Genomic DNA, 72,089 nt, shown 5'->3' with positions numbered 1-72,089 from the left:
TAGGATAAAATTATATTTTCAAATATATTTATCGCCAAGCCGGCATTTCTATAATATGCATGCTGGCTGCATAGAAACCGGGTCCTTTTGAAATTAGAAATAATAATAATATTAAGAAAACATTTGGACCCTTAGTTTCAATTGTTTTTAGATGGACCACCTATTTGCATCCATCTTTAAGATGGATGGTTTATACCTTAGGATCGCATATTGTAGACACAAAATGGGTGGTTGTAAGAGTGTCATTGAATCGACACAAAGTTCTAAAAAAAATATTCTCGGACTTTGTGACTCACACCCAGCCATCCAATTTGACATCTAATGAGTGAGAATGGTTGTGACCCCTATGTACAAAAGATAAAGGACTCGGTTAGCATGCAGCTAGCTCACATATTGTAGAAATGCATGCTTAATAATAAATATATTTTTTAAAATATAATTTGATCCTAATTTTTAGCAAATATATATCATGAATATGAAAAATAAATAAATTTGGAAAAATATAAATAATAATTATATTTAAAAACATTTGGACCATTAGTTACAATTGTTTTTAGATGAACCACCCATTTGCATCCACCTTTAAGATGAATGATTTATACCGGACCACATATTATAGAAATACAGTCCAGCTTGCATGAAACAATTATTCAAAGATAAATGATCTCTTTGTGGAGAATCCATAATAATTTATTACAAAATTTATGAAATATTTTATTTTATTTGAGTGCCAAAGGATTGTAGTCTTTTGGTACAAAGATGTTGATTATTTTGACAACAAAAAAAAAGTAATAAAAAAATATAGTTTAGATGAGGCATCTCATATCTTCATCCGGAAAGGAATTTTGGCAACATAAATCTTCATGTGGGCTCTAAAATCAATTTATACCGATAATCAAATTCAAAACTTAAAAAATTATATAGATCTTGCGGATATTTGAACACTTACTTTTAGGATGAAATGAATGGTCTAGATAATTTGTTACAGTATACACTATTTGTTAAATTGAGTTATAAGGTGAGGCTTTACTTATTTTGATAGAGCTGCTGCCCTATTAAACTATTTTCTTAATAGTATTAATTATTGAGGAACCTTTGGAGAATTCATTGCATACACGTGTGCCCATGAAATTCCGGGGTTGAAATTGAAACCATGGTCGGGCATGCACATTAAGGAACATATTATATACTTTAACTCCTCGAGAAAAAGACCTCGTTAATTAATAGTATTATTTTTTGGGATTGTTTGCAAATAAATTATTTATTTTTGTGAATGGAGGTTACAATCATTCTCACTCATTAGATGTCAAATTAGATGATTTGGATGAGTCACAAAATTCAAGATTTTTTATTTCTTTTTTAAACACTGTCTATTCACTGACACTCTTATAACCATCTATTTTGAAATTTAAGGGACGAGAATGATAGTGACATCCATGTACAAAAGATAAATGGTCTCTTTGTAAATAATATATATATTTTCTTTTCTTTTAGAAATTGGTCTTTAGAATGATATAAAACATCCTCTAAATTTGAGACCCTAAAAATACCCTTGGCTTGGTTTTGTCCGATTTTTTGAGGGAATACTTGAGCAGTTTGATTCTCCAGGAGCACAAAATTATTTGGCTTAAGATAAGTGAAAGACGTACAACTAAAACGGTGAGGCATATTTCATGCACGGCACTTATACACCACCCTAAGTCTAGTGGTTCGAGGTCAGTTCGATTCAGGGACCCGGATCACTTCTAGTCCAACTCAAAAAAACTTCAAGAAAAAGAGATGAGCTCAATTGGTTAGCGCTCGAGATTTGCAACATTACATCCTAGGCTCAATTCCTACAAAGATGATACTAATTTGATCACTTGTAAAGCTAATTCAAAACCCACTAAAATCTTTTATATATATTTAAAGGAAAAAGTTTTTATATAAAGTTGCAATTTAAATCTTTTATATACATCTAAAGGAAAAAGTTTTTATATAAAGTTGCAATTTAAATCTTTTATATACATCTAAAGGAAAAAGTTTTTATATAAAGTTGCAATTTAAATGGTATAATTAAGGCACAACTCAAAAATCCATCAGAAAAAAGCATTTTAGATGTTGGAATTAATCGTTTCGGCATCGAGATGTATGAAAAAAGAAGAACAAGAAGATTTCGAGTCTCGAAAATAATGCATCTTGCAACATATTATCTAGACCGTCTGTTTTCAAGATTTTCATGTGTTTATAAATCTACTTGATTTGAACTATTTTTAAATCTTTTATATACATTTAAAGGAAAAAGTTTTTATATAAAGTTGCAATTTAAATGGTATAATTAAGGCGCAACTCAAAAATCCATCAGAAAAAAGCTGTTTTGATGTTGGAATTAATCGTTTCGGCATCGAGATGTATGAAACAAGAAGAACAAGAAGATTTCGAGTCTTGAAAATAATGTATCTTACAACATATTTTTAGACCGTCTGTTTTCAAGATTTTCATGTGTTTATAGATCTACTTGATTTGAACTATTTTTTTACTTTAGAATTTTATAATAAGATATCAAAAAAGATTTTCAAGCCGTCCTACAAAATTTTGACACAAAAATTACATCTTATGATAAAATTTAGAGGTGCGCCTTACTTTGATCGTTTAAGATTGCAACCTTATGCAAACTGCACCTTATTTTAAAACACTATATCTACTTGTTGAATTGCATTTAAAATATATTGCTGAACATTTCCATTTAGCCAAAGGGAAGCATGTATTTCCTTCTTATATGATATATATTCTTCACACTTATTGAAGTAATCTAGGGTGCTTGGATTTAGGTATATAATTTTGAGAACTCGAGAGAATCCAAACCCTCTCAAATGTGGATACTCAGGCTAGCGGCTCCTCTCTCTCTCTCTCTCACTATCATAAGTATTCGAGATTTATCCCGACTACTTCGGGTCAGATACATTAATTTTGTTCAGTCATTTCGCTCCACTGATACTATAAGTTCAAGATTTATGATAAAATTTTAGAAAAGATTTTTTTTGACTGCTTACCTGACACAACCCAGCTCCAACTCCTTTATGAGATAGGATATATCTCTCTTCAAATGGACCCACCCGTGCTAAACCATTGGTTGTACTTTGGTGTTGTGTATGTGTGTGAAACATTAAACCAATGAAAAAGAGAGAGAAAAAGATGACAAAAAAAAAGACATTATTCTACTGCAAGAGAGTTTTTTTGTTCACCTGTTTATTCTACTACTATTAACTCTATACAAAGCCAAAATACACCACAGCTAAGCACCTTTTAAAGAGTGGAGATGTATAATGGAAATTGTATGGGCCAGATTAAAAAAATAATACAAATATATTTTGCCTCATAATTTTCATATGCATATTTATTTGTTTTATTGAGGAGGCTTAGGTGAGACCTAGATGTGAGCAAAATTTAGAATCCATCGTACCTGACTTATTTCATTTAAATAAAAAAAAAACTTTTCTTTAACGAGACTGTCTAATCGCTGATATGTTTTAATGATGTTGGATGTTGAGGAAGAGCACTCCAAATTGAGCTTAATTCGATATATATAGATAAAATAATAAATTAAAATATTTTAGTTGTTCTAAAAAAAGTGAGACTCGAATATAAAATATAAAATATAAAAATTTATATCTAGATTTCATGAGTAAAATGAAAAAATTATGAAAATTTAACTTTTCATGTAAGAAAAACACCGATATAAGGCGTCAACCTCATACCATAAGTGATGCGCATTTTTAAAACTTGCTATAAAAGATTATCTTGACACTAAAAAATCTTCATATCAATCATCTTGACCTCGAGATATATGGATATGAAAGAGTTGGTTTCAAGTCTTAAAAATAGTGTATCATACAACGTATCAGTTGAATTAACTATTTTCTAGTTTTTCAAATGCTTGTCTATCTATCGGATCCACACCATTTTTGTACCTTTTAATTTTTAGCTCATCGTAAAGTTTATACCCAATAGAACGAAATCTTCCAATAATAAGGTTTAGAGATGCATCTTACTTTGATTATTTAAGGTTGATGTAAATTTTTGTTTTCGCTGCAATATTGCTAGAGCGAGTATACTATACTTCCACTTGAACAAAGTGTACAACTCCCTCGGTCAATAGACCTACTCGGGAGTTTTTTGTTCAATCTGAACCATCGAAGAATCACTAGTTGACACTTAGATCTCACCATATAAAAATTGGACGGTCTCTGATCAACCTTTGAGACTTTCATTTTTCTAAGTGGATGATAGACTGTAAAAGTAGGATTTTTTTTTTCTTTATCGAGGTTAATTTTTGGGTTGAAGTAGTTGTATCCCCAAATTTGTAATTCTAAAATTAGTCCCAAGTTTGATCCGAGGGAGTAAATAGACAGCATACTCCGTGGGAGCATAATATTTTTGGGCATATTCTTACGGGTGAAGTTTGTTGAAGGTGTAAACCTTAAACAATAAAGGTGCCCCTTAAAATCTCAAGAATGTATTTTTGGTGCCAAAACCCATATCATGGCTTAAAAGTATTTTTTTAACCCCTATAATGATCTTGAAAGCTTCGAAAATGGTGTAAATCTAGCACATTAATGAGCATCCAAACATCTTAAAAATGGACTGTCCAAATAACATATTACACAATATACAATTTTTAAGACTTGTAATTCATTTTCTTTTTTGTATCCATATATATATATATATGATCAATTGGAGAATTTGTTAGGGATGAAATAATATTTTTTGATGGGGTTTTTAGGTACACCATAGCTCTACATTATAACGTTTTTTCCTAATTCTTTTTTCCCTCCAAAATTTGGGGAGGAATAGCATTTTTGTTATTTTCTCATCCTATTGAGGGCATTATTGGTATTTCCCAATCAATTTGTGGACACTTTTGTCCTTCTGGACTTCATTGTGTATGCCCATCTGATAAACCCTAAACCCTTCTCAGTTAAGTAGTGAACAAAGCAAAAAGCTTTTGCCAAAACTAGGGTTTTTGGGTGGTTCTTCTGTTTTTTGTTCACAGTTTCTTCAGCCATGGCCAAGAGGCTTATCCCCTTATTGAACCGAGTTTTAATTGAGAAGATCGTTCCACCCACCAAAACAAGTGCTGGTATTTTGCTCCCAGAGAAAACCACCAAGGTAGTTCGCCATTAAACCCCAAATAAACGCTGCTATTTCTGCAATCCTTTTCTCTTTTATCTTTGTGGGTTGATCATGTTGTTATTTATTATAATTGGGTATTTGGGTTGCAATAGTTTTAAGCTAGTAAAGGAATCCAAAACTCAGATGTGGTTTTCCTTCAATGGTTTTACGGGGTCATCTATTTGGATCGATAGAAGCGAATCTGTTTTCGTTTTGTGGTTTTTTATAGTTACTCTTATAGAGTTAGCCATTGAGGTGATATATCTGAATCCCTGATTAAATCTCATTTTGTGCGTTACTAGTTCCTTGTTGTTCACTGTTACAATTATCTCTGTGAGATATTTTGTTTTGGGCACTTTAAAGAACTAAATACCATCACCTTTCAACTTTACTGTTATGCATTCGCAGAAAATACTAAATTCATCATCTTTCAACTTTATTATCATGCATCAGAGAAAACAACCACATGTTTATAAAGCCTTACATTGTTATTATTTTATATTTTTGGCTGTCTTATTAATGTGGTTTTGCCTGCAGTTATGCAAAAATGATTTTTTTGTCAATAATCTTATATTGCAATTCTTCTATTGGATCAGTAGCTTTACTTATTTCTAATATGGTAATTTGGTGGGTCAATCGCCATTGTATAATCACAAATCCCATTATCTCATTTGCTTTGAGATAAAATCAAGTTGATCCTCATTAAACCTTTTTAAATTCCAACTTCTCTGCAAATTTTATTTTATTTTCGAATGCTAAATTTCAATTTAATAATTTGTACTATAATGGTACCGAAGTAGTTAAACTTCAGTACTGTTATAGTACAAATTATTAAATTGGAATTTATTTATGCAGATTGAGTTTTCCTTTATCCATTTTTAGTCAGTTAAGAAGGGCCCAGGAGCCATTTTTTCAGTTCTTTTCTGCTCATAAATACAATGGTTAGATCAAATTTTATAAGTCTTCTGATTGTTTATATGGGCAACCAAGCTCTTCAAGCACCATTTACTATCTAATTGGAAAAGATCCAAATTGGCTAGTCGTCTTTTTGGCTATTATGATTCAACGTTTTCTTCAATAGTTTATGTGACATTCACTTTTGTCGTTCTGATAGGATTACTTGGGAGGTAGAACAATTATGTTAGCCTTTTGGTTCCTTTTCTTTTTGTAGTATTTACATTTTCATTTATATATGTTATAATGTTGTATTTAATAATTTTAATTCCTTTGGTTCAGTTGAATTCTGGGAAAGTTGTAGCAGTAGGTCCTGGTCTTCGTGATCGAGAAGGGAACACCGTCCCTGTTAGTCTGAAAGAAGGTGACACTGTGCTTTTACCTGAGTATGGAGGAACTGATGTAAAGCTCGGCGAGAAAGAGTAAGTATTAGGTCTTCAGTTTTAAGTTTTTAATTATGACAGTTAACGATGTTTCTTATGGTAACCTAGAATTATCAGGTATTCTTTGAGCGATGCTGTAGTATCATGTGCTAATTACATAAATTTTGGTGACCAAACATCATGAAAACTGAAAGATGAACATTATGTAGACTACACATATTGTGACTAAGAATAACACTGTTATCTTTGAGCGAGTGCCCCATACATAGTTCCCATGGCTACTGATAAATACTCAACGGGCATGTGGTAAATTGCTAATGTGAATAAAAGACGTCCATGATTAATAAAACACAAACCAATAAATGTTATGAATGAGACAATAAGGTCCTGTGGTATTATTTAACTTAGCAACTATATACTAGCTTCTTTGTAATCTTTAAACACAATAGGAAAAATATTTTAGGAGAAGCATGTAAGGAAAAGTATGTGTGTATACTTGTTGTCATCACTTTTAGATCAACTGAAAGTTGGTGAGGGTGGACCATGGACTGCTAGTCTGTGAACTATATATGCTACCTGTGATGTACATAGCATGTAAATGACACTAAAAATATTATTAAAAATTTTGCATGTAGAATTTGAACAAGAACTAGTTTTAAGGTTTGACGCCTAATGAGACGTACTTCTTACATTATTTTAATTCATAAATCACGAGCATCATCGTATCAGGTATTTTTATGAACTAAGAAACCTGATTTTGATAAAATTTAATATTCGGACATTCTTGACATCAACCGCATTCATATTTAATTTGGAGTTATTGTGAACTTCAAAATTTGTAATTAGTATCGTTTAGTGTTTAAACTGGTGAGCTGGCTCAAAACCACCTAAACCTGCTTGGAACCCCCCCACCCTCCTCCCCCCGTTTTTCTTATTTTTTTCATTCTTCAATACAAAATAACTCCGGCGAGCCAGCTTGGGCAGTTCTGAGGTGCTTGGGACCCATGGATGACAATTTTGACCCACCAGTTCAGTTTTTAAAACACTGGTAGTGTTTATTTGTTTGTTGGGATTGTGTCACATAGTTGTGAACTTCATCTGCAGTATATTAATAATTTAAGACTCACATGATTTATAATATATTATGATATATTGGCTTTGGTGATATTCACAAAATTAAATGTGTATAAACTCAAGCATCTTGTCTATAGATCTTCTAGGTAGGCCAAAACCCAATATGCCTGGGACATCTCTATTGAAATCTAATGTGGTGTAGACTCATGCTCTGATAAGTTCATATGGAATGAATGTACTTCAAAGGGGATGTGCATTAGTGAGAGAGGATAATGTCTGCCTGGATTTTGTCTCTTGAAAATCAATTCCTAAACTTCTTTTCCTTTGATGAAAGGTTGAACTTCTCTTCTTATGCCTGTCTAAATGTGAATTTCTTTATCTTGTCCCTTGTCTCTTTCAATCTCGTGCTAATTGTTGGGAGTTTTTCCCATTCTTCTTTCTCACTGTCTCTTCTTCCTTACTGGCTAATTGTTGTGGATTTTTCTCATTCTTCTTTCTCGCACTCTCTTTTTCCTTACTGGTTTCAACTTTATATGGACATAGTGATTAAATTCCAAAACTTGAGGGTTATTGGTTATCCATCAAAATCTTCTTTTATCTACCCTTGGGAGTAAATTACTAATGAGAATTCCCATATGTGGTGTATAGTTAGTCGCTATTACAAACTAGAAGTCTCCATTTTTTCCCCTAACCAATCCATGAGAATTCCCATATACGGTCGTTGAATGTATTTTGTAATATTACATTAGAATTATTTAGTGTTATCCAATGATCCTAATCTCTTCATTTCCCCATAAACCAATCCGTTAGAATCCCCATACATGGCCCTTAAATGTATTTAGTAGTATTGCATTATAATTAGTGTTATCAAAAGTAGCTGTCTTAGCGATAGTTATCAAATGTGGCCATGTGGAAGTGGATGCACCCTTGGATGCAATGCATATACCTGCATACGCGGGCTATCGTTGATATGCCTGCATATGCAGTGCATCCCTCAACATGATACGCCCGCTTATGTGGAAACTTACTTGTGCGGAAAAGTAGCCACAATCAGGCGTGGGCAATTTTGTCGTTTCCTTCCCCTGTAAAGGAGGTAAATGGTGTCTTTTAATTTTCCTGTTTTTCTTTTCGTGGTTCTAAGGAGATTAAAGTGAAGAAATTAGTAATCATTTTTTTTTTTTTTTTTTTTTTTTTGAGAATTTGAAGATTTCTATAAAATTTGGGGCTTCTTTGGGTGTTCATTTTGCACATTGTTTTGAAAGACTTTGGGCGACTACATGGGAGACAAATACTAAATTAAAATGAGAGACAAATACTAAAATGAGTATCACTTAATGTAATGAGTTAGATGGATTAGTTTATTTTACATGTTGATTGCATTAAGGAATAAAGGCAAGAGATTTATCAATTACTCTACATAAGGCTATCAGTGACTCAGATGACACATGTTAGATCGAAATACTGAACTAAAATGCTGACCATAACATAGATCACACGTGATATTATTTCTGTTCTTGTATTTTATTTTAAAAAAACTATGGACCTCATCAAAATGCCTACTATAACATAGATCACACATGATATTCTTTCTGTTCTTGTACTTTTTTAAAAAAAAGGTATGGACCTCATCATAAGTGATGTGCCAACATCAAGGCATGTAGTACATTGGGCCTCACTAGCACCTCCATGTTGGATATTTGACAACCTTGGTCTTTGCTGAGACTAGGGCGCTTTTAGTTATGTAGAAAGGATTATGCTTTCTGGACTAATTCAAGGAAAGTAGCATTCTAGTGGACCTTGGAGTACTGGTTACTGCATTGAATGGGCCTTAATTGCGCTTTTGGTGCTGCAAGATAATTTCCCGTTGGATTTCAAGGGAATGTTCTACTCCCACTACGGCTGTTTGCTACTTTCCTGGACTTCAAAAATCAAAGAAAGTGGCACTATAGTGGGGGCATTGACTCCCTGTGATATTCCCCCCCTCGCCCCCAACCACACACACTCACAAAAAAAGAAGAGAAAATTACGTACGGACAATGTTTGCACCTGTGTATTACCAAATGAGTACATTTTTACACAAATTACTATGACCACCGTCCCCGTTTGGTGGCCCTCCCACAACTGTTGGCCCGTCCATCAATTACACTGGACAGGAGGGAAATACACATGTTTTCAAATGTTTATTATACATTGCATACAGTGTGTTTCTGCGGAGACTGTGCATCTACTTCCTCGGTCAAAACACCTAGCTACATTGAATTTTTTAGTCAAATTTTGTGAACCATGTAGCAATTACTAGATGATTATTTTTAAAAGAAAAACTTGAATTTTGAGTTTTATGGCACTTAAATCTAGCCCTTCAAATATTGGACAGTCTCTATTCAATCTTGAGGCATTATTTTTCTTCTAGTTTGCTGAGATTATTCTATAAGTTGTATAGTTTATATGCGCAAAATTTAAGATCAAATTTAAGATATAAAAGGTATCCCTAGCATGTATTTTGGTTGAGGGAGTAAATACATGGTATACTCCCATTGGAATAAAAAACATTTGAAAACATTGTGTATTTCCCTCCTGTCCAGTGCTAATTGCCTGACAGGCAGGCAATTGTAGGGAAAAAAAAGGGCCCCCAAAGGGGAGGGGGGTTTGGGTTGGGGTTTATGATCATGGTAATTTATGCAGAAAATTTACTCATTTAGTAATAAACAGGTGGAAACAGTGTCCATATGTAATTTTCTCAAAACATTAGAAAAAAGGTTGAACAACGCCTTCATCATGTGGAGTGGAGTTTGTGGGGTATTTTTTTTGTTTCTGCATAGTTTTTCAGGATACCTTGCATTTCAAAAGAATCTTCTTGATTCCTAGTATTTTATTTATTTATTATTGAATGAATTATCTTCCCACTAAAACCATGTGATTTTCTCTATGTTTGTGTCCATGTATGTATTGCTTTTTCAAAAAGCTGTATATGTATTTTTTTTTCAAAAAGCAAAGTGAAGGAAGTGTCGGCTCTCTTTTATCTTATAAATCTTCAAATCTAAAGCTGGTTCTCTTCCTGAAAGCCTTAGGTGAACAATCATCTCAGTATATGCTTATATACTAATGTCCACGTCCTCTGTGTGTGTGTGTGTAGGTGAACAATTATCTGAGTACATGCTTATATACTAATGTCCATGTGTGTTCTCTGTGTGTGTGTGTATAGGTGAACAATTATCTGAGTACATGCTTATATACTAATGTCCATGTGTGTTCTCTGTGTGTGTGTATTGGTGAACAATTATCTGAGTACATGCTTATATACTAATGTCCATGTGTGTGTTTCATGTTTGAAGGATGTTCGTGCTTCCGTTTTCCAGTACTACTGTGTTTGCAAACTTAATTTGTAACCTAATTTTACTGTTCTCAAGTTTCTTTGCTCATCTAACAATGTTTTTTCATGCTTGGATATGTTCTCAGGTATCTCTTATTCAGAGATGAAGACATATTGGGCAAATTACATGAGTAGTATGACCATTGCAGTAGCCATTTATGTGTTTTGTGGAACTCCTTGGATCTTGGAATGGGTTTTTGCTTTCTTCCATTTTATAAGCTTGGGGGAAAATGGTGGGATCTAAGTATTTAGGTGATCAATTGAGAGTATTTTGGCAACCAAAATCAGTTGTAGCGGCGTATCTGTGTTTGCGAACTGAAGCAAAATCAGTAGAACGATAAGACTTTATTGGCAAATCGAATTGAGAATAGTAGTTACAATTTGTTTAATAATTAGGATCCCAATTAATTGAGAAAAGGTTATGATGGTGAATTTGTTTAGTATCCATAGTTGGTTTATATGCAGATTTACATGCGCAACAATTGAGAGAGAGATTACACATTTTCTGGGGGAAAAACCCGCAAGGGAAAATATACAATGGGACTGTTTGTCTTGAACACTTCATGTTTGATGAAATCAGATGGCTAAGGGTGTTGTAATAGCTTGTTCACATGCTAGATTGGGGAGTGTCATTTCTCCACAAAGTCCTCAAGACAATTGAAGACAAGCCCCAGTCTGGTATTATATTTGATTAGCTTGGGTTTTTTAACCTCACACAAAGGTCATTGGTCTCATTGTATAGTTTTTCCCACACATGATACAGAGCTAGATTGTTGCCCAGTGGAGTTTATACTATTAACTCGTGTAACAACACAATGGCACTCATTAGCCTCTATTCCTTTTGGAACCCATTTGTGTAGAAAATAACCTCAAACAGTAAAACAATATTTAGAAACCAAATTGAAGGTTTGAATTGGTCACCCACCGATTTTGAGCAAGTTCATACCAGCTCTAGCCACCTTGTTGGTTCTTCAAGCATTTTTATATATTGATTATTACAAATGGAAAAAAAAAAGAATTAAAAAATTTGGTGTAAGCTAGCTAAAACTAAAGGGTCTAGCAGCTGGCTTAGGTAGTTCCAAGCCAACTTGGTAGGTTTATAAATCCTTGATAGGGATGTTGACAAGGGTGTGGTTTGTACAAGGTTGAAGCCCTAAACAATCAAAGTAAAGCACACTTTCAAATAGTATTGTTTCAATATTGGAAATGTTTGTGATAGCCTAAAAATTTATTTTCATCTCTAATTATAAAATTTAAGGCTCTAGAACAATGTAGATTGTGTATATTTATAAACACTTGATTATCTTGAAAATTGATGGTTCAAAAAATACATTACAAAATGCATTATTTCTAAGAATCTATTTTTTCTCATGACTATACGTATTGAAGTTGAGATGATCAATTTAAAGATTTTTGGGCATCAGAACAACTTTTTCTAGTGTGCCTTAATTTGATTGTTTAAGGCCTCACCTTTATATAATCTTTTTTCTTTTGATAATAGCTATAGGGTTAAAAAACTATTTTTCTCTTATTCTATAATAATAGCCACAAGAAAAAACTTCTTTTATTCATTATACAATTTTAAGAGGGACCTTGGATGGATAGTAACTCAATAAAGGAAACCCTACGTAGTGCTAGAGAATCTTTAGCGCGCAAGTTTCCCGGTTCCTATTAGATCGTGTATAGCATGATCTTGTGGATCATATTGTACATTAACTCGTCCGGTAAAAGAGAATTTAGGAGTTCTTTTCTGTCAGTATTTTTGGGATCCAACTAAGAAGTATTACATGATTATTTGAGTCTTCAACGCTTAGATCTTGCCCTCTAAAAAGTGGTCATTCCCCAATCCCCACTCAAATCTTGGAATATTTTCGAGTATATATTATTATACAATTGAAAATTTTCCTCTTCGAGGTTGGTTGGCATGCTCGGTAGGTTACATCCCCAGAATTTTAACATCCTAAATATATTCCTATCTTGAAATTTTCCGGAGGGAGCAAATGGATAGTATACTCCCATGGGAGCAGTGTAGCTTTTCACTTTGATTATTTATCTCTCTCTCACACACACGCACACAAAACAAACTTGAAAAACAACAGGTAATCAATATTTTCGGCAACAAGTCAAAAACCAAGTCAAGCAACTTGAAGATTGCAACACAAATTCTGATGTCAAAATGTGCAACAGAGGGCTGACATAAAATACATCACCCAAATGTTCTGATTACTTTAAAGTACATCTGAATCATCTACTCAAAACACTGTTTAGAAGCCCGAGGAGAAGCCAAAATTTAAAAGTACAGACAGAAAGCTTAAGGCAAAATGAACCATAAGAAAGGTGGTGGCTTTGTTTAGTTTGTTGGGCTTACTCTCATACTCGCAATTCTACTGATGCAATCAGGTGTCATTGCTTCATAAACCTAAACCACAATAAAGTCAAATTTTCCGGTCAGATCAATACTCCACAAAGAGAGAGAGAGAGAGAGAGAGAGAGAGAGAGAGAGAGTCCTACGAGTCTCTTATAAACACTTTGGAAAGCCTTGCAGAATTTCTCCGCATCTGCTGCATTCATCTGTGACAATTAATGGCAACTCCAATCTCAACAACTTAGATTAAGTGTATAATACACGAACAACAAAGATGCAATCCATAAGGAGATCAAAAATTTAAGAATAGGTTTGAAACAGTGAAACTCAAAACCAGTACCAATTACTAAAACTGAAAAAGTAATACAAGATTTGGGAAAATTAGCAACAAGCGTGAAGGAAATTACATGCAGCAGTGAATGCTTCTGAGTCAAAAGAACACATAAATTGGCAATTGAACTATGAAAAAAGAAACAAAAAAATACAATACATCAAACCAGGGCTCCAAAAATCGCCAATTCGGATTGGGAATTGCTGATCTAGATTGTGGCTGGGCTGATTCCTACCAGGAATGCGGAATCAGCCCTAATCTCTCATATACAACTTGTTTTATATGTTTGTTTTTGATGATTTGAACTCGAAATAAACCTATTTCCTATGGATTTATGCAACTTCTGTTTTCCTTTTTTAAAAAAAAATTATTTTTTGGTTGGATCAGCAATCTGTATTATTGAATCGGATGATTCAGATTGGCCCAATGGAGGACCAATCCAATGGGATGACCAAATTTAAAACCCCACATCAAACAAAAACCACATACCTTTTTCTCAGCAGCCAACCTCAATTTCTCCCAAAAGGGATCTGTCAAAGAAAACAAACATGGCCAACACTCAAGATTTTCCAACAAAAACAAAAGAAGACTTACTAAATCAAACAAACAACTGAAAACTAAATGTCTTTAGACCAGAATGCTCACTACTTAGAAAGTCCATGATATTTCTGCTAACATATGCAATGAGTCGCAGTACACATACTGCATAATAGAGAGAGTTACAAGGGAGGTCCTTTCTAGCCAAGGTTTGTGTCTTCTTGTATAGAGTTGTGCAGCCATCTCCAGAAAAGTTTCCTCGTCTCTCTTCACCTCTCTCAAGGGGCAGTTTTTATTGGTTGAAGTGCCTCCGGCTTGTAGTGCAGTTGTAGTTCTACAAGAATTTATTATAACTTGGAAAAATCCAAGGAATAAAAACAAGTCATAGGAGGTTTAGATATATAGGAGTTATTTATATATCATGGGGCGATGGAGGACGAGAAGAGAATCAGGTTATCTAGCATGCGCGTGTGTGTGTATACATGGTTTCTTTCATTCTCTATTGGGCACACTCTTGAGTAGAGGAATGAAGGCAGGAAAGACTACTAGGTCCATTTTTTATTCATGCCATGGCTAAGCGCAAAATCAAGGTCCATTTTTTATTTATGGGTAAAAGTAGCTTCAATGTATCATCAGTATTGGGGGTCCTAGTCTTCTGACCAATCTATTACCAGTGGAATGTTCTCCTTTATTTTTATTTAATTCCCATTTTTATAAAGGAAAAATTTTATATAAGATTTTAACCTTTTTTTTTTTTTTTTAATATGTTAACTGTTATAAGATCGCAACCTTAAAATGTATAATTAAGGTGCACCTCAAAAATCCATCATAAAAGGTTGTTTTGATGTTGAAAAACCCTCTAATTGGTAATCTTGACATCAAGATGTTTGAATATGAAAAGAAAAAAAGATTTCGAGTCCTAAAAATAATATATCTCGCAACACATTATCTAGACCGTCCATTTTAAAGATTTTCAACAGTTTATGGAGCAACTTGATTTGAACCATTTTTGGAGTTTAATATTTTATAACTAGAAATGACAATAGATTCTCAAGCCATCCAAAGAATTTTTTACACCAAAATTATATTTATGATAAAATTTGGAGGTTTGCCTTAATTTGATTGTTTAAGGTTGCAATGTTATACAAACCATACCCTTTTATTGATACGTGAAAGGAAAGTGAAGATAAATTCAAAGTACAGGTTCTAATGATTCAAGGCAGCCTTGGCCAAGCATTTTTTCCTACACTCCCAGCCATCAAAATTTACTAGAAAACTGCTTTCAGTGAGGTAAGCATGTGTCAACTCGTGCTATCAACATTTGTTCTCTTTCTTTTATCTGTCATAGTGAAAAATAGATGTCGCAGCCGCAAAGAACTAAAAGCAAAAACCCTCAATTTCCCTTTTTCTCTTCACCTTTTCCTGAAGGTGGTTGATTTAACCTACAAATTGCTAAAAACTTTGCACTCTCTCCTTAAGATTCAATTCATATCAATGATTCCCATAGAGATTCACACAGGGACAATTGATCCCGATCCAAAATAGACAGAAATTCTCTAAAGGGATAAAATTCCTAAAATTATTTTTACTCGCATCTCCAAAAAACCCAATTGGCTATGTGGATTTTGTGAAACCACAATCTCCAATTCCCATAATACAAATATTTGTATTTACAATATACAAACTGTAATAATGGACACAAACAACATCAGCAGAGGAAATGAGATACAGACATTAAGGGATAGAGTAAAGCTAATCATGCATGGCCCTACACTACGGTCGAAACCTAATTCAAAGCAATTCAGTAAGTCATTCATGAATCAATATAGAACAATGAAACATACAAATGTGACAGCATGAAATGCCACTTCATTCATATTAGTAAAAGGGAATACGATTGCCAAAACCCGAATTCAAAATTTGAACGGTATGGTCAAAAAATCGATTTCTTAAATTGACCTGGTGATCTCGTTTCATGCTAGCAATAATATTTTTTTATTTTCTTGAATAGCACGACATGAAATAGGAAAGCATAACATTCAAGCCAAATAATATCAGCATACCTTCTAAGTCGATTGCTTGAACTTTGTTTCCTTTCATGTCTAATTCAGCCCATGCATCTTGCCATTCCATTATCTGCTGTGGCAAGGTACAATATCATAAGTCATAACTTCAATATGTATCGCTATGAAATTTTATCATGGCAAAGTACACTATTATCCAATGGACAATGGCTATGGAAAACAACCGTCGATTGGGGGTCATCAATATCCACTGAAATGATGGAATATGATGTAGAAAGAGTGAGACCCATTTTTCCATAGTCCATTGGGTTACAATATACTTTGCCTTTCATCATAGAGATTCAAAGAGAGAAACAAATACAGCCACTCAACTTCGTCCTTCTCTGTCTGTGAAGATATTTGTCTTGATGCATCAGTATCAGCCTGAAAACCAACACAACTAACTCAAAAGGAAAAAATGGCATGTGATAAATAATAAAGGGGCATATATTGAATCAGAAAGCACATAAAACTTAATGGATAAATCATCATAAACCATATAATCTTAAGAGTCCATAAATAAACTAAATAAATGTCTAATACCACAATTTTCATTGGGTGAATGTGAGATGGGACCATCACACCCTCGATATATATTTTCACCAACTGACCAAAGACTATCATTTCTCTTTCAGTCTCCAATACATACATTGTCTCACTCATTGAGAGAGTAACAACGACATTTTCTTACTCTAATAAAATCAGCATGTAAAATAAAAAATCCAATCCATTCTACCAAGCACTAAGTATGAAAGCCAGCATACTATGATAATATTAAAAGAAACAAGAAAGCAGCAACTATAGCATATAGCCAAATACTAGGTACTTGGCAAGTAGAACCAAAGACTAAAAACGTTCAAGAACGAAGCATAATGGCATACTAAATTTAAATATACAAAATCAATTTGATTTTCAGGCAAACACTTTTGTCAATGAATTGTAGCTAGATATTGTGTGCCCAAAATCGTTCCAAAGTGAGCTCAAATCAACTAGGAAGGTTGCCATAATAATCTTTTAAGTATTGGTCATTAAAAATAAAAAAAAAAGAAGGGTTTTGAACAGGTTGGATTTTATTCCCTAGAACAAAAAACAAATGATTCTAAGCAGCGCCCTGCTCGTGGGCTCTATTTTCGCCCACAAGTAGGGAGGAAAAATGTGGCTGCATAGGCTTGCCTCAATGCAGCCAACCACCTCCTAGGCAGCGCGCCAAGTAGACTGCCTAAATGGGCCAAACAGTGTGGCTCATCCACCTTTATGTGGCTACATTTGATGACACTGCCTTAATCTGTGCAAAAATGTAGAACAATCGTTCATCCAGAAAAACTAGACAAAAGCTCCAAAAGTAACAACTAAGGATGACCTCGAGATTAGGGCAGGCAATGGCCTGGCACGGCCCTCCCTCCTTTTTCTTGTTTTCTCATTTATTTTGTCTCCATTCTTTTGGCCTGGCCCAATGGGGATAAGGGCTGGGGCTGGAGCTGGGGCTGGGGCTGGGGCTGGGGCTGGGGCTGGGGATGGGGCTGGGCCTGGGCCTGGGCCAGGGCTAGGGCCAAAGCCAAGGCTAGCCCAGCCCAGCCCCGGCCCGTTGCCACCCTTACTCGTGACCCCACCTCTTGCCGAGGAGCGGCAAAGTATATATTCCCGACAAGAATATCAAAAAGTCATTGTGACAAGTGTTAGCAAGTGCAAGAAATTCTTCAAAAATATTGGCCAAGCACCAAGGGCACACCAAATTCCTACTTACCCATGCTATGACATAAGACTAATCTCCATCAACTACTAAACTTTTCCATATGGGGTCTAAGCATCTTAAATATTTAAGCATTGCAGTCCTTTGGCCACATTCGTGTCACAGCAGGCTGCAGGAACCAGAAGAGAAGGATTCATGTCATACCAAGTGGTCATGGATGACCTGCTCTAGTGTGCATGGACACTGGAACGAGCGTTAAAGTCCGAAACCCCAAAAAGCAGATACGGCAAAACATGTTGGTACAAGTAAAATTTTTATCAAGATTCAATAATGGTGATTAGTTGGCAAAAGTGGTAGGACATATGACTCCTTCCACGGGTCACGATTGGAAGCAACTTCACAATCATCATCATCATCATTATCCGAGCCTTGTCCCAACTCCCAACTATTTGGGGTCCTGTTTAGCCATTCCACTCTATGATTCGGAACAAATTAATGGGAAACTTATTGGTTTTACTATACACCCCCATTGTCAACACCAGACACCAGCCCTAGGTTGGAGGTATGCAACTTGGACATGCATTTCATGGGTCGTGGCACATGTCGACGCATCATGAAATTAACAATGGTGGCCGACACTCTAGACAATTTTTTTAACCCTATTTTTTAAAATCACTATCAAAGTACTCAAACCCAACGCAATTAAGCCCAAACGTCATTGCACCCCATGTAAATCAATAAATGGATTTGTAAATTTCCCAGTCATCTTGGTCTTGTTTCCTTTCAATTGTCTCCTCTGGTTCACTTACAAAGAAAAAAAAGAAACCCCTTCCTCCGATTTTTCATGAATTCATGTTTCTCAAATCAATGGGAGAAACTGGTTTCACTCAAAGAAAGCAAGCCAATGAAATAAACTATTGTTTTCGGTTTTCGGTTTTGGGTTTTGGGTTTTCGTTCTTACATGTTGTAGAAGATAACATTTCACATACAATCAGGCATAAGGAAAATTCCAATGGAAATCAGGGTAGAATATAGAACCCCAAACACCAGGTAATTAAGGAAAAATACCCAATGCAATACACACGCAGAGAGAGAGCAAGTGTGTTGCAGGATTACAAAGGGTAGAGAGAGAAAGAGAGGGCTTACACAGTAAGTGCGTGATCGAACAACAGGGAACATATGGAGGAGTTGTCGAAACTCTGCTTCGTCCATTGTTACCTCTCCTCTTGCAGTCGATGCTTCAAATCTCTCTCTCTTTCTTCCTTTTTAACATGTGACAACGAAACGGGTATTCGTGTTTATGAAAGCATCTAATAACCTAGTTACATATCCTCATAATAAATATTTTAAGAAATATATAATAAAGGAAAAAATTTACAGAAGGGTTAGGTTCTAAATAATTAAAGGTGTGCATAAAAAATTTATTAAGAAAATATTGTTTCGATGCTGAAAAACCCTCAATTTTATTATCTCTCGCCTCAAGATGTTTGTACATTAGAATAAATAAATTTCAAGTCTTGAAAATAGTGCATATTGCAAGGTATTATCAAGACCGTCATATTTTTAGATTTTTTAGGTGTCTATAGATCGGCTCGATGTATACTATTTTTTACCTTTAAATTTTATAATTAGATATGAAAATAAAATTTCAGGGATTTTTATACTAAAACAAAATATTTCAGCCTTATTTGAAGGTGCGTCTTACTTTGATTGTTTAGAGGCCTTGGAATTATACAAACTACACATAATATAAATTCTAGTTTATTAGTGCTTTAAAAATAAAAAAAAAGTTTATATAAGGATGAAGCCCTAAACAATTAAATTAATGGGAAACCCCTCAATTCTCATCGTAAATTAAAGCGAGCCTTCAAATTTTATCATAAATATAATTTTGGTGTAAAAATTCTTGAGATGACTTGATATCTATTTTGATATCCAATTATAAAAAATTTTAAACTTAAAAAATAATTCAAATCAAGTATATCTATAAAGAAAATGGACAGTCCAGATAATAAGTTACAAGATACACTATCTTAGGGATTCAAAATCATTTTCTCTTTTCATATTCATACATCTCAAATTAAGATGATCAATTAGCGGATTTCCAACATCAAAACAACTTTTTATGATGGATTTTTAGCTGCACCTTAATTCTATAGTTTAAAATTACAACTTTATGTAAACTTTTTTTTTTATTTAATTGAAAGTATCGATACATATTAAAAAATTGATGATATTATCAAACACAGTATGGTATCGGTGGCATGTCTATTCGTGTCTACAGTTGATCCGTGTCGATATGCAACACTAAGAAAAATATGAAGTGTCCAGGTAACATTTGCGCATATACTATGCTTGGGAGCTCTACATTTTCCTCACGGGACTTCCTTAGGGGAGAATTTTAAATCGTTTGGATTTTTCGAGCTCATATGCAGGATCATATTGTGTATCTACTCCCTCACTCAAAACACCTACTTAGCAAAATATTTTTAGTATGAAGTTTTTGAGAAACACATAATGATTATTAGATAATTATTTTTAGAGAAATTTTGAAAATTTTGTGATACTTAAATCTAACATTTGAAAAATTGGACGGTCTCTATTCAATCTTGAAGCACAAGTTTTTTTTAGTACTTAAAGAGTTTATTTTAGATTTTGTTTACCTAAATTATTCTATAGGTTGTTCCAGAGTTTGAGATCCAAATAGTATCTATAGTATATGTTTTGCCCGAGGGAGGGAATAGATAGAATTCTCCCTAGCGAGGAAGGAATCTTTTTGGCTTTTTTTTATCTTAATTTTGGGAACCACAAATCATAAGATGGTTATGTTCAAAAAGAAAAAAAATTGATTTTTGAGTTTGCTGACGCTTAGATTTCACTCTTCAAACGGTTTCTATTTAATCTTGAGGCGTTACTTTATTCAATCTCACATACAATGTGATATGGGATTTTCCTTATTGAAATTGGTACCCGAAGGAGTAAAGAGACAATATTGCTCCCTGAGAAGTATAAAATATTTTTTAGCTTTTTTTTAATCTCGGCCTTATACAAGCCGCACCCTTTTCATATTGAATGTAGAATTTCTATCGAGAATGGCTTGTGGCCTCGGTGGTAGTATTGTAGGGGCTAAATCCCACTTATTTTTAAAAAAACAAGTAGGGGCTTGATCTACCCAAATATATATATATATATATATATATATATATATATATATATATATATATATATATATATATATATATATTTATACCGTTAATTATTTCTAAAAAAACGGGTAGGGGTTGTATTCCCCACTGATCTACTCCTTTATATATATATATATATATATATAGGGAAAAGTTTGTATAGAGCCGAGGTTCTAAACAATCAAAATTGAACCTACCTCAAAAATTTCATTAGAAGAGGGTGTTTTGATGTTCAAATATCTTCAAATTGATTATCTCGACATCAAGATGCATGGACATGAAAAAAAAATGGATTTCAAGTTTTGGAAATAGTGTATTTTGTAACGCATTTTTGGATCGTCAATTTTAAAGATTTCCAAATTTTCATAAATCTATTGATCTACACTATGTTTTATGCTTTAAACTTTATAAATAAAGATGAAAATATATTTTAAGGCTCTCACAAATATTTTAAGTATTGAAACCACATTTACCGACACTATTTGAAGGTAGGCTCTAATTTGATTGTTTAGAGCCTAAGCTCTATGCAAACCACACCCATATATATATATATATATATATATATATATATATATATATATATATATATATAGTGTTCCAATGATGAAATCAAGTAAAAAAATTGATTTCATTTTCTTTTCCACCAAATTTAACAGATGAAGTAATAATAATCTATTGGCAAATATTATCGGTTTTTATCAAATAATTTTGAGGCAAAAATGTGAATCACAAAAAAAAAAAAAGGCGAGTTAAAATATTACGAATATTTAGGATTTGGCTTAAAAAAATAGGGTGAAATCAGATGCAAGTAGATGACAAAAAAAAATATAATATCTGGGATAGTCTACAACGAGACCATTTATCTTTTGTACATGGAGGTCATAATCATTCCCACTCATTAGATGTCAAATTGGATGGCTTGAAGTGAGTCACAAAATCTGATAATTTTTTTTTTTGAAAATTTATGTATATACAATGACAATTTTACATCCACCCATGTTGAAATTTAAGGGACAAGAACGATTGACCTCCATGTCATAAATGGTCTCTTTGTAAACAATCCCATAATATATAGAGAGCATGATTTTATTGTAAATATATAGTAAAGTCATTGAATGATAATTCAGTTGATAGCATTTATATTAAGAAAAAAAAAGGGGAAAAATAGCCCATCCAAATTATCGTGTTCTTCTATACAACAATTAAAGAATAGAAAACCTATATAAGATAAAACTCAATCAAAACCTTTTTTTTTTTTAACATGAACTTAATCAAACTTATTTATAGAGAAACTTTAACAAAATCCTCATTTATATTGAATAATTTGCATATGTAAACCCAAATATTTGCACCTCACCCAACGCTATTTCTTCCTCCGTACTCTTGGTTTGGTGGAAAGGAGGATTTTTTAATTGGAGATGCTTTCCCTACGGCTACTTTGGGATGAAGTTTTATGAGAACGTCATTGTTTTCATAATACGTTCTTAGAATGGGATTATATATAGCGAGACCATTTAAGGAAGTTACAATTATTTATAGAAAAATTTTTATATAAGATGTCAACCTTATATTTGATACAAGAATGTCACAATTATTTATAGAAAAAAGTGTATATAACATGTCAACCTTATACCGTAGAAGTAAGATGCACCTCAAAAACCCAACGAATCATCACTAGAAAATTCTCCAATTGATCATCTTCACATCGATATATATATATATATATATGGATATGAAAAAAAAAAAAAATTGAAGTCTTAAAAATAATTCATCTTGTAACACATTATCTGGATCATCCACGTTTCAAATTTTAGAGTGTTCATAAATCTACACCATTTTTGGAAATTTCAGCTTCATTATAGTGGTGAAAAATACTCTCAGGTCATGATGAGAGTTATACTTTTCCTTTTAGACTACGTTGGGAGCAATTTTTTAGAGGAATACATTTTAGGCTAATATGTTCATAAAACTTTCGATGATATTATCCGGATTGTTGATTTTTGGTAAGCAAATCAACATATTCTTTTTAAAAAATCATGCTTCAGTTAGAGACAAACTAATAACAAGTCGAATGCTAATGCATGAATCCAATCCATGTAACAATGATAACATAGCTCTTTGCCCGTCAAATGCTTACAGATCTTTTACTTTTCTTCAGCGAGGTTTGTATAAAGCATCAACCTGAAACAATCAAAGCAATGTGCACCTCAAAACTGTATTGAAAGAAGTACTTTCGTGCTAGAAAGCCTTACAATTACGTGAAAATCTATTGTAAACCCTACCAATGAAATTTAAAGCTAACAAAATATGAAAATTGAACAGATCTCTAAACAACCTAAAATATTGAAAATGGTCCAGATAACTAGATGCACTATTTTTATGACTTCAAGTCTTTTTTATCTATATATATATATATATATATATATCGAGATGAACGATTTGAAGGTTCTCTAGCATCAAAACAACATTTTCTGATAGGCTTTTAAAGTGCACCTTACTTCAATAGTACACTGTTGATGCCTTACATAAACCTTTTCCCTAATTAAATGCTATCTTAGGTAGTACGTAGAATGTTCTTCCTCCTCATAAGAAAATGCTCTCCCTCTCTCCCATTGTAGTACATATATTCATAATGCTCTTTCTTTTTATTCTCAAAAAATAAGAAAACACTCAGCTATTAGAAAAGAATACGATGCAAAGCTCTCTCTCTCTCTCTCTCTCTCTCTCTCTCTCTCAACAAAATGCTCCCTCATGCCAGAAAATGTGGGTGAAGGAGAGGGTTGGACAAGCCTGATACAAGTAAGAGACTCAACATCTCGATATTACATAGACATGCATTAAATATCCTTGACTCATACAGTTATAATGTAAACCTCATGACAGCAGAAGTGATGGAGCCAGCAACCTTTGCATATTCACCTTCAGCGAATTAATGCGATGCCAAATTCCTTGGTTCCGCTGCAGCTGTGAATTCATCTAAGTGTCCATGGTTGAAACATCTTCCAGTATGTCTAGAGACTTTTTCAGCAAAGACTTTGCATATTCATTTCTCTCAATTTCGATCAAATGTACAAGCTCATCCCTAAAACCGACTTCTATCTTCTTGGGCACAAGAGTCCGATGCACTTCGATCATCTCTAGGAGACACTCAGAAGCAGATGCATGCACCTGGGATATCCAGCATTCCCATAAAGAAATAAGAGGAGGATAAATACCAGACATTATTTAGAAGCTTTTGAACAAGAAGAAGTATATCATACACCAATGGTATGTGGTCTAGGTACACTTAAAGAGGCATCCACCATCTGTTCCCAAAGACAAATGGCTGCGATTAACTGTAGCCTGTTCAATGTCCTGGTGGGGCCCCACTGCAGTTAATATCCAGCTTTCCATCTTTATAAACAAAGTGGATGACACTTTGGGGTAACATGTACCATACACCAACGGGGTATGGTATGCTTCCATGTCAGTTTGTTTGGGTGTGTCAAAGATATTGTTTTGGGAAAGCGTACGTATACCTTGGGTAAAAAAGGTTCACAATCAATACCTAGCGGACAGAGTAGAAATTGGGTGGCTGGGGGTTTGCCATTTTGACTGTGCTCGAAGTCCAAGAAAATTTCTGTTGGACTTTGTGTGGAGCAATGACACGGCCCAACCGTATGATTTTACATCTGATGGCTTGGGGTGTTTGTGACCTTGGCGCATGAAAGTTATGGTCTCACTATATACGATCCCTATCATTTTATTCTATTGTGTCAGGACGGTATCGAATTGTATATGTTGCAGAATGCAGATGTACATTTTGACTAATATACAATTGCATGGTCCTCGAAGTCACACCCTAATTCATTTTTATCAAGACATAGAAGGTTCAATTATTCATAATGGACATTGTTTTTCTCAGGCCATTGCTGATTCTAGAACAGACAATGCGATGACAAGTCACTAACATTTTTGTTCCTTCACTGCATATTAAAAAGAGCGATGCATGTGTCTCAACAGAGATATTAGAAAGAGGAGAGGAAGGACCTGCTGAGCCTGCTAGATGCTAAAGTTTCAAGAGCATGTATACATCCTTGTCTAGTAGATGCAATCGAACCCAAATTTTGGTTTGAGAACCATTCAACCTTTGAAGTTTAGATACTTCAATTGGAATGTTGAGAATCCTTCTGCAGCTCGGCAGATTATAGTGGTTCTCCTTTGTTCTCCTTCCCTACTAAAGCTGTTGGTTTTAAATGGTTTGATGCTATGATTTTTGCCAGAAACCATATATTCAAAGCAGAAACTTGCAGTTTCCAAATCTTATAATTCATGTAGGTGTGACGAGATAAATGGGTGCAAATTAATGACCATGTGTCAATGAGGAGGATCTGGGCATTCTTTTCTTTTAAATGTTTTTGAGCTTTGCCTGCTGAGCCCTTAGAATACTCTGAAGCTTTTAAGATCATGGATTGTGAAAACAAAGTATAATTTCGCGCTGCACAAATCTAACAACTATCATAATTGTCACAAGAATGATTTTGACTTAAGAGGATGTATTAGAATCAGACATTAAACGAATATGCAAGAAACCACATTACATGTTGCTATTTCAAGTCAAATGGTGTTTCTCAAAACATAGGTAATAAGTTTATCATATGTTCACAAATTAATCTATAACAAGTACGACTGAATTTGTGTACATCAAAAAGAATGCAATCATGCTATGTGAGAGGGCGCATGTATGTATTTTCCAATCTAGTTCCATCTAAATTCTTGTAGAGCAAGATATTTTCATTCTAAACAGTAACATGGCAGGCAAATGCATTGTACTGGATGAAAACATATGAAGCCTTGTGAAGAAAATTCAGAGCGAATTGAGGGCTTTAATGTAACACACAAAAGATGTTCAAAACAAATAGAATGATCAGGATATAGTACCTGGGCAATCTTAATGATGCTTATGCATTCCACTACTTTAGGGGCCAAGGAGTGAAGAGCCTGAAGACAAAAAACAGAACATTAAAAATTAAGAATGGAGAAAGAGTCTACCTTGAAAAGGGGAAAATATAAAATAATAAAAATTAAGAATGGAGAAAGAGTCTAACTCGAACAGGGGATAATGAGTATGCCATAATACAATGAATTATGGAAAACCATTTGGTCATTACTGTTCATTGAAATGATGAACCATGACAGTGAGAATGTGTGACCCAGAAGAACAAGAGATGATTTCTGAGTGGTGTCCTACTCTCTCTCCTTTACTCTCCATCATTTCCATGGAATGACAATGGCACAATGGACTATGCTTTCCACTTTCTAAATGGTCCAAATAGATCACAGACATACCTTCCCATAAAGAAAAACAGAAACGTGGCTCCATGTTCAAAGATTACCTCATGGACTAGAGCAGTGATATCCAACAGCAGAGAGGAATCATCACTGGTCTTCAAGGCATCATGGTGAAACTTCGAGAAGAATTCTTTGATCGATGAGAAAACTGACATCTTGACTGCCCATGCAAATCCAGTAACCAGTCAGGATGGATGTCTAACTTATAAAGGGGAGAGCTCATTATAATCCAACAAACCATATAAAAGACAATAGTCCATTGGGTCATCATGTCCATTGAGAATGGTGTCTTAAGCAACAGTAAAACATCAAAGAATATGACAACCAAAATGGTCTCATTCTCTCCTTTGCAGTTCATCATTTCAATGGACAGCGACGAAACCATGGACTATGGTTTTCTGAAGTCCAGAGAAATGAACAAATGCTTCCCCTTTCCCTTTACAAAAATATTTTCAAGAATGAAAAGATTTACTCGATAGATATTAACAATGTAGACATAAGGTTCTATCGGGTACCTATCCAGGAAAATGTGGGAGAGAAGGCAGAAAAAAACACATGTATCAAGTCCTTCCCCTGTCTAACAATATCCGGCAATTGTGCCACGCTGATAGAGGATGTAATACAGTCAAAAACTTTCTCAGTTGGTACAGATGTATCTTCTTCAGATCTGTCTTCTGCTTTTAACAACTCATAACCCCACAAAACCAGCATAAGTAGGAATTCTCATACTTCAGCTATTTAAAAAAGTGGAGCCATATTAAGGAAAAGAGCTCATGCAGAAGAGAAAATTAACAAGTCCACTGATTTTTTTTTCCAATGTTAACTTGGGCCCTCAATAGGAATGGAACTCTAGACGGATCTTGTGCCCCCCTGCCACCCTGACCACCCAAGCCTAGAGGCCATTCCTTGATTATTATATTGTTTGTCTGCTGAAAACTTCTGGTTAAATGGATATCAGAACTGTAAAACTGGGAAAAGAAATCATTACCACCATTTAACATCACATGTTGAGGTTTTAAATTATTCATTGTTCTTAGGATACAAAGTTACAAATTCACTAGAAGCAGAGGCACATAAATAGAACTATTGCTTGGCAAAACTCATGGCACAGTAAGGGTCTGATTTAGAATGGAAATTAAGCATGAGGTCCCACCCATACCTGCTTTAGCAGCATCAGCGAAGAGAGCTGGATTAGGCATGAGGGAGCTTGTTTGAGTACAGACCTCAAACAACATGGGTAAAACCATATCGAAGAATTCAGATTTATTAAACGCTTTTATAACCTAGGAATAGAAAGAAATGTCAGAATAGCTTTTTGAAAATGTGCAATGCATTAAATTCTTCACATATTAACAACCTTGAATTATGGCCATAATAACAATTGAAGCAATATATATATATAGATATATATATATATATATATATATATGACACACTGTCCAAATCAAATAGATTAAAAAAAGTGAAGTTCTGCGAATGAACCCTCCAATTGTTGACACTCCCAGCTACATAAGAAGGCTTGTGTTTTGCACCATGCAAATTCTATATTCTATAATCTATATCACCCTTTGGAAATTTGCACATTTCTCTCTCTTTTTCATTTGATCAGTAACTAAATATTCATCCACATGTAAAGCAACCATACGTTATGGTAAGGGAGTTGGATGGGGCACCGAGACTATGTTTCACTCCATTAATAAATGAACAGGTAAACAGACCCAACCCTCACACCATTGCCCCAGAACTAGACATGCATGACTTGTAATTTCCCATCAATTTAGTGTGGCAGAGATTTGAGGCATTTTTTCGGGAGATCAAAGACCTGTGGAACCAAAAAGGGTACCCTCCCCCCAAAAAACAAAAAAAGAACACCCTTTTACACAAGTTCCAACTGAAATAGGAAATACACAAGGAATTCTTTAGAAGTTCCGAATGAAAAATGTTACTATAAAAACATTTTATACACATGGTTAGTCGGATATAAAAATACAAATTATATACTTGTCAAAGAAAATACAAATTATATACTCGTCAAAGAGAATACAAATGTTATACCTAGTTAACTGCACATTTTTCATTGGTGTCAAGACTTTCAAATGAGTAAACATTTTCCTAGAATATATCCAAACAAAGGACCATGCACATGCTTTAATGGCCAGTTCACAACTGGTCTCCAACACTGAAACATGAATGACTGGAGCATCAATTCTACTTGAAGCAAGACCAAATCGCAACTCTAACACTTCCCAAATATATAGGAACCTCCTATTGCTCCTTTGTAACTAATGTGTCAGAGAAACATGAACCATTATATTGCATCTTAAGAGTTCCATGAATGGGACGCCATGCATGAAATGTTAGAAGATAATGCCAAATAAAATCCTTTGTCGCAATGGGCCTGTTCCAAGTTTATATTTAGGCGTACAAATGCGAGTAAAGATTCACATTTTCTCATAAAGCAAAGAGCATGTTGTCTGAATTTCACTTCAAAAAAAGAAACAAAAAAGAAATATCATATGGAAAAACATATTTTGGCATAAGAACACCCTAAAGGCATAAGGTAAGCATGTGAGGTATTAAAAAAAAAAAATCCTTCACATTCCCATGTGCTTCACTTATAGATGGATTTAGAGCAACATAGAATGAAGAACACTCTTCATGCAAAATTTCATATCTCCAAATCTCAAAGATAAAACAATTTACATACCTGCTGTAAGCAAGAAAAAGCTGCTTCTCGATATGCCGGCCTGATTTTCTTCTTGCAGACAGAAGATATTGTGCCCAAAACAAGATTGGGGGTCGCGGGTTCATCCATAGATATTGAACGGTGACAAGCTGTGCAAAGAGCCGCTATAGCATGCAGAATTTCCTCTTTCCCCTATCAAACAAAAAGAGGAACTTAGAGAGGTGTACATTGATTAGGTCGTACTTTCATGTCCAATGTGCAAATAACATTTAAAATTTGTTACATTGTTGCCTTCGTAATTGCCTCAAAATATTATGCATACCTCCCATAAACGCCCAGGCAATTCTTTCAGAAGGTTGTTAAGAAGATCCTTGTGGAAAAGAGATAAGGTTTCAACTAAGACTTCAGCCAACCTTGTGATTGCCTTCGCTGACTACAACGAGAGACAGAACTCAATAAATAACCACCATATCACGTAAGAACTAGAAAACAAACATCTGACATAAATTAGGAGCCTAAACATATATGCAAGCAATTAGCAAGATCAATATTTGATGAATAAGCACTAATATGTAAGAAACATGAAATATTTTTACAAGATCAACAAAATGTTTCGCAACACTCTTTGGAATAAGTATCCATCTTACCTTTCTCTTGTTAGGCCATGATGATGATGTCAAACAATTACATATGAGTAAAACTATTTCAGATAAATATAACTCAAGGGTAATTCTTTCGCTGCTCGCTATTTCTTCCCACAATTCCTCAAACTGGCTGCTGACATCTTTCTCGTCTCCAAATCTGTAGAATAATAAACAATTTAACGGCATTACCAAAATCCAAAAGTTAACCTTAATCAAAATATATATTCATGTCACTCTTACTTTTGCTATTTTTTCCAGAATTGAACCTCAGCTATTATATTTCCAATATGTCCAAAGGGAAAGGGTAACAGTATTCTTGTTCTCATTATTAGCAATAAAAGCAACTAAACTCACTATTCTTGTTCTCATTATTAGCAATAACAGCAACTAAACTTAAATTGGAAACATCAATCCTGCTATATAAGACCTCCTTAATTAGAAAATTTGACACACAGGAACTGGTTACATGAAACCTAAGCAATCGATAGCTCACATGGATGTTATAAAGTAGAAAAAAAGAATCCGGAGGGGGAATGCCTATTATAAAAAAGATTGGGAGCTAGTATGCCTGTACACTAATTAAAAACTGACATCATACATTTTCTTATCTATATATAATTTTAACTAGCACAAAAGGAAGTTTTGCCTAGCATAAAAATTGCATAAATTAGTCAATGATGCAGAATGTTGTGACTTGATAATTCTAAAATAAAAAATGACAGAATAGCATATTGCTTTTTGCGTTGGACTGGAAGTTCTTGGTAGAATCTTTCTGCTTCTAGCAATGGTTGATAAAACAATATAGGAAATGCTTCTTGTGACATTGCATATAAAATTTTCCATTTAGCAGTCAAATTGGCGAATATATTGATGATGATTGTTGAATCCTTCAAACAAGAAATGGCAGCCCCCCTTGAGCTGAAAGAACAAATTGAGTAACAGAACGTGGATTTGGAACTCAAAAGATCATCTCATCTTCGATGAATCATGGAATGTTCTACTTTGGTTGAAGGACTGTGAATCAACATAGAACAGTTCCATCATGCATCCAATGCATTTGAAATCAAAGTATTCAGTTTGAGCTTCAGAAATAGCAAAAGCCAAATTGATCCAGCCTGAATTATTTCTCCACTAAACATTCTTTCATAAAGTTTCAAATTTTAACTAAATTACCAATAAATTATGGATATAGAAATAATATACAGTATCCTTCACCCATCAAATGACAAAAGTTCCTTTAAGAATCCAGATTCATCATCATCATCATAGCCTTTTCCTAACTATTTGGGGTCGGCTACACGAATCCCGGTCCACCATTTTGCTCTATCAAGGGTCATACCCTCAAAGAGTCCACAAGTCCCTATATTTTTTTTTACTACTTCCAACCATGTCCTTTTGGGCGTACCTATTGCCTTTCTTTAGCCTTCCACTTGAACCAACTCGCACCTCCTACAGGCATTGTGCCAACCCATCTAAGTCTACTCTCTCTCATCTTATTGCCTATTGGTGCCACACCTAAGTTCTCCCGAATGCTAATTATATTCCTTCTTGTCCTGTCACTCATCCATCTCAACATCTTCATCTCAACTACACTCATCCTATGGGTATGTTGTTACGTGACCGCCCAACATTCTGCCCCATAAAGCAAAGTTGGTCTCACAGTTGTCCTATAGAACTTCCCCTTCAGCTTCATTGTTATGTGGTGATCACATAAAACTATGGTTGCACATCGCCACTTCGCCCACGCAGCTCTAATTCTATGTGCAACATCTTCCTCAATCTCTTTATTTTCCTGGATTATTGACCCAAGATATCAAAAGTACATTTTTTTTTGGTCTTTCTTGGCCGTCAATCTTAACTACTTCCTTGTCTCTACTCCTATTATTATTAAACTTGCATTCTATATACTCTGTTTTGGTCCAGCTAATTTTAAAACCTTTAGAATCTAGAGATCCCTCCAAAGTTTTAACTTTGTGTTGACGTCGCTTCGGGTCTCATCGATCAAAACTATGTCAGCAAACAACATACACCACAGTATTTCATCTTGTAGGTGCCTAATTAAGTCGCTCATAATAAATACAAAGAGGTATGGACTCAATGCTAACCCCTAATGTAGACCTATTGTTACTGAAACTCACTCATCTCTCCACAAGTTGTTCGCACACTAGTTAGCGCTCCCTCGTACATATCTCTCACCAAGTTGATACAGTATCTGGAGACTCTTTTTTTTCAACACCCACCAAATTAAATCTCAAGGCACTCCATCATAAGCTTTCTCTAGATCAATAAAGACCATGTGGAGGTCTTTTCCCTTCGCCCTAAACTTCTTAATCAAATTCCTTGGACAAAATCATTTTACATCTATGCTCCATTTTGACAACGTATCATCTATATAAGGTCTCCATTTTATGGCATGAACTCTATTTTCCTTTGACATGTTTAATACCCCATTGCTATTTTATTTTTCCAATGCTTTCTTGGGACAAAATTAGTGAACACTTCTTCCCACATCTTGGGTTAAATGTAATCATCTAAATTTTGATATCAAAACAATAAAGATACAATCAATGTGGTTCAATTTCAAACTCCTTGACAAGATAGATACATTGCATTGTAATTAAAGGTCTATAATAAAGATGCAATGCTACCGATAATTCAATGAAGGTCTTGGCTATACATTATAATACAAATAATTTAACTCGCCTCAGGCCTCGGACACAACCCTAGCCGAGGCAAGTAACTCAACCAAGTCTCAGTCAGTGTTTCAAAAAGTGCTAGGCGGCACCTAGGTGTGGTTGGGAGGGTCCAAACCGCCCAACACCTAGGTGAGCGCCCAGAACCTGGGCGACCCAGTAGTTGTTTTTTTTTTTTTTGGTTTTCTCTCTCTAAAATAGTTTCTAATGGGTTTTAGGTTTCAAATGAACCTAAAACCCACAATTTTGCCCCTTTAATATTAAAAAAATAACTCAAAAATATCCTTGAGGAGCTGCATTTCCGCTCCTGGGAGGGCGCCTAGCAGAGCATCTAGGCGGGTTCCCGGCACATAGGCAGGCGCCCAGGGATATCCACCTAATTTGGCTGCCTAGGCCTAGGCGAAGCGCTCAGGCCTTCTGAACCACCTAGGCGATCCGCTTTTTAAAACACTAGTCTCAACCTATACTCTACAGGGCCAGAAATCCCTAAACATCATCATCATCATCATCATCTGAGCCCTATCCCAACTCTTTGGGGTTGGTTACAAGAATCTTGTTTCTACCATTCCGCTCTATCGAGGACCATACCCTCAGTCAAACTATAAGTCATCATATATTTTCTCACTACTTCTATCCATATTCTTTGGGTCCTTCCACTTGAACTAAAATCATCCCTCCTAACCAGTATTGTTCTCGGTCGATGTTGCACATGATCATACCACCTAAGTTTACTTTCCCTCATTGCTTATTGGAGCTTCCCCTAAGTTCTCTCAAATGTATTCATTCCGAATTCCATCCTTGTCTTGCCATTCATCCATCTCAACATCCTCATCTCAACAAAGCTCATTATGTGAATATGTTATTTCTTGACTGCCCAACATTTTGTCCCATAAAACATGGCTAGTGTATAACCACCTTATAGAGCTTCCCCTTCAGTTTAATTGGTATGCCACAATCACATAAGACTCTAGAAGCATATATCCACTTCGTCCACCCAACTCTAACTCTACAAGCAACATCTTTCTCAATCTTCCTTTTCTCATGGATTATCGACCCAAGATATCGAAAATATTTTCTTTACGTACTTCTTGGCCATCAAACTTAACCGATTTCGCGTTTCTGCTATTACTACTAAACTAGCATTTTATATATTTTACCTTAGTCCAACTAATTTTAAAACCTTTAGAATCTAAAGCATCCCTCAGAAGTTTTAACTTTGTAATATCCCTAAAAAGAATAAAAATTCAAAATTTAAAAATAAAATAAAAATTGCAAAAGTAAAACAAAACCAAAGGCAACATGATGCAAGGAAATTTGAGGGAACAATGAAAACAAGGAGCAAAACTAAATACAATCACAATTCAAAGAAACCTAGGGTTTCTTCTACATACCCCAAGCTAGGGTTCCAAAAGCCTAAGCTTTTCTCTTTTTCAATTTCTAAAAATCATGTGGAATTGTCCCTCTCAAGGCCCCACACACCTCTTATATATTACAATCTAATGTTCAAAGACATTACATTTTCATAAAATGATTAAAATAATTTACATATCCTAACTTAAACTTAAATTTTGTAAAGGCAGTTTTACCCGTGTGAATAGCACTCATGAATAGTACTTGTGAATACTATTCATAAAATAAATAAAAAACAATAAAAACCCTAGAATTCTTAAAAAACTAAAAATCCTAAACATAAATCCTAAAACTAAAATCAAAGTATACCTCCTTTAAAATTGAATAGAAATTAAAAAATAAGTATAATAATGCCCTCCATCATTCTCACCTGGTTGGATAAAACTCGTCCTCGAGTTTTGAAGTGTGTTAAGATGAATTCAACGTCAAAATCAACTTCTTCATCTTTGTTGGCTAAAAATTTATTCATGGTAAAAATACTTCCTCAAGAAATGGATCTTGGTATGTATATTGAGGAATCAGGGCCACAATTTGCAGATTGTGAATCGGCCAGGCTTTTACTGCACTACTCTGATTCCAATGCCCTAAATCATTTCTTGAATACTTCACCTCTTCAATATTAATGAGATCTTCAAAGGCCAAGATTTAAGTCAATCCTCATGTTACCTTCTCTCCATATTTTTCACCTTCTTCCAAAATCTCTTTATCATCATCTTGATCCTTTTCATATATCGCATCTCCTAAGATATATTGTTGTTCATCTGATTACATGTTGAAGATTGGTGATGAATCCCAATCTGCAACTTGCTGATTTCCGATGCAATCTATGTCAAAATCAATAATCTCATCCTTCAAATCGAAAACCCCACAGTGATATTCCCCACATCTAGGTCTTCTATAGCTATCCTCAACACTCGACTCCCGACGCAGAGCAAAAAAGTAAAAAGGCTTGTATTCGATATTCTCTTGGGTTGAAAGATCACTGTCTTGCCCATTATTGAGGCTCGTGAACTGTTGCATCAGTTGTTGTACTTGCCTTTCTAGTTCCTCAATTTTGTCTTCTATGGGATCATGAAACGGATCTACGAAAATCCCCCTTCTACGGCCCCTTCTAGCTGCCATGGATTCGCTGAAATCACAAACCTTAAGCAAATGATCAATAATAAAAAACTATTGAAATCAGCAAGATCTAGATTGTTTTAACAAAACTTTAACCAAAATCAAATAATCCTAGACCCCCATTGCCCCGCTTTGTTATTGACCTAGGGCTCCAAAAAATCGACGCTAGAGTAACTACGCATAGTGCTACAATAACTCGATACAGTGGTACGATACTTTCCGTGTAGAATGCGGGCTCTTATACCAATTTAATGCAGGGAAATCTGAGGAAACAATGAAAACAACAAGGAGCAAAGCCAAACACAATTACGATTCAAAGAATCCTAAGGTTCCTTCTCCATACCCCAAGCTAGGGTTCCAAAAGCCTAAGTTTTTTTTCTTTTTCAATTTCTTAATATCATGTAGAATTGTCCCTCTCAAGGCCCCACACACCTCTTATACATTATAACTCAATATTCAAAGAAATTACATGTTCATAAAATGATTAAAATGGCCTATATATCCTAACTTAAACTTAAATATGACAGTTTTACCCCTATGAACAATATTCATGAATAGTACTTGTGAATAGTTATCATAAAATAAATAATAAATACATAAAAACCCTAGAATTCTTAAAAAACTAAAAATCCTAAACATAATTCCTAAAACTAAAACCAAAGTATACATCCTTTAAAATTGAATAGAAATTAAACATAAGTATAATATTGCCCTCCACCACAACATAAATAGTCCAAAAAAGCTAAAGAAATATGTATAAAACATGGATTCAGAAAGAACTGATTTAAGGCTAGAGACATTCAGAAAAATCCAAAAAAAGAGGAAAGCACAAAAATAAGGAATATGACAAGAAAAACTCATAAATAATTGAAAAACAATCCAAATTCCCGAGTACTCGGCTCCGCACGGAGCTGAGTTCGAGTATCTCAGCCGAGTTCTCAATCATTGATGTGCAGAATACTAAGAAACATCCATCAGGAGAAACTCTCATTCTGTTGTATTTTGCAAATATAGAACTTTATCAATAAAAGGAAACCATTCTCATGTATAATTAGCACACATATGTAGAGATCAAACAATTGACAGTCATGAGTGCAATTATAAAATCACGAAGGGGACATGCGGCAAACCTCTCAACAAATACGACAGGCAAAATGGTTGCATGATAACCGCTCACAACATCTGCTGCAATATGCGAGAAGTTTTTCAATAGAAGAACACAAGACACGAGGGCATTTCTGTCTTTATTATGCAACGCAACTGCATCCTCAATCAATTTTTGGGTTTGTGAAGAACCACTATACTTCAGTAAATTAGCACATGCAGCTGCAAATGCCCTTTTTCCTATGCTACTCTTTTCTTCCTGAACCGCAGGAAACATGACCCTCAATAGGGTGCCTGTAAAAGGTTTAATGTCTCTATCCACTTTTTGCACTAATAGACTAATAAAGCTTGCAACTCCCACCCTGAAAAAGGAATTGAGATAAATAATCAAGATATAAAACAAGGATATCTGCATATTTAAAATGTAGCTATCGATTTGAAAACCCCGCACCATGCAGGATGCACAAGAAATGAAGATAATTGTATAATGATAGAATGTAATGCCAAGCATAAAAGAAGAAAAGAAAATTTCAGCAATGCAATCATTTAACTTTCCAGACAAAAGAGCATTTCAAGTTCAATGGGTTTCATCCAGGACAACAGAATGTGAAGGCACTCGTGAATATGAATTTTCAAGGATGGACACTACATGCCCTTCACACAGGACTGAACAGATGCAGAGATACTCCATGTCTGCAACTTTATGTAGTGTTATCTTTCATCCTTTGTTCTCATCGTCTCTTTCAATTTATCTTATAGCTTTGCTTTTTTTTTCTCTCGTCCCCTGATGTTTTATAGATCGTTGTTCTTCGGCACCCCTGAGTACAACTTGATATATACTCCCCATTAAATTTGTGGTTACTCATAATACAACTTTTAGTATGTGAAATTGTTTTAGCAATAAGACAATAAGATTCACAATAACAAGTTAATTGCAAGCAAACATAACTCTATAGACATGCAATCAAGCAACAAGAGGCTTATCAGATAACAGACCTTGTATTCAAACCAACGCCAGATCGAACTAGTTGAACTAGACGAGGAATCAACTCATCAAGTGTAGGGACATCAACCACTTTAAGACAAAGATCAAGAGTATCCCACATGGCAGAGTCTTTTGCAACAGAGATGCGTAAATTGTCAAGCTTCTCTGCATGAATTCCAACTCTCTCTACGTGCAACTGGTTTTACAAAGAAGGAATAAGGGAGCCAACGGCAAACAAGATATACAAAGACATCAAGCACAGGCTTAATATGAGCTAGTTCAACTCATGTTTTTGTCAAATAAAATATTAAGAAACATGGTTTTGGATTTCAGTTAGCCAGCAATAAAGGGCATTCAAAACTTACAGACCTCAACATAATTGAAGCTTTGATCCTCCAAACTTGACAAACTTTCTAACATGCAATAGACAAGATTTGGCAGGTGCGGCCGGATTGCACTCCCAGCACCCTACAATGAAAAGTCAAATTAAGATCTGCAAGAGTAACTTGTAGAAATAAACAGTTCAAGTTAAAATAATTTAGTAGGGCAAAATGAATTTAGATGATATCATCACATACAGAAAACATAGATTTGATTCTTACAGGTAGAGATTTTTTCATCTATAAGTTTGTTACTCCAGGATCCCAAGTTTAAAAAAATAAAATATTAGCATTGAAATTGAAGGACCAAAACATCTCATAGCATGTGCAAGAGACATGAGCGTTTGAAAATAGAATGTGACCTTTGACAGCTTCATAACCAATTGTATTGATGATTTCTGGACAGTGGCAACTTTGCTCACTATACCCTCAACAAGCAGAAAAGGAAGCACAATATCCAATGTCTGGCTTGCATCTGATGCTGCAGTTAAAGATACATCACATAACCTTATTGTAAGTGAAGTCACTGCCCGACATAGACTATCACCAGCATTTCGTACAGTCTCCTTTATGTCATCCATAGCTCGAAAGGCGGCTATCCAAATTCTTTTCAAATGCTTAGAGACCTGAAACACATTCAATCACAAATCAAATTTTAAAGGGAGGCTACAACCATTTCATTTCACATGCTTGACTCTAATAAAGTCAGGAAATAAAGACTATTTAATCAAAGATAGATTTTATCAGACAAAATGGGAAAGTTGCAAAATCTCTTTTAAAGCCTCAAAGCAACAAGCAGTAATCAGGATAATGAAATAATCACTGGAAAACATCAACTTTGGGAAGATAGAAAGGAGAATGGAAAAATCCTAGTCAAACCCATATAGACCTTCATAAGCCAAAGTCCAATGAATCAGAAAAGCATAATTATCAAGAACCACACAAGGTAAGAAGTTATTTTGCCCACTATATTCAGATCTCTTTGCTTTGCCCTGTGGGATCATAGATGATGACAATACAAGATAGGAGGGGGGGGGGGGGTCACAAGGACAGCAGGGGTCACATGGATTCTGATACACCTCCCAAAGGAAAAATTTTAGAGCTCAGAAAATTTGTCTTCACACATTTCATTTTATCACATGACATAAGCACCTTTTACTGAATTTCCTAAGTTTGTCTTCTTCAGTTCAGTCCCTTTTGGGTTTCAGTTAGGCCTTTTCATAGACGCAAGTATGGTAGGCAGTATGTTATAATGAGAAACTACCATTGACAGTAAGGAAGCTTATGTTAGGTCTAATCATTGGCCAGCCTAGCAACATATGAATAAAACTCTTCTTTCATTGGTGAGTACGAGATTCATACCTACATCTCCAGGCAATTTGGGATCCTTTGAATATGATGGATGAAATTTCCCTCATCAACTGGTAGACTTGATGCAGGTGTTAATATATAGAGGAAATTTTCTGGCATCCGTCGGAGCATCATACTTAATACTCCCCTCAAAAACAACCCATGAGATGGATAAAAAACCAATAAAATGCTCCAAATCATGATCCTTTAAATAAGATTTCATTGGAGCTCCAAAAAAGCTCCAATCCCTTAGATCTACTATCCATTCAAAATGGACGGCCAGATTTAATTTAGGGTAACAATAGATTTTGAGCACTTTGGAGCTCCGAGCCTAATGGAAGTAGCTTCTCCTAGTAAGACTTGCTTTGGAGCTCCAAAAAAGCTCTTGGATCCCTAAGATCCAATGCCCAACAAATGGATAGTCAAGATCTGATTTGGATATGGCAATATATTTGGAGCATTTTTTTGGAACCCCAAATCATTTTTTGCTATTCCCTTTAGGAGATGAGAAGACAGATATGGAACTTTTTTGGGTTTCTCGATAAGTTAACAATTTCAAAGAAAAACTTTTGGGGATCTCTCAGCCACCTCAAAGGGGTTTTTAACGAGGACAAGTAATAAGTCTTAATACTCCTGGGAATACAAAGAGCTTTCCCAAACATATATAGCAAACTGTACATTTCAGCATACATGGTATATATATGAACGAGGAAAGACATCGTCATCATTTTAGCCTTTTCCCAATTAATTGGGGTTAGCTACATGAATCTCGATTCTCCATTCTGCTCTATTAAAGGCCATATCCTTGGGACTGAGAAAACCAAAAAAGAGATAGTGGTCTCATGTGATTGACAAAGTAGACAGGCGCTTGGCAGGATGGAAAGGGAGATATCTCTCTCTTGCAGGCCGCACCACGCTGGTGAAAGCAACCCTGGCTAACTACCCAGTCTACCTTATGTCTCTTTACCACATACCAGCCTCGGCGGCAAACCGCCTCGACCAACTGATGAGGAATTTCCTCTGGTCAGGTCAGCTCGAGAAAACCTAATGTCACCTCATCTCATGGGACAAGGTCTGCCTCCCCAAACTTCAGAGCGGTCTTGGGATCATGATCCTCAAAAAACAAAACCTGCCTCTACTAGGGAAATGGTGGTGGAGGTTAGCCACTCAGACTAATTCCCTTTGGGCCCTGGTCCTTCGCAGCAAATATGGGATTTCGAAAGATGCTTGGCTGCCTGAGGGGAGATCCCTGAATAGGGCCTCAAGAGCGTGGAAGTCCTTCGCATCTTCTCTCTCCTTGTTCAAAAAAATACATCCGCTTCCATCCTAGGGAAGGTACTAGAGTCAGATTCTGGTCAGATCTCTGGTTAGGCCACACTCCTCTAAGGGACCTCTTCCCCTCCTTTTACTCTCTTGCTTCCAATAAAGCCTCCACCATAGCAGATGACATGGTCCTTTCAAGGGATCGAAGAGTCTAGAACCCCTCCTTCGGAAGAAATCTCACAGAGGAGGAGACTATCTATTTCCTTTCTCTCTTAGTAGCTCTGCATTCCAACTTCATTGCCCCTTCTGGGAGGGATTCTCTCATTTGGACTCTCTCTCCTTCTAGCACCTTTTCAGTGGCCTCATTTTAAAAAAAACTAATCCAACCTCCCACCTTCCCACTCAACCCCATCTCTGTTCTCTCCAAGGTCTGGTTCACTATCGCCCCTCCTAAAGTGTAGACCTTCAACGAGATAGCCTGCTCCCAAAGGGCTCTCACAGTCGACCAGCTTCAAAAGAAAGGGATCTCAATCCCTAATAGGTGTGTGTTGTGTCAATGCGAGGAGGAATCAAACCCGTGTACCTTTTCATCCACAGCATAGCACACGATCTGTGGAACCTCTTAATCCAGCTGTTTAGATTCCAATGGGTCACCCCACCTTTGGTCACGTTTCTAATCTCCTCGTATCTCACCTCTCATTAGCTGAAGGCTGGAAGAACCTTATGGACGACCGCAATTGCAACAACTATTTGGGTCATTTGGTTAGAAAGGAACGCCAGGATCTTTTAAGGCCGCAAAAATGAAGTTCCAACACTTTTCCACAAGATTACTTTGTTAGTTATCTTTTGGGCCTCCAACAATAGGGCCTTCTCTAGGATACTGGCAAACACCTTTTTCAGCCAATGGGAAAACATCCTCAACCTCCAACCACATAAGATTCAACGACCCAACAATTGGTTGGCCTCTCTAGAAGGCACCATCAAACTTAACTTCGATGGAAGGAGATGCTCAAAATATCATTTCCTGAGCAGCCGGGACATCACTACATTCGTGGTGCCTATCTCCGATTTTTTATGAGATCGCTTACACTTCCAAGGATATGGTCGTCTCATGTAAGCATATCTGGAGGACGTCCAAAGAGTTCGTCGATCTAGGGCTCTAGCAGAAGATCTCGCCTTTATGGAAAATTTTCGGATCGCAGTTGTTCAATAGCAGTCGCCGGTCCATATCTTTTTTGCTCTGGACCACAATGGGCGTACCATTGTTTACTCGCTCTTGTTGTTGTTCTATAGTAGTTGCCGGTCCATCTCCTTTTTTGCTCTAGACCACTGTGGGCGCACCCTTGTATACTCACACTCCAGTACATTTCTTGTAATCGGGTAAATCTATAAGCCCCAATATTTTGTAAAGGGCCTTTTGACCTATTTTTGATCGAGAGACCCGACTTGTGGGAACTCTCGAATCCCTCTTCTGTTTTATATTACTTCACAGCAATACAAAAGTTAACTTTACTCAAAAAAAAAAAAGCCATATCCTCAATGAGGCCACAAGTCCTCATATCTTTTCGAGCTATTTCCAATCACGTCCTTTGGGCCTACCCCTTGGCCTTTACAGTACTTCCACTTGAATTAACTCGCACCTCCTAACAGGTGTTGTACTTGATCGACGCCACACATGGCCATCCCATCTAAATCTACTTTCTGTAATTTTATCGCCTATTGGTGCCACGCTTAAATTCTCTCAAATAGCTTCATTTCAAATTCTATCCCTTCTTGTCTTTCCACTTATCCATCTCAACATCCTCGTCTCTACTACATTAATTCTATGGATATATTGTTTTTTGCCCGCTCAACATTCCGCCCCATAGGAGCAAAGCTAATCTCACCATTGTCCTATAGAACTTGCCCTTCAGCCTCATTAGTATGCAGCAATCACATAAAATTCCAATTGCACATCTTACTTCGCCCACTCAACTCTAATTCTGTGTGCAACATTTTCCTCGATCTCTCCATTTTCCTAGATTATCGGCTAAAGATTTCGAAAGTGCGGTCTTTTTTGTACTTCCTGATTGTCAATCTTAACTACTTCTGCATCTCTACTCCTATTATTGCTAAACTTGCACTCCATATACTTTGTCTTACTCCGACTAAATTTAAAACCTTTGGATTCTAGAACATCCCTCCAAAGTTTTAACTTTGTGTTGAAGCCGTTTTGGGTCTCATCAATCAAAACTACGTCATCTGCAAACAACATGCACCACGGTACCTCATCCTGCAGGTGCTTAGTTAAGTCGTCCACAACTAAGATAATGAGGTACGGGCTCAAGGCTAACCCTTGATGTAAACTTATTGTCATTGAAAACTCATTCATCTCTCCACTAGTTGTTCGTACACTAGTTAGCGCTCCATCGTACATATCACTCACCAAGTCGATGTAGTGTCTAGAGACGCCTTTTTTTATTTAACACACGCCAAATCAAATCTCGAAGTGCTCTATCATAAGCTTTCTCTAGATTAATAACGACCATGTGGAGGTCTTTTCACTTCAACCTAAACTTCTCAATCAATTGCCTATGTCGGAAAATAGCCTTCGTTGTTAACCTTCCTGGCATAAAACCAAATTGGTTTTCAGATACAATCGTTTCATGCCTTAGTCATTGCTCAATGACTCTCTCCCAAAGCTTCATAGTATGGCTCATAAGCTTGATCCCTCGATAATTTGCACAATTTTGTATGTCTACGTCGTTCTTGTAAATAGGTACCACAATATTTTTCTTCCATTCGTTTGACATTTTCTTTGTTCTCAACACCTTGTTGAACAGCTTCGTCAGCTAGTTAATGCCAATTTCCCCCTTACACTTCTAAACCGCCATCAAGATACCATCTGGTCCTAAAGCCTTTCCTATCTTCATCCTTTTCAAAGCTTCTTTCACTTCCGACATCCTAATCCTACGAATGTATTTGTGACCTCCGCCGTCACTTGTACGAACAAACCCTTTTACAACTATATTCCTATTATATTCGTCATTTAATAATTTTTGAAAATAGACTCTCCGCCTATCGTTGACCTCATCATCCTTCATCAAGACCCTTTGATCCTCACTCTTAATGCATTTAATATGATTTAGATCCCCACACTTTTTTTCACTTATTTTTGTAAATTTGAAGATATCTTTTTCACCTTCTCTTGTTCCCAATTTATTGTATAGATTATCATATGCCTCAAGTTTAGCTTTACTTACTATTTGTTTAGCATTTTTCTTAGCATTTTTATATTCTTCTAAGTTTTGATCATTTCTATTACACTACCAAGTTTTAAAACATGATCATTTTTCTCAATGGCCTTTTGAACCTCATCATTCCACCATCAAGTTTCCTTACCTAAATTTTTTTTCCATCTAGATTCTCCTAAAACTTTTTTTGCCACTTTCTTGATACATTTAGCCATCTCAGTCCATATTACATTAACATCATGTTCAGAGTTCAATTTTCTTTCTTCAACTAATTTATCTCATTCCATATTACATTAACATCATGTTCAGAGTTCTATTTTCCTTCTTCAACTAATTTATCTCATTCCATATTACATTAACATCATGTTCAGAGTTCCATTTTCCTTCTTCAAACTAATGTATCAAGAGAGTGGCAAAAGAAGTTTTAGGAGAATCAAGAGCATATGTCACTATTACCTTTTCCTTATATGAAGGGTACCTGCACATAATTGACTTAGCCCTGTTGTATTTATATATATTTTTTGAGTTTTCCATAGTAAATAAGAAAAAAAGTAAAAAGGGGGAGTGGAACCACCATGATCATTCCATTCACCAGCAGAGATGTAATCCTCCCTTGCTGTCCAAACTCCAAACATAATTATATGATTATGATGTAATAGGAATCAAGCCAAGACTTAATAATGGTGTTGAAAGTTGGGTATGTTTGGTAATAAATCATCCTATAAGTTTTTTGAAATTTCCCCACAAATAATCAAAATGAAATATAAAGACCTCTAGCAAGATAGCTAAATGGTTTTCTCACAAACGTCACTATAAAATGTTCCTGCTCAACCTTTTATGCTTGTTCATCCATTTATGGTGTATTGGCAAACAAGCAAATTGTAAAATTTCAAATGCAAAAATATTCCCATTTGCTTAGTTGAGGTTTTTCCTGGAGTTAACGGACAGATTGTGAGTTGCGACACTATCCGTGCTTCACATGGAAATCAATTATCAAGAACCCTGAACGTAATTCTTAATCCCAATGTCCATAACCATGAATTTATTTATCCAGAATGACGCCGAGCCCAAGGCCAGGAATAGAATTACAATGTCTAAACCAAATCCCATACTCAATAAATGAGAAAAGAAAAGCTCTAACTTTTTTTTTTTTTTTTTTTTTTGAGAAATACACAAAAGATTTGAGGAAAAAAATATGCAAGTCTATGAGAATCCCAGTGTTTTTTCCAGTTCTAAATACCAAGTGGCCATTTCCAGTTCTAAATACAAAGTGTTCATGATCCTAGATACAACAACATGACAATCAACTGCGAGAAAACCACCTGACTGAATTTTCGCCCATGAATAATATCTGCAAGGGCAAGGCATGAGGCCTCACGTGAACGCCAGAGCCTCGACCCACACTGGCTCAGTAAGTCTTCAAGAATGTTGTCAAAGTATTCATCGACAGTCTTCTTTGGATCTGCCACAAGCGACTTCCAGATATGTCCCATTGCATCCTATGAAATGGAAACAAGTTAAAATGTTCAGAGACATGGTAAAGGAAAAGTGCTCCGAAGAAATTCAAAGTTAAAACATGCGTGAATTAACTTGGGTTCTTGCATAAAAAGAAAGTTCAAAAGAAAAACTAACATTTCTAAATGGTGATTTCTTCAGAGCTCAAAGGTAAATTAAATAATAGAAATAAATCAAATTAAATTTTATTAAATACAGAATTTCATTACAAGTTTATTATGTCATACAACAAAAGATGATACTTGTGGCACATCAGAAATTTAGGATTTGAAGTAATGTTTCTAAATGTTTTCTGCCGTGGTAACTGCTGAAGAGGAAACCATCACAGGAATAGTCCATTACTTAAATAGCAATATGAGCCAGGAAAAAAAAAAGACTGGACCATTTAGTTATTGCAGTTAGATAAACATGACCAAAAAAAAAAGAGGAAAAAAAATTGTGTATGCATTGGATTTCATATAAGAAAATCTCAGCTGCTCAAATTTAGATGTATAGCAAGGTCATATCTAAACCTGGACATTCTTATCGGGATCAAACTGATAACGGACAAGCCTGGGAACTAGTAGAGCTAAGTGGGGCTTCAGAGCATCCCCAGCAAGTTTTGCAATTTTAGAGAATCCAAAAGCAGCACCCCTTTTAGAATTAAGAGAGGCTTGATAATTAGCTAAGTCCATAAACTTGTAGATCAAATCCGGTTGGCCCATCTCATTGGCTAGATTACATAGTTCCTTGTAGGTGCTGAGCTTTCCTCCACCAAGACTTTCACCAATAGCCCCTTCTTGAAACACTTCAGAATCTTCCATTAACTATATTAAAAAGAAAAAGAAACTCGTAAATCCATAGTGATGTGCATATGCATCCAGAGAAAATGTACATGAGATCAAACAAGTAGAACATATAATGCCCCATGGACAGTAGAAAACTATACAACATACTTTTACGGCTCTTTTCCTCTTTGCCGAACCTGTCAATGTGGTAACAAGAGCCTTAACCAAGTCTTCTTTCATCGAAGGATCACCAAGTTCATACACAATACTCATGCCTTGAGATGCCAGTTCTTGTGTAAGTTCATTCTGTTCGCCAAGGAGGTGTGAAAAGGCCTCCTGTGAGCACAATGGAGTACAAGTCAACGTTTGTTAATTTCTTCATTGTAAAATAAGCTGAGAAATATCTTGGCCCTTGAGTTGCTCAACATATTGGGTTCTAGCATTAAAAGAACTGATCCAACTAGAAATTCAATAAATAAATGTATGCCTATAGCCCTATACACAAAAAGAAAATTAAAAAATACATTCAGAACAAAAGGAGAGAAATGTTCCACATTCAGGAAAACCAACCAACACAACAGAAGGGTCCCCATTTGTCAAAGAACTCAGCAGTCCAATTAACGAATTGAAAATACAGAGTCATGTTAACAACAATAAATGACAAACCTGAATTTCAGGGAGCAGCTGCTGGATTTTATAATGACGTCCACAGTACATCGTTAGAGACAATAGCCAAACAGTTCCTGCACAACGCTCCTCTTTTCTACTGCTATAAAGCAGTCCATCAAACAACTTTTTAGTTATTACATCTCTTGCCAAAGAACGAACATCTTCATTGGCCTCTGTCTCTTTAGTAGAGCCATTTCTTGACACATATATGGAGACTTCACCAGAGAGGTAGTTTGAGGACTGGGAAAGAGATGTATAATCAGTTTTGAGTATGACATCAGCAGTCACAGGGACTGCACCCCATATAAAAGAGAGAGCCTCCCCGACAGCGAAGAGGACATCTTCAACCTGTGAAAGCCCAACATTTAAATATTAAGATCTAACATACTCAGGATCAATATCAACCAATTGAATTATATCTATGCTAGTCATGCTTCAAGAATGGATCTAAAATACCTTTGACCTGCATAGAGAAAAAATTAAGTCAAGAGCTTCATTCAAAACAGCAGATGATGTTTCTTTCATGGAAACATGACCCAGACTTATCACAATTTTCTGAATGGACTTGATATCGTCAGAATTAAGTAGCTTGATCAATCTTTCATGCAAGGTCGTAAGAACTCCAGCTGCAGAGAACCACTCATATGTTTAACAGGGTGTCATCCGCTCACTAAGATATGCTCAATATCACCTTTTAACAGGACAACAATGTACTATATTTTTATAAGAATGTGTTCTGTTTGTGCTTCCTTCAGCGACTAAAAATATGACAGTACATAAAAAACGCTTCCTTCAGCGACTAAAAATATAACACAGTACATAAAAAACCAAAGTACACCTGATGTTGGGCCATGATCAAGTGCAGGGAGAGTACAACGTAATCCTATATGACCCAAAGCCTCCATAGCAGTGGCAGCCAAAGCTGAACCCTCAGACTTCACAACATCTACCAGGCTGCTGATGGAACTATGTACAAGTCCATCTGGAACCTATCCAGGAGCAAAATCAGCACAGAAATTCATCAAAAGAAAACAAAAGTAACAGACAAAGAAAGCTCTATAAAATAAGAAGAGTGATATGGTAGTATATCAGAGACTTGGAATGTTTCCAATGACGGATGGCAAGAAAATGAAATAGTAAATTTAGGGATGAAATTAGGAGAGGTCATAAAATATGACATGAATTACTTGTACAAAATCGTCTAACTTTACATAGCATGAATATACACATTTTCCAGGAATCCAATACTTTATGGCATATCATATTCTCTCATCTAGTATAAAGTAGGAACCCTATGTAAAATTTGCCAAACAATGCTTATAAATACAACCATTCGCGCATAAGTCCACAATCACCTAAAAGGTATGAAGATATATCCAAAAAATCCAAACGTTTGGAAAATCGAAAAAATGGAACAGGAAAGGAATGCATCACTTATAGCTCTACCTATATCCCATTTTTGCCTGTATTAGAGGAATCAATCATATATCTTAAAACATAGAATTAGAGCTAGGTGGGCGAAGTAGATATGTGTAATCGAAGTTTTAAGTCATCGCCGCATACCAATAAAGCTGAAGGGTAAGTTCTATAAGACAGCTATAAGATCAGCTTTGCTTTATAGGGTGGAATGTTGGGCAGTCAAGAAACAACACACCCATAGAATGAGTATAGCTGAGATGAAGATGTTGAGATGGATGAGTGGCAAGACAAAACGGGATAGAATTCAAAATGAATACATTCGGGAGAATTTAGGTGTGGAACCAATAAGCGATGAGAGAAAGTAGACTTAGGTGGGTTGGCCATATGCGGCACAAACCCTTTACAACACCTATTAAGAGATGCGAGTTAGCTCAAGTGGAAGGCTCAAAAAGGGCAAAGGGTAAGCCCCATAGGACATGGTTGGAACTTAGAAATAGTAAAAAAATATATGAGGACTTATGACCTCATTGAGGGTATGGCCCTTAATAGAGCAGAACAACGGACCAAGATTCATGTAGCCAAACCCAATTAGTTGGGAAACGGCTTTGATGATGATGATGATGATCTCAAAACAACATCTATGACATATCTAAGAAATCAATCATTTAATAGTGTTTGGAGAAGATGCCATGAATGCGTAGGAATCTGAAAGATCTTAGACCACCCTAATGAGGCTGAGACCAGCTACCACAGCAATCTTCAAGATCTCTCCATATAAGGAAGCCATTAAGCACATGAAATGGTGGTGAATGAGATGAGGAGTATCCCAAGTAAAAGGAGTACGAAACAAAACAAACAGAAGCCACAATGTTCCTTGAATGGGTCCACCTAACCATGTCATGGAAGTGGGAAACACAGATTATTCTGACAGATGAAGGAAACAGCAGAACAGATTTTCAGTTCAAAAGGTGTGACTTGTGAGTGAGAGCTGGTAATAGGTGCTGTCATATTTCTTTATCTTTCAGGGAAATGTTTCCTGTATATCAGGGGGAAAAAAAGAAAAGAAAAAGCAAGAAGAAAAAGAACCAGAAAAAGAGAGCGAGAATATAGAAGTGAACAGTAAACAGAGCCCTGAGACCTCTGATGACATTAAGTAAGTCCATGGTCATAATTATTTATGGCTCCATCAAATATTGAAGAGATCATGAGACACTGGCAGAGAAATGCATCAACTTACATGAGGTGTCCCTGTCATACACTGTGCTAAAACATATCCAACAGCACATATTGCTCCATGATGACTCTCAAATCTGTCAAAAACCATGTCAGTTACCGAAACCCGCAAAGTCAATGAACATGAAACAACGACATGTTAGCACAAAATAGGTCTAGCATTCCCCATCATTCACGAACCTTATTTTATTGTTCCGGTTGAAAAGGGAACAAAGCTCGGAGATAAGCTCAGATGCTGCAGATGCAGTTAGGGCTGAACAAGCAATTCCGAGTAAACGTGATGTGGATTCACGAGTGTCAATGTCCACATGGCTTAGGAATTTTTTCAACCACGAAATTCGTCCTGCGTAGCGTGACGCTATCATCTACACCCCAGAAAAAAAAGAAATGTGATAAATATGACGACATTGACATGGTTTCCCAACCACCAACACACAAACTTGATATATAAACTATGCATAGCAAGCATAATAACCTCAGGCATCTCAGATCCAACAAAAACTAATCCCTTTGAAGCCGTTGAATGCAGATCAATGGAGCCATCATATGCCATAGCATGTTCAAGTATAAGGCACAACGAAAGCATCGAAGAAGAATAAGCCGCAGCTTCCCTTGTTAAGTCAGCTGTGTCAAAATTAGCCTTGTAGCATTTCAGCAAAAACCTGATCATAGCTGTATACATTGCTGAAGGGAACAACAGTTCTCTGTCCTGTGCTTCAGAAGTATCCAGCAACTTCGGCTGCTGCTGACAAATGTAATCCAGCATACTGGAGAATTGTGGATACTTAGGATCATCACCCTGACCAAGGGTTTGACTTGGAGCTTTCATAAGAAAGAGACCTTCAAGTGCCATCTCCCTGAAAAAAGAAGCACCCCTCAAGTCTATATTTATCAAATAAGAAGCTCTGGCAGAGTCAGTCAAGCCAGCATTCACATTCGGAAAGAAAATACAGGAAATTAAATAAAGCTTTCAACTATAGTCATAAGCCAATGGAATAAATGATAACAGCAAAGGAGAATAACGATCCCAGATAAAAAGAACAAAAAAACCACACAGGCTACCGGTCTTTAAAGAGGCATTACTAGAAACAAATCTCTAATTTACATTTAGAGAATCTCAACACTAGAATTATATGCAGTAAGAACTGTTAGACACTAAAGAACAGAAAACATAAACTCCTGACGACCACTCACATGAAATGATATTGTAGGTTATGTAAGCAGCCTTTTGATTTTACACTTATACAACAAGGCAAAGACAATAAGATGTATGACAAAACCCCAATAAGGAGGCTAAACCACCATACTGTATCCACATACAATTATTCTTAACAAAAGAGCATCAGAAACAACTATCCGTGGATAGAGTGCAGACATAAGCAAACATTACTGAAACCTATTTCACCAATGAAGCACCAAAACATGGTAATTGAATAGGTTAACAGTTAAGCTAAGAGTGAACAGATAAAAGAATATTTCCACATTAAATGCAGACCACTAGTTTATAGAATCACAACTTTAGCAAGATCATGAGACAATATGCACATGTAAAACATGTATATAGACACATAGATTTAATGATTCAGTTAAGATAAAAAAAAAAAAAAAAATTACAAAGATATAATACATAATCAAATATATTATATATCCATTAGCACAAGCATTCACAAGAAAATAATACTGCCTTTACAAAAAATAAAGATAACTCAGAGAAATCAAATTGACCTTATATCCATCCTGTTATCAGCAGCCCCAATCATACATATGAAACGGCTGGGAAAATGTCGCAGGTTGAACAAAGATGTTGCCCACCTTACAGCACAGAACCTTGCTTCACTTTGCACCTTTACAACATTAAGAGAAACATTTAAAGAATAATAATAATAAAGAAATTGTATACACTATACGTATTGAGTACACAAAAGAAAGGTGCTTCATGCATAACAACGACAAGCACTGCATTCCAAAACAGAAAACCAAAGGAAAGGACAATTGAAAGTTAGGCCTTTTAACAAGAAAACATTTACCGCCTGTGAGTTTTCCAATAGAAGTGCTTCTAAATCCTTCAAGACAGGTTGAGGGGCATCCTAAATACAAGATTAGAGATATGGATGTCAATGCCGCAGGGTAACCACTGGATGATTGTAAAGAAGATTGACCAATAGTGAAGTGAAAATGATTCAAGTATCCACACCTTATAAGCCAAGGCAACACAATTGGTAGTTTCTTGAATGGTTGAACGAAGACTTTGGTCCTCCACTTTTAAAGCATGAAAAAGGCGAACCGCCATTTCAGTTTTATCCCTGAAACTCCCATAATAATTAAAAATGATTCTTTCCAAAACTCAAATGCAAAAATAGACTGGAACAGATCAGTATAAGACTAGATAACCTGAAAAGTTGAGGCAGCCGTTGGGTGAGTAAACCTATTGCTTGAAATGCAAAAGCTTTCATTTCCCTTGCACTACTATCTGGATGAAATTTCAAGTGACCCAGAGATGCAATTTTCAAAAGAAAATCTTCAACATGTCATAAAAGTTTTAATGTGTCCATGAACACTATATTTATGATTCTACAGACATCAGAAATAACAAAAGAAAGGCATGGATACCGCTCAAAAACATATATGGGTGAGATTGAACTAGAACCTGATTCAATGAGTGAAGAACCATCAAGAGATTTTAATAGTCCACTAAGAATCACAGGTCCCATAAACTTCAACTGGTCCATTGTTGCCTGCACGTGAAGAAGCTATCATCCCTTTCCACACTCAAAATCATTGCTAGCCATGAAAAAGCATATTATGCAATCCAGGCGGAAAGTAGTAATACTGAGTCATGAGCATCAGAACAGGTCTTTCATTAAGAATACCTCTACAATGAAATTCATTTAAAAGATTTCTGACACTTAATGAGCATCTTTTTATACGAGAGTTTGATATAGAACTGCATTTTCCTGATTCACACTCCGAAAAACAATAGCTGATTGTAAATTTCCAAACACATTATGTTCAACAACATCAAAACTTTCTTCATCCTAAATCCTTCACATGCACTTTGTTTTAACCACCTCTTTTTTGAAGTTTCAAAGAAAACCTCCACATCATGCAATGACTCACATGTTTGAATACCCAGACAGTGAATTCCATGCCCAACTGCTTCAACCTTGAAGTAGTACCACTCCCTGTTATCAGTAAAATAGAAGTCAAGCACATTATAACGACAGCTCTTGCAACCCATTCAAGCCATAATATACCGGTCAAAACTTTTGAAATTTGTATAAGAACAAAAACCCAGTTCAAGCGCCAATCACAGTAGTAAATTGATAACAGCTCCAGCAATCAGGATAACATGTCTATACAGAAAAGCTAAAAAAATAGAAGAGAAAGAACTTAATGACTCTACTCCAGCCATGTAACTTTACACTATGATACTAGAGAGCTAGTAGGATACAAATATTTCTCCACTAATGCCAAAATAAATAACTATGTCTCAATAATATGATATTACGAAGTTAGTAGGATAAAAAAAATTATCCCGGGCAATCAACTAACATCAAGCTTATTGAGAAGATATGGTTCAACTTTTTCACCTTCAAATCTATTTAGAGGGAAACAAAAAAACAAAAAAACAGAACACACATAAATAATCTGCCCAGCTTGCACTTCGATTCAGAACCGCTATACACAAATGGAACACAACCAAAACTTGTTAATAACACCTAATCGACCATTAGGAAGTTAGTAGGACAAAAATATTTATCCAGGGCAATCAACTAACATCAAGCTTCATTGAGAATGGTTCAACCTTTTCACCTTCAAATCTATTTAGAGAAAAAAAAAAGAACACACATAAATAATCTGCCCAGCTTGCACTTGGATTCAGAACCCCTATACTCAAATGGAACACAACCAAAACTTGTTAATAACACCTAATCTACCAGTTGATATTCTCCCAATTCCATGCACTTCATTTCTTTTCTTCTAAGAGACAGCACATTCCTTTTCATCATTCAGTACATTTTATATGATGAGCTAGGGGTAAAGAGTATACTAGACTCACAGCTGCTGCAGCTGTTTCAAACCAATCCATTACATCTCTTTAGGCATACTTACAGAGCTCAGAAGTACCACGGACTCATATGCCTAACATTGGAGCTGCATAAAGGACCATCCAGTGGACCCAACACTCTCGCCCCTTGAGTTCAATAAGATGCAAAACCGTTCAACCTCACACCCTTAGCAAGACAGGAGCTTTCATCATGCCAGTAAAAGAAAAGGCTTGGCAAGCTGGACCAGAGAGCTAAGATGATGGCATGATGGACCAAAAGTACTCCACAACAAGCACTCATTCTACACATTCCAATGATGGTAAGAGTTTGTCTCCGATTGCTTCGGACCTCTTCCCCAAGGAAAGGAAAACACAACTCAACTTTTAAGGAAACTAAAACTTTTGAAGACCAAAGCAAACAATTATTTCGCCACTAGATCAGCCACTCTCCTTGCATGCTTCCCTTTCTTTCCCAGTGAACATCACTAGACAGAAGACACAGGCAGCACCCCAATCACCTTTTCTTCTTTCTTGAAGGATCCAAATAATCACAATCACCTTCCAGAATAGATTTAGCCTCACCCCAAATTGATTCAAATACTATGTGACCAGGACACACATGTCCAAGGTGTTTTTTGTACATGAAGACGAAGGCACACCACGGATACAACTCCTGAGTCTAACACCTTAGAAACCTGGACATTTACTTCTTAAGCATTTTGCATGATATCTCACTATAGAAGTCCTAAATGTCACTTAAAATCCAACATTACCCCATCTTTAAAAGGTGTACGGATGTGTCGTGTCTGAAAGGACAATTTAAGGTTGCCATTTTGACACTTGTATCGGTGTTCGGCAAGGACACACACATATCCATGTTTTGTACCATAGTTCAAATCAGTGTTCACAAACTCATCCAAGTCGACTTGGACCTGAGCGAGTAACTTTGCCTCGACAGTAAAGGTGTCAATGGATTGGGCTAGCCTACAAGGCTCTTGGGTAGTGCCAGCCCCTCGGGCCTGTATTCAAGCCTATGGGCCCAACCAGGTCCAGGCAGTTGAGGCCCGCCCAGCATAAAATATAAAGGAATGTTTATTTATATGACTACATATAATATGTAGTCATATGACTATAAATATTATTTGTAGTCTACAAAATGGTTGACAATAGTAATTCAGAACCGAAATATAACAAAATGCAAATATATAATGCATCTTGTCCAACTCAAGCTCGATACCTTTTCTTCTAGATGAAAAGGTGGCATGCCCTACCACCATGAATATCGCATGGTGGTTTACCATATTTCGCAAAACTGATTAAAATGTCTCTTTTTGACAACTCTCTCTCTACAAATTTTAAGGGAAGTTTCTAGTGAGATTAGAAGATGTAAAAGTGAGGATTCAGCTTTAATGATGACTCTTCTCCTCCTCTCCTTCTTCTAGTTAACGTCCTTGCCTTCTATAATAATTACAACACAAACATTGCCATCTCCACAACTGTACAACCAATCGACCATATATCAGAGGCCATACATTGTTCCTTTCTGTTCAAAATTACAAGGGCCATCCACCTCAAAGTACCAGCGAGACGATCAATATTATATCAGAGGCCATACATTGTTCCTTTCTGTTCAAAATTACAAGGGCCATCCACCTCAAAGTACCAGCGAGACGATCAATAACCTCACTGGAAAAATCAAGGGCCTCTGCTTTCTCCAGTAAAACCTCTTTTAGAGCCAAAATCAGGTAGTTTCACTCGACCTGAAAACCCTAAGAGCATGGTTTCGCACTTAAAATCACAATGACTGATTCCATTGCTGTGAAGGTACTGCAGAGCTCTCAGAATGGAAGTTGTGTACGCTTTAACAGCGGTTTCTAGTAAGCCTGTAAACCCTTGTTTCTCATAGAAAGTGTGTCCGATCTCCACCCTCCATATACTCCATGAACAAATTTATACTTCCTTCTCTATGGCAATCCTGACCAAGGTAGCGTACAACAAAAGGAAAGTCTAGGGTTTTGAGGATGTGAATCTCTTTGCTAGATTCTAAACCATGGAGAAGCTCTTGAGAGTTGCAGGTTACAAACTTCACTGCAAATAAATGATTGACATCTTGTCAAGGGCAAGGCTCACTGTTCCGCAAGAGTCTTTCCTTTTGTTCTGAGTCTTATCCACTCTTTAAATGGAAGAGGAACCGTAAGTTTTGCTCTAGTAAAAAGCACAAAAAGGCTCAGTTATAGTAGCTTGTTCCGGCCTTCTAGACAGCTTTGAGCCAACAGTGCCCTCTCTATTTCAGCAGCCATTGTTTAGTCCCACATCGAGTATAGAGAGAAGGGAAGAATCGAGTAGACCTATAAAAAGGGGCTCCAGCTTTAAATAAATTGGAATTAAAAGATAAGCAAGGGGCAGGTCATGGCCGGGCTTGGGCATTAATACGTCATGTACTTCTTCAGTATATATCATTCATGAGAGCTTCCCAATTCCCTGTTTTCTTTCAAAAGACTGTAATCATTTTACAGTTATATAAGAAAGCTATAGAAACTTAAAAATAAAATTCGTATGATTGAACAAAACGATGCAGTTGCTTAAAACTATACCTTAGACAGTACCACAAACAGCAATAAAATGAAGATTACCATAGAGGCAGCCAAAAACACACTGCAAAGTGGAAGGAAAAGAGTTTGCTGCAGTAATTGAGCGGCTGAAGACAGACATGAGCCGAGCTCTCAAAGAAATACAACCAGGATTGATCCTGGATTCAATTGCAGTATCCTCAACACCAACTGTACCTGTGAAAGTAAAAAGATAGCTGAATCCACTATGAACAAAAACCTAGCCTTATCTAGAAAAGGAAAGAAAGCATCACACACTGAACAGGAACTAACCAGAAAAGGATGAAAATAAAAGGCAAGAGACATTAAAACTTAAAAAGATTGGCATAGTATGCAAAGTTAAAGGCCCACTAAAAGATGAATACAACAGAACGACTTCAATAAGGTGCAACTACATCCTTGTACGTTTTGTTAACTACAATAAGGATCGTCATGGGATTGGTTAGGATCACATTGTAGACCATGAATTCCAGAAAAAACCAGAACATGAAATGACTCAAAAGAGAAGATACCAATGAAATTGAAAAAAATAGAAGATACCAAAAGTATATCCTACCATAATGATCAACTTATAATAACGACCATAATGATCAACTTGTGATACTAGTATTATTAAATAACATTTCACAAAGAAATTTATTGTAAGTGAAAATTCTTAAAAAATGGAAGAAAAAACCAAGGCTACTCTGGTGGCAAGATGTCCCAGTCAATTAGCTACTAGTAACATCCATGTGCAACAATTCACCAATTTTTTAGTGTCCTTTGGAATATGAATAAAAATAGAGATTGTATACAATGAGACCATTTACCTTTGGTATAGGGAGGTCATAATTACTTACAACCATTCGATGTGAAATTTGATAGCTTGGGCATGTCACAAAGTTCGAGAATATTTATTTTGAACTTTGAGCTTGGTCAATGAAATAAATGCAGCCATCCAATTTCACATCTAATGGTCAAGATTAATAGTGACCACCTTGTACCAAAAGTAAATGGTCTCATTATATACTTTCCCACAAAAATATACAATGAGATAATTTCACAAAATCTTTTGGCACATCTCCATGGGAAGGATGCAGCACCTCAGTCATCTCAATAAGAGTTTAGAGAGAAACTTTCATGCAATAAACAAATTTTCTATGAAAACTTACTGTATATAATATTCACATATGCATCCCAAGTCTTTATGCATTTGGTATTTATATGATCTCATGATCCATACCACTTCAAGTTCCGTTCCCTAGTCTATTCATGTTCCGCAATTCCATAATTTTCTTTTACCATCTAGTGAAACTTACCAATTTACCCTTCTGTCAAGGGATCATTCGTGTTGGATCATTCCTAAATATACGACCAAGGATCTTGTAGTCACCAAAGCAGTTTCAAATAAATATGTGTCTGCTGATTCTAAATAAGAAATGTGCTATTACTATTTTTTTGAAAGTTTGAGATGCTAAAATTTGCATGTGAACATGATTTAAAAAAATAAATAAATAAATTCATTGGCTGGGGAAAAACATATATGTATGTAAAGAAAATTTGGGCTAAGAATTTTCACAAAGTAAACGAATGCACGCAGTTACATTTTGCATGTATCCACGCAACAAGTTTGGATTTCTTATGCACAAACTTGTTCCACACATAAACACTTGCATGATGACTTATATAACGTTGAGACACCGAGACTATAGGAAAAAATTTCCGTATAACTTCCAATGATTTGATTCAAATGAATATGCTGATTTTTCAGCGAGTTGTGGGTGTGAGTGTTTACAGCCAACAAAGGCATACCAAAGATTATGACCAAATTGAATGATAGGCTCATAATGCATATAGTAGAAAATATAGCTTCAAATATTGGCAAGCATTGAATGTACAGTTTGCTGCCCAGCAAAAGACTGATACAATTAAAAAAATTGCGTTTGAGCAAGGATTCCAGTACCCAACCGTTAAGAATCCAAACTGGTAATAGAGGCACGCGGAAAGCAGCACTAAACTAGACCAACTTGAACTACATGCATCCACAACAAATAGGCAGGCATGAAACCAGTGGTAAAAATTTCCCACACATAAAGAGAGAGAAAGCCCCTTAGGCTTCGACCTAGTGGTAGACATATCAGTTTGGGTGAGGGAGGTTAAGGGTCCGAATCCTTGAAGTTTGTTCCCAAAAAATCAAACAAACTAACCTAGCCTGCTCTTTACATAGAGGAGGGAGAGAGAGAGAGAGATCAAATAAATGCTGAAAAATTAACTGTAACCACTTAATAACAAAAAAGGTACCATTAAATAACAAAAATAGCTTCTGTATCAGTTTTGGATCTTCTAGGTTGACACCAACTGCCTTTCTTCTCAAAAGCTCCTCTCCTCTTCTAATTACAAGATCTTGACTACAACAATTCAGCCACCATAGAAGTAGATCAGTACCACACAAAAAGCCATCAACATATCAAAAATTCTATAGTTGATTAAAAAAGAAAGGACCACTTATAAAAGCTTCATGTGTTTGTGTAGTGTGTGGCTTGACCTAAATCAACATTTCCAGCTTCCCCCATGTGTCAAGTAGGAAACCATAACACCCCCTTCTTTACGATAACTTCTACGTCTCCATCCAAACATTAATATAAAAAGGTCAGTATTTTACCAAATTCATCCCTTTAAAACTTTTGAAAGGGGTCTCCAACCGCGAACTCTCCCTCCCTCCCTCCCTCCCTCCTCTCCCCCTCACTCTCCGCAAAAGAAAAATAGCAAAAATAAAGATCTTATGAGCTCTACACTGGACAAAATTGTTACAAATTGGATTAACAGGTTTACCTGTCACCACTAGCAGCCAGATAAAGAGGGTAAGCAAGCTCCAGAGGCAACTCAATAACTTCTATTACATTCAAAATACCCATCTGTTCCACCAAGACCATGCATAAGAGCATGCAAGAACATAAGCAATCAAAAAATGAATAGAATCCAGAACAGCTATAAAAGTGTTACCTTTCTCTGTAGAAGTTGATGAACTTTCAGTGGATCTTTCCCAGAAACGCGATTGAACTGTGCGATTGAAAGCCCAGCAGGAGAACCAGGCCTAAAGATGGGAGCCATAATACATATTCAGTATTTACAAAGATGGAAATAAAAGCAATAAGGAGCTATCAAATATCCCAAAGCTCAGATATCAGACCCTTCACGACTTGAAGATACTGGCAGATACAAAATTGTATGGAGGCAAAATTCAATAAACAGCTGGCCTTCAACAGCCATGTTTATTGCTTTATATTTGGAGGCAATTCCTTCATCAATCTGACTTGAATGGCATTCACCAATCCCCTGAAACCAAGAGGGAAAATAATCAACGCAAAGTCATCTTTCCAATAGGAGAAACTAAATGCTCATGATGAGGAACTCAGAGATAGATACGAGATAATTAAATAAGTATCAAGGGTCTAACTAATTAAATAAGCATTAAAGCTCTAGTTAGCCTTTCCAGTGTACTATCTCCTTCTTTTCTTTTTTTCTTCTTCTTATTATGAGAAGTAACTTGAAGTAGGATGGTTATGTAAAATCATATGAAATATAAAACCAAGGGACATTATCTGAGAAAAGAATAAAGAAATAGACATAAGAAGAAAGCAAAAGAAGAATAAGAACTGATAGATAAGAAATCACAGTAGGGGAAAAAGGCCCTAATCAAGATAGGGAGACCCTATAAGCCCCTCCAAAGCAAGGGCATCCACCCCTCATCAAGATAAAGCATCAATACTATGCACTTACCTAGCAAATCCTAGATTATTGCATGCAATGGGAATCATTAGGCAATATCAATGCAAGCAATAGGTAAGTAACAACAGTCATTTTCTTAGGGACGTAAGAAATGCCGTGCCTGATAATATTTCACTCATTTCATTTGATGACATTATTATAAAACCTATTGCCTGATAAATGCTACATAAACTTGATAACCTTGATTTTAACCAGCCTTGTGGATTAGTTATCTTTCTATAGACCTGATGAGAAACCTGGAGGGACTTCACATAAAAACACTTTGCTTCCCATGTTCTATAAATGGAACCAAATTTCCTCTTACCAGCCAACTTTTCCTAGCATCTTTTTGCTTCTTCTTTTCACCAATAAAATATAGTAAGTGCCTCCTTAAGCAACCCCCTTTTGTTAAAACCTTTCCCTCTTTCTCAATACAGTTAACATTATAAAAAAATATACAGTAAGTGAAAAGAGGAGGGCCAATTTGATTTCTGAGAGTAACAAGCATGGCATTATACCTTTGCAATAACCCTGAGTAATATATCTTGATGTTGAGGAGACAAAATTGAAAGTTTGGCAATAAACTCGGGAACTATATTTGCTTTCTCCTGGAGTAAAACATAGAGACATATATATGAGCAGCTACCATGGTAATGTTCCCTCAGGCACCATTCTTCTTTGATTGAAACCACTAACATGAATACTAAAACGAAATACAAACAAATTTAATGGGTTTTGGTAGTAAGGCATAACCAAAAAAAAAATCTAACCTCAGTAGTCAAGCGATCAAAGCCCATCTCGATGTACACAATACAGAAGTTTCTTACAAAAGGTCCAGTGTCAACCCCCACGCATAGTTTCCATAGGTCAAACAAAGGCAAGCGAATTGATGGTTGGTGTTTCACTCGCTTATTTATATGAGTCAGAATTTCCATCACCTAAAAAGTTCAAGAAACACACCAACTAGTGAATATTGAGATCTCTAGAAAATAATGAAAAAGAAAAACAATGGGATAATCACCATAACGAATATGAAATGAATAAAAGAAAAAATCCACAGAAATTGATAAATTTAACTCAAGAGTCATCTAAATTGAATTATCGATCCATATTCAATTAGAAAACTGAGTAAGGAAAACTATTTTTTACCCCAAAAATGTATTTTATTTCCCTCCCTCCAAAGACCCAACCATGGAGAGTTAAGACATATAGTGATATATGATGAAAGATAATGAATAAAAGAGCAGAGGACTTCTAAAGTCTCACTAAGGAGAGGCTAAAAACCATTGTCAAAAGGCTTAAGGTTTCCCAATGTAAAATGCACAGTTGCTTAGCCTATCGCTAAAATAACAATTTGTCCACAATCATTGTTTAAAGAATGAAATCAAACGTAAATCAACCTTCATGCACGCATCAATTCGAAATGTGAATACAAGCACCTTGATTTGTAAATTGCAACAGACGCGTATCAGATAAAGTTCCAATCTTATGGGAAAAATAAAAAACTAAAACCACAAAAGAGAGCAGAACAAGAAAAATCTAACTCAATGCAAAGAAATGTGAGTTCTACAGAAAGCTGTTACTGACAAATAGAGAAAAGAGTTTTCCTGCAAATTCTAGGAATTCATAGTCATTCAATCTCACTGTATGCTAGAAACAAAAAAAGAAACAGATAAATAAAACACAAATTTACAAATTTATAGAGCAATGGTTTCATACCTTCTGTCGAATCGATGGGAGAGGCAGTGATAGGCTGGAAATACAGTAAGGGAGCAGCTTTGAGAGAACAGTTTCAAGCTTTGAATCATCAGTGAGTGCAAGGCGAGTCAACATGTGATCCAGCATTGCTTCCCTCTCCTTAGCAGCATCGGTAGGAGCACTCGGAGACGCCATTTCTCCTGCAACTACTCCAAATGAACCCTTCCCCAAATCAAACCCTAATGAACAGTTTTAGAACTTCAAATGAGCTTTGATCCATCTGAATTCACTCAAAAGTGAACCCCTACACAATAATTGCAGATATCGTTCGTGCTTTTCTGTAAGTCAAAATTCATGACTTCTAACCGAAATTTACAAAAAAAGTAGAATTGCTCTACGATGAACCCTAAAATTTCAGAACCACATGTTCACCTGAGCTTTTCGTGCCAAATTCGCTGTGGATTAAACGTCAAGTTGCAATTGCACAGATCAGAGCTTTTATCAAACTTACCCTCGTTTGAACTCCTGAACTTTGAAGCTGGTTACGCCCCAATTAAACCCTAACCGAAGTTGCAGAATTCTATCTAAGCTTCAATACTGAATTTATCCCCAATTAAATAAACAAATTTTCCTCAAAATTGTGCACTGCAATTTATTTATTTATTAAGAGATTTGAGAACCCAAAGTTTTAGCATCGCTTTGGCGCGCAGTAAACAGACAAATTTATGCCTACAGTTTTGGTCTTCGTGCGAAAGGGTTCTTGCATTCCCATTACGTGCGAAAGGGGGTCTTGCTTTCGTATTTCGTGCTAAAGGAGTCTATAAAACGTTACAACGTTAAAATGTAGAATCAGCAAAAATGTAGTTTTAATGTTGAAAAACCTCTAATGGCTCATCTTGATCTCGACATCGACATGATCGAATAAAAGAAAACAAAATTTTGGGTCTAAAAAATAAAGTTTCTTGTAACACATTATCTAGACCATTTATTTTTTAAAATTTTTATCTAGGCCATTTATTTTTAAAAAATTTTATATGTTTATAGATCTACTTGATTTTAACCATTTTTAAAGTTTAAAATTTTATAATTAAATATGAAAATTAATTTTCAAATAATCCTAAGAATTTTTTACATCAACATTACGATAAAACTTGAAGGTACACTTTAATTGATTGTTTAAGGTTGCAACCTTATAGAAACCACACGCATAAAATAAAGTCTTATTTCTTTATCTCATATTTTTGTTTAAAAATCACTTTGGGCATCAAATTTTTTTATGATGGATCTAAAATCAATTTTCAACATCAACTATGAAATTTACAGATTTTATATATTCGTAAAAGCTAATTTTTAGCGCGAAATGGACAATCTCAATAATGTATTACAATACACACTATTTTTAGGGCTTGAAATCATAATTTGTTTTTCACATCCATAATGGTCTAAGTTGAGATGAAGGGTTTGAAGGTTTTTCCAGTACTAAAACTATAAATTTTGGTGAGTTTTGAGGTGAGGTTTTACTTGTTTTAATAGGGCCGCAACCCTATCAAAACATTTTTCTTTGATTAAAAACATTGTTTCGAGAAAAGGCCGATAGGTATGAATATGGAGAAGGATTTGTCTGAAGTCAAATAACCCTTCAAAATACAAACGCCAGTGTTCGAGTATTATATGAAAGGTGAATTTATCAATAATTTATTACTTATATTAAAATTTTATTTTTTATGGGTAACTTGATTACTAAATGAGAGTATAATTGAAATTAGTATTTTAAAACCTAGAAAATTCCAATCCGGATTGCGAATTTAGACGGAAATTATTTAACACTCAACCAGTTCTAGCATGGTATAGGTCCCAACCTGATTCCCCCTAAACGTCCCCCTTATAATGCTTTTTCTTTTATTTTTTTATGTTTTTCTAACGTTTTTTTAGGTCTCTCTAAATCCTTACCCTATAAACCCCTACTTTAAAAATAAATAAATAAAATCGGATCACCGATTCAAACTAAACCAGATCATTAATTCAAGGATCTGACATGGATTTATTGGTGAAGAATACATCCCTCCAATCTGAGCAATGATTGAAAATTTCACCAAAGTGCAATGGTATTTCTGAAAATTGATATCCTAAGACTTTACTAGTATCATACCACATTTACTATTAAGGAAATTATCGCTAATATACCTATATTTTAATAAAATCGGGAAAAAAAAAGCCTCAACTTTCCAAAACCTTGCCTACTCTTTTTTCCCAAATTTCAGCTTTTTTGGACGAAAATAGCCTTCACAGTAGTCTTTTTACCGTAAATAACATTACGGTAATTTAAATACTATAATGTGTAGAAAAATCCATATGGTCATTTATATATTGTAATTCTTAGGATATTTTATAAGGTAATTTAACTACCGTAATGTATTAACATGATATTACAGTACCCGAAGTACCGTAATTTCTTCCACAAATTATACGGTAATAAAATTACCGTAATTATTTATCGCTTTTTTTTTTTACCATTTTTTTCATAAAACCCTATTTTGACAATTTGTTTAGCACTTTTGTCCATTTTTTATCTCTCTCGTCCATTTTCTATCTCTCTTGTCTATTTACTGTCATATCATTTATTATTTATCAATATTTGAACGAGGTCTCTAAGAGCATCAAATATACACACCAATACTGATTTATAGGTATGTCATCAAAATATTATGTTTTTTTTAGCTTCTAAAAAACTCATTATGTTGTTTTTCTATAGTACTTGATGTAATTTGACTAAAATACCGCATAAATAAGTTTTATATTGTTGTATAAATAAGTTTTAGATTTATGTAATGGTTGGCCATAAAAATAATGTTTTTCTATAATACTTGATGTAGTTGGGTTGGCCATTGTAAATTTTTTTATATTATGGCATCTATTATGCAATCTAATGTCCCCCATGCAACCTCCTCATTATTTGTAAGTATTTTGAACTTCTTATAAGTATTTTATATATGTTTACATCTGAAATTTCTATGTAGTGATTCAACTTATACACAACAATAATGGGTGAGAATAGAGTGAAAATCATTTTATACTTTGGTGGTGTTTCAAGAGGAATCCTAATGATGGAAGTATTTTCTATGACGGTGGGGACGTAACGTTACATTTTTTAAGGGAATCACATCATTTGAACAAGTCAATGATCACTTGTCAAAAGTATCAAATTATGCCCAAGTACCATGATTATTAAGTATATTGACCCAGGGTTATCAAGTAACAGAAATATGATACGTATTAATGATGATGACGACATTGTCAATATGATGGATATCGACTACCAACAATGCCCGATAATGGTATGTTTTATTGCACTGAATATTGACCACCAACAATGCACGATAAGAGTCTATCAAGATTGGTCAAGAAAGAAGTTTGCAATGAGAATCATTCATCCATGTTTATATGATTTTATGTTTGGTTGTAAACCACTAATAGGACTAGATATGACATTTTTTAAGAGAATATACAAATGGATATTATTGGCTGCAGTCAGGGTAGATGCGAATGAAAATATATTTTCTATAGCATATGCAGTGGTTGAGAGTGAAAATACACCAAATTGGACTTGGTTTCTAGAGCTTCTGAATGAGCAATTTTACGAGAGGCCTGATTTGCCAGCATTGACTATTGTCTCATATCGTCAGAAATGGTTACAAACCGCAATTGAAAAAGTATTTCTAATAAGTAATCAAGGTTATTGTATGAATCACCTTACCGATAACTTCAAAAATGCCTATAGAAAGTCGATGCTCACAAAGCTTTATTAGAAAGCTGCACGTGCATTGTCTATATCAGACTTCAATGAGTACATGGCAAAGATTATGAGTGCAAATGTAAGACCTATGACTAGATCATGTTACAGCATCTCAAATATTTGGCAAACTCATATTTTCAGGGATGTAGATACAATGATCTTATATCGAACATCTCTGAATCATTTAACCGATGGATATTATAAGATTGGAAGAAGCCCCTTATTAAACTCCTTGAATACCTAAGAGCATGGGAGAATTTTCAAAAAAGATGGTTACGTACCTAGAATGGAGCGGTGTGCTTACACCGAAGGCCCAAAAGGTAATAGATTTGAGGAGAGATAAGTCTAGATTCCTTCATACAGTCACAGGGACACATGATGGTATGTATGAGATCAATACAGATAAGAAATATGTTGTTAATCTTGCGACTCATACATGCAATTGTCAGGTGTGGCAGGTTAGTGGGTTGTTGTGTAGTCATGCCATCGTCGCTATTGATCATAGGCATGAAGATGTTACAGAGTTTTATAACGTTTATTACACAGTTCAAATGTATTGTAGAGCATATTCCCTTCTCTTCAACCCAATGCGTGATGTACTAGAATTGTAATATATTGTCTATACGATAGTAATGCCGCCATCTGCAAGGCGAATCGCGAGTTGGCCAAATAAACGACGCAGACAAACAAAGTACAAAGAGATTAGGCCTCTTAAGTGTAACTGATGTGGGGTTGTGGGCCATAACCAGAAGACATTTAAATCAAGTATATAAAATGATGTAAATAGGCCATTAGTGCCAGTTGATCTTTTTTTTATATGACATTTTGTTTATGAATTCGTAAAAAGGCCAATGCCTACTGATATGACTTCCTGGTTTAATTAATAAAATACCTTATTGAATTTTTTACGGTATAATTTTCACCATCTTAATATCCAACTTTTACGATAATTTTATGGGAATTTTTTCAACGGTAATTTTATAGACTTTAAGAGCATTACGGTAATTTAATAACCATAATGACGAATTACCATAATGACCCATTACAGCATTACGGTAAAATTTGGTTTGAAGCATTTAAGAATTTAAATAAAATAATTTGGTCTCGAGCATTACGGTCCTTTAAGTACCGTAATGACAGAAAGAGTATTTATGGTAACAAATTTACCATAATATGTATCACAATAATTTTATTATCATAAAAGCAGAGAATTATTGTAAAGACCGTAATGCTTAAAAGTTTAGTGGACTTTTGAGCATTATGGTCTTTGGATTACCATAATGCTCTTAGAGTGTAGTATGGTAATGAGATTACCGTATTAAGTATTATGGTAATTATGGTACTTGATTACCGCAAATATGTTCTAGAGCATTATGGTAATCAAAAGATGTTCTAGAGCATTACTATAATGCTCTAAAACATCTTTATGGTAATCAAAGTACCGTAATTACCATAATATTTATTACGGTAATCTCATTACCGTAGTGCACTCTGAGAGCATTACGGTAATCCAAAGTCCGTAATGCTTAAACGTCTACTAGATAATTACGGTAATCCACACAGACTGTAATGCTCAAAAGTTATGGTAATCAAAGTATTGTAATACTTATTACGGTAATCTCATTACCGTAAAGCCCTCTTAGAATATTACTGTTGTAAAAAGACCGTAATGCTTCATATTTTATTTTAAACTTTTTGCTGACCAATCGGTATTGATGATTTTTACAATGCCTTTCTTTATGTGGACCATACATATTGGAATAATATGGTGAATGAATTGTTTATTAGTACCAGGATTCATGTACATTAGCATATCCTAAACATGTACATAAGCATATCCTAATCATGTAGAAAGAATATTGATAACTTTTCACTCATGCATCTAGTCATGCACCAAAAGATATTTATATATCATCTTTTCATAAAAAAATATAGGCATTAATGATCTAATGGCACTAATTGCCTAATATCATACATATCACAAAAAAACAGTATAGGCACTAATGGCCTAATATCATATATATCACAAAAAACAGCATAGGCACTAATGACCTTTTTATATAGTTTAGGTAATATTGACCTATTTGTAACAAATAAATATATGATCATGAACACTTTCGTCGTACTAGCAATTTCTCACCCCACTATGGGAACTACAACTCTACATTTGAGTTGCTCTCCTGCTGTGAGCTGCTCTCCTCTGGTCTTGCAACACGATGATGTAACCGTCATCTAGGATCCTTTGATTGAACTGGTGTGGGGATGGTTGTGTATTACTTGGCCCTTCATCTGGTCGAGAAGAAAGCCCTATTGTCACGTTGTCATCCATCTCATCAGCCAACTCCAATTTTTTAGATGCTTCTTCCCCTTCAACTTTTGAGTTATAAATTTTAAGCACTTCTAATGCTTCACAATTTATTGAACTGTAACCTTCACTTACAAGTTCAGTTGCATGACTGATGTCCCTAGGCTACATCAAGTTATATGAAATATGAAATTAGATTATTGAGGCTTCTAAATTGCATCAAATCACATGAAATATGGAAATAAATGATTATCATTCTATCTTCATCAGTATAATCTCGAGGTGCGTATTTAAATGAACGTTTCCTAAATGGATTATGGATTAAGGGCCTTGTCCTTAGTTTGTACCACTCTATGTATTCTTGTGTCGGCTTCCCATTAAACATATCTTCATTTACTTGACAAATATAATCTAACATATTCGTTCACATATCAATTTTCGCTCGAAGCTCATCTCCCAACTTGTCAGTCATCTTCTTCCTTCTCTCCATCCTCTCCCACTGTAAGGGTCTGCCGGTATCCCTTAGTGAAGTCCAAATTGCAGGAGCACACGATCTAGCATGTACCCCTCACAAATGTGTCTATATATGAGGTACGTCCGACACAATGCAGTCTGACGGGGTAGTTTCATGTCCTATGTTAGGATAATCATGTATGAGGTCCATATGACCTATGACAATAATAAGATAATTTTTAAATTAAATAGCATGCACCTAAAATTAACTAAATTATAAATAAATAAAATAAATTATAAGTATATTATACTAACATCATTCATACGCGTGTTATGAATCTCCTATCGCACCATGAGACTGAAGTTGTGAGCGTTATCCCATACTCTAGGAGGGGCCCACCTGAAGGATTTAGGTTGCCCTGCCCTTATTTATTTGGGAATTGGGCGCAACAATTTGAAATGCTCGTATGCCTAACACTAAAATACATGTATAAAAAAATAAGACTCACAACAACGAATATCTATTGAACTTTATAAAAGTATCAAAACATTAATAAACTAGCATTACCTACAAAAGAATGGATGATCCACTTAGGTGTTGATGATCAACACGAACAACCTTTGGCAAAGCTCAAAACAAAAAAGCTAAGGCAGCTGCACCCCATGCATATTGGCTAGCTACGTTCATATCCTCAAAAAGTTGTATATAGATTGTAGGAACTGATCCATCTGTGGAATCCGCAAATATTGTGCAGTCGACTAGATATAAGAGGTAGGCACGGGTATATCGTAAAAGAGTGGTGATGTTATAGTTATGTAGTAGGCGCTTAAACGTGTTCCTCAATCATGTCAGCCGAATAAATGGAATGACTACAAGTAGGTGACAGTTGTCCTATCATGCGTACTATATAATCCTCGTAGTTCTTCACTATCCTCAAAGTTACAGCTATAGCAGTCACCTTTAATCGAAGAATTTTCCATGCATCTTGAAGAGTATGCATCATCTCTCCGATGTCTACATTGAAATGCCCGGTGTTTGTCTCTACGCACCACCTCTTGATAATAGTAGATAATATGCCGCGATCATGGTGAGTCATCGGTACTATGGGCAGAGGATGCAATTTTGATCTCCTCACCAAATCAATTTGATCGTTGTTTATTAACGGGCATGAAGAATTTACATTGGGCTTCTCATAAATCATGAGAATATTTTCCCGATTCTGAAATAGAATTTGTGATTTCAGATACTAAAATAAATAAATTGATTAACTAATATGATAGACAAATAATATAATTTTAAATACTTGTACATACAACTCATACCCAGATCTTCTGTGATATATGTTCTCTATGTTTAGTAAGCAATGTAGGAATCTCGGGACCTCTAGGGAATGGTGCATCTTCTGCCATGATCATTGTTAAAAAAACTATCATAAATAAAAAAGCCAAATAGTAAGCATTATTACTATTAGTGACACCTCATGGAAAATATTAAATGGGGTACATGTATATGCAAAGGCTCAATCACGACCTAATACATAAAATATTCAATGTTATTTGTAAAGAGAATGTTGGAAAGTCAAGAAACGACATTATATATAAAATGAGAGTAATTGAAATGAGAATGTTGAGAAGGACAAGTGGCAAAACAAAAAAAGAAGAGTATTCGAAACGAATCCATCTTCTTAGACATAGGGGTAGCTCCAATAGGCGATAAAATCATAGGTAGTCTAACTTTGTGTGGCACTCACTTAAAATACCACCAATTAGGATCAGTGATTTGATTCTATTGGAAGGATCTAAAAGGCAAAGGGAAGGCCAACAAAAATATGAATATCAATAGTGAGAGGAAAAATAGTATGTCTGATTGAAGATATTGCCAAACCTCAAAAAATTTGTGAACAAAAATATGAATATCAATAGAGTCGAATGGTGGACAAAATTTGTATAGCCTACCTCCAAAAATTGGGACAGAGCTATGATGATGTTGATGACGATGAAACAATTGAAACCCAAAACTAAACATCTAATTGTAGACCAAAACAATGAGCAATAAACATTATTTCACAAATTTTAATTCTATGAAGGAATCATGAATAACGCCCTTTCATATTTCAGTATTTCATGGTGCTTTAACAATATTTCATATTTCGTATATATATATCCAATGTATAACAACAAAAAAATACACAATGCAGAACAACTTCAAAGAACAATTACAATATAGAAACAATACAATCCATCATCACATGGTAAGCTCAAAACATGGAATCAATAAATAAATCTACACAAATATTCTTACCTCAAATATCTGATGAGGGAGAGAGACCTGTGAGAAATTGAGCTCTATAATGGTAGGATGCTTCGATTCAAGGTTTCATGGCATAAAAAAACGGTAATGGGGCATTTGGTTTAGGGTTTCACGGCATAATCAAAACCATAATGAAAGAATGGAGCTTTTCATTTAGGTTATAAGATGCGAAACAATTACGGCATTTTGATTGCAGTAATAAGCCTTCAAGTCATTGCGGTAATCTTAATACCGTAAATAAAAGATTATCTATTACGGTACTCGAAGTATTGTAATGTAACTTTATATTATTACGGTATTTAAAATACCAGAATAGAATCTCGTTTTGTAACGGTATTTTAATTACCGTAAAAGTCAAAATGTATTATGATAGAAAGACTACCGTGAATGGTATTTTTGTCCAAAAAAAGCCGAAAATTGAGAAAAATGGTGTAGCCGAGGTTTTGGAAACTTGAGGCTTTTTTTTTTTTTTTTTAAATTTTATTAAAATATAGGTATATTAGTGATAATTTCCCTTACTATTACAATACCATTGTCAAAAAACAAAATAAACTTTTGGAAAAAGTATAAGATGAAACTATTGACTTCTTATATAGAAAGGTCACAGGCACTCCTAGCCATAAAATGTGAAATCAAATGGCTAAGGGTATATTGTTGATTTATGTACTCCTCCGTACAATTTTTTTTCTAGAACTTTGTGGCTCATTATTGGTGTCCAGATTACAAATAAAAAAAAAACTGATTGTGACCTTGTGCCAAAAATAAATGGGTGTGGTTTCTATAAGGTTGCAACCTTAAACAATCCAATTAAGGCGCACCTTAAATTTTATCATAACATGTAATTTTGTTGTAAAAAAATCTTAGTATTATCTTAAAATCTATTTTCATACCTAATTAAAAAAATTTAAATTCCAAAAATGGTTAAAACCAAGTAGATCTATAAATATATAAAAATATTGAAAATAGACGGTCTAGATAATGTGTTGCACGATTCACTATTTCAGATACTCAAAAACTTTATTTTTTCATATTCATAGATCTCGATGCCTAGATGATTGATTAGAGGGATTTTTCAATATTAAAACAATATTTTCGATAGATTTTTGAGGTGCATATGTGATTCTACATTTTAACGTTGCAACCTTATATTAACTTTTCCCAAAATTACATAGTACCTTAGTATACAATATAGTTACAACTTCTTCTAATATCAACCCATGTATTTTGAAGGTTTGTGAATTATAAATTATCCATAAAAGGAAGAAATTTTAAAAATAATGGGAACACATTATCTACAGTATTTGTTTTAGATGTTTTAAAACTTTTATTGGTATGCTGCATTGTTTTGGAACTTCAAATTTTATAATAGAAAAGTATTTGGTGAGTCAGCTGACTAACGAACCAAAATTTATGCTTTCCTCCAAAATTCACCTAAAAGATTGAACATGGATCCAAATTATAGAGTTTTCTATTCTCAATCATGATGTTGATTATGAATATGGTTTTTCCTCTTTTCTCAAAAATAAAAATGATGTCTTCTATTTTTTATTTATTTTTTAACCACTCATTTGGTCTTTTAGTGGAGCCATTATTTTTTAAAGTCTATTTTAGAAATGGACATTTGATGCATAAGGGGACTCACAAAAATAGGTGTAGGTGAGTCACAGACTCACCAAAACCAAATCATATTATAATTGAGAGTGGAAGTCAATTTTCCTAGCTATTGTAAGGTTTCCGACACCTGCTTCGCATTTTTTGACATAGTTTGAAGGTGTGTTTTACTTTGGTTGTTTTTAAGGCAGACAACATAGATAAACAATGTCCTCTAAGAAATACTCACAATTCATTTTCTTGTTGTTTAAGGTAGACGCCATATACAAACCACAACCTTGAATACCTCTCCCAACTTTATGATTTGAATGGATGACTGAGATGACCCTAATCATAATATCACACCTAAACATTATTTTATTTTGAATTTTTTTTGTACAAATCCGATTGACACCAAATTTGGGGCATCCAAACCTTTTACAGAGAGTATCACATATAAAAAATATTATCGCTAAAATGAAATTACCAAAATACCCATGAAAGTTTCAGATGCAGTTTGGTCATTCTATTTTTTGTAAATATTTTTAAAATAATGTTTTAGGTGTGCCCCATTGAATGATGGTGTGAACCAAATATTATATTCATATGATTCATAGAAAAATTAAAATAA

At 35.3% G+C, this 72,089-nt stretch overlaps 3 protein-coding genes across 31 annotated transcripts; 1 reads left to right on the top strand and 2 right to left on the bottom strand.

Moving 5' to 3' along the window:
• Nucleotides 1-4,986: 4,986 nt before the first annotated feature.
• LOC18427147 (10 kDa chaperonin, mitochondrial) lies at nt 4,987-11,364 on the top strand. Its single transcript, XM_006836202.4, has 3 exons — nt 4,987-5,148; nt 6,388-6,527; nt 11,019-11,364. Exons 1-3 carry the CDS (start codon nt 5,044-5,046, stop codon nt 11,065-11,067), a joined length of 294 nt encoding a protein of 97 aa, XP_006836265.1. The 5' UTR covers nt 4,987-5,043; the 3' UTR covers nt 11,068-11,364.
• Nucleotides 11,365-13,041: 1,677 nt separating this feature from the next.
• Nucleotides 13,042-19,153, bottom strand: LOC18427146 (octanoyltransferase). Of its 2 annotated transcripts, none has more exons than XM_088858034.1 (6): nt 19,065-19,153; nt 16,562-16,612; nt 16,229-16,304; nt 14,118-14,158; nt 13,444-13,503; nt 13,042-13,351 (listed from the first exon to the last, which is right to left on the bottom strand). In XM_088858034.1, exons 1-6 carry the CDS (start codon nt 19,128-19,130, stop codon nt 13,283-13,285), a joined length of 363 nt encoding a protein of 120 aa, XP_088714160.1. In that variant the 5' UTR covers nt 19,131-19,153; the 3' UTR covers nt 13,042-13,282. The 2 variants fall into 2 exon arrangements, with proteins under 2 accessions (XP_088714160.1, XP_006836264.1); XM_006836201.4 differs by having other exon boundaries at nt 16,229-16,301.
• A 3,908-nt stretch (nt 19,154-23,061) lies between these two features.
• Nucleotides 23,062-61,844, bottom strand: LOC18427145 (ARM repeat superfamily protein). Of its 28 annotated transcripts, none has more exons than XR_016049149.1 (37): nt 61,439-61,844; nt 61,028-61,245; nt 60,079-60,246; nt 59,827-59,916; nt 58,731-58,876; nt 58,544-58,634; nt 58,373-58,455; nt 57,842-57,948; nt 55,586-55,738; nt 52,022-52,086; nt 51,552-51,639; nt 51,296-51,374; nt 51,099-51,207; nt 50,932-50,991; nt 50,630-50,748; nt 49,380-49,761; nt 49,085-49,269; nt 48,909-48,981; nt 47,091-47,241; nt 46,709-46,878; nt 46,250-46,600; nt 45,752-45,919; nt 45,329-45,622; nt 44,624-44,800; nt 37,818-38,081; nt 37,445-37,543; nt 37,087-37,271; nt 36,117-36,452; nt 29,768-29,921; nt 29,443-29,553; nt 29,142-29,312; nt 27,594-27,717; nt 26,950-27,108; nt 26,479-26,594; nt 26,024-26,083; nt 24,023-24,271; nt 23,062-23,284 (listed from the first exon to the last, which is right to left on the bottom strand). XR_016049149.1 is itself a non-coding variant. In XM_088857995.1 (36 exons), the coding sequence occupies exons 2-36, from the start codon at nt 61,199-61,201 to the stop codon at nt 23,258-23,260; spliced, it is 5,292 nt and encodes a 1,763-aa protein (XP_088714121.1). In that variant the 5' UTR covers nt 61,202-61,310; nt 61,439-61,798; the 3' UTR covers nt 23,062-23,257. The 28 variants fall into 28 exon arrangements, 21 of the variants coding, with proteins under 21 accessions (XP_088714121.1, XP_088714129.1, XP_020518469.2 ...); XR_016049164.1 differs by having other exon boundaries at nt 26,950-27,121; nt 61,028-61,310; nt 61,439-61,798; XR_016049121.1 differs by having other exon boundaries at nt 26,950-27,111; nt 61,028-61,310; nt 61,439-61,798.
• Nucleotides 61,845-72,089: the final 10,245 nt, after the last annotated feature.

Source organism: Amborella trichopoda, chromosome 1, assembly GCF_054954075.1.
Source record: "Amborella trichopoda isolate Santa Cruz 75 chromosome 1, AtrichopodaSantaCruz75HAP2 v2.0, whole genome shotgun sequence".
Taxonomy (NCBI): Eukaryota; Viridiplantae; Streptophyta; class Magnoliopsida; order Amborellales; family Amborellaceae; genus Amborella; species Amborella trichopoda.
Note: the sequence above shows the minus strand (reverse complement) of the source record. Positions and strands in the feature narration are given on the sequence as shown.

What these genes read in the sequence shown, in the direction of transcription:
- LOC18427147 (XM_006836202.4), top strand. Translation starts at nt 5,044, where the DNA reads ATGGCCAAGAGGCTTATCCCCTTATTGAACCGAGTTTTAATTGAGAAG. An exon ending in TCCCAGAGAAAACCACCAAG is followed by an intron (nt 5,149 to 6,387) that starts GTAGTTCGCCAT and finishes CCTTTGGTTCAG; the next exon opens with TTGAATTCTGGGAAAGTTGT. An exon ending in GTAAAGCTCGGCGAGAAAGA is followed by an intron (nt 6,528 to 11,018) that starts GTAAGTATTAGG and finishes ATATGTTCTCAG; the next exon opens with GTATCTCTTATTCAGAGATG.
- LOC18427146 (XM_088858034.1), bottom strand. Translation starts at nt 19,130, where the DNA reads ATGGACGAAGCAGAGTTTCGACAACTCCTCCATATGTTCCCTGTTGTT. An exon ending in CACAGACAGAGAAGGACGAA is followed by an intron (nt 16,305 to 16,561) that starts GTTGAGTGGCTG and finishes ACCTTGCCACAG; the next exon opens with CAGATAATGGAATGGCAAGA. An exon ending in AAAGTGTTTATAAGAGACTC is followed by an intron (nt 13,352 to 13,443) that starts GTAGGACTCTCT and finishes ATTGTGGTTTAG; the next exon opens with GTTTATGAAGCAATGACACC.
- LOC18427145 (XM_020662810.2), bottom strand. Translation starts at nt 61,201, where the DNA reads ATGGCGTCTCCGAGTGCTCCTACCGATGCTGCTAAGGAGAGGGAAGCA. An exon ending in TCCCATCGATTCGACAGAAG is followed by an intron (nt 60,247 to 61,027) that starts GTATGAAACCAT and finishes TGAACTTTTTAG; the next exon opens with GTGATGGAAATTCTGACTCA. An exon ending in GATAACAGGATGGATATAAG is followed by an intron (nt 49,762 to 50,629) that starts GTCAATTTGATT and finishes TTCTTTTTTCAG; the next exon opens with GGAGATGGCACTTGAAGGTC.